Genomic DNA, 72,089 nt, shown 5'->3' with positions numbered 1-72,089 from the left:
TCCAATTCTGTAGCTACAGTTTCTGTTAAGTTTTCATTGGAAAAAGTATCACCTCTTATGCTAGTGTTCTTCAAAAATGCAATTTCTATCATCATAAGCGCCTTTAAGGATCCAGCACAGTGGCCTTTCTTGAACAATGCTTTAGCTGTTCTTAATCATTCATCTCGCTTGGCCCATATCAATGTTCATTCTCTTCATTACTCGCTATCACAATTCCATGATTCTATCAATAATTTGGAGACAGTCCGAAATGTAGTTGTTGCTCCGAAAATTTTAGATCGCTAGAAAGAACTAATGCTACCTAAAGAAAAGATTTCTCGAACAGATGACCTTCTCTCCAACTATGGTGCTGCAGATCAGTCTCTTCATGAAAGGTTGCAGGCTTCCGAGAAAAACAAAATGATCATCAACAATCAAATTGCCCTTCTTCATAAAGAAATTACACTGCTCGAGATTCGAAGAGAGGAAGAGGAGTCAAACATTCGCCAAGTTAGAGAAGAGATCGAAGCGAATGCTCGAATAGTTGATATCGAGAAGGCTGAATAGGCAAAGAACAAGGAAGTTGCTGCTTCTCTGGAACTAGAATTGGCTAATGTTCCTGATCAGGCAAGGGTTATTCTTGGGGCTAAATAGAGCACTACTGCAGCACAAATTCAATTGAAGGGAAATTTACAGCATTATGTAACAGTATTAGGCATATCTGAAGATTTATAGAAATTGCCTTTTTCATGTAAATTTCCTCTGTTTCTTTTTGTCTCATAGTTTTCAAATGAATTCCAATGCGTTGTTCAAAACAAACATATTTTTCGCAATGCAATCATTGATTTAGCACAGTTACTGATGCAATATTCATATGATCATCATGCTTTACTATATCTTACATTCTATGATGACTACAAGTCACAAAGCATCCCTAGGTGGTGTTTATTTTAATGGGCGAATCTATTTCTGTTTTAGAGTCAATAGAGTTAGTTTTGCATACAGTTTAAGCTCTTGAGTAGTGGAGCAAACACAGTTTTTTAGACACATGAGTAGTTGGAGTTGGGTCTTATGTGAATGGCCTCTGTAACTCTCTAGAGTTCACAGGACTTATCACTGCCGGGGAGTTCACAAACTGGGATCCATCACAGGGGCCCAGTGAAGCTACCGGGGTCATGAACTAAGTGGGATTTACGCATAGGGTTGGCCACAGTAACTCTCTGAAGTTCGTGGGGCGTGCAAGGCTACCTTTGGTACCAAATTCAAGGCCGTCAGTTCATCAATGAGGGGGTATTTTAAGACCCTGTCCTCATGAGTTACTACTGAAATCAAGCCAGGGATCTGGGCGGTCTTATTCTTCTCCCCATTTTTCTTTGTCTGTAAGGTCGGACCCATTCACGGGAGGGTATTTTCATCCTCATCCGTGGCACTATCGAAGAGCTGTACAGATGGCATTGGTCTTATGCATGATTGGTCGTTGAGGACTTTTTAGCCTTTTAAGGCTTTTAGTCACTGGCTTCGTCCGCTACCTACATGGGCATGCATGTAATGTGGTGGCCTATACAGACTTTTTAGGGCCGCTAGCTCTGCACTGCTGCTCGAATAATAATAAGTCTTAAGCATAATTGGCCGATAGGGCTTGGCTAGGCTACCCTAAATGATGAGCTATCATTACTGTCATAAAAGTCTCACTGCCATAAATGGTGAATCAATAATTGATACATCATCATCGCTTGTTATTGCTGATAATATTCTGATGATATTTGTCTTTATATCAAATTAGCTTTTGCAATAGTAACAATTTCGATAGGCGGTCAGTGACGATAGCGATGGCTGCGATTTCAGTAATAGTCGTTGATACTTAATCTTGATATACTCGAGAATTCAACCTTTATTCATATATGAAAGAATACAAGGCTTCGCATTTTAAGGTTGTTTCGTCATTTCACTTATTATAATTGCCCCCTTTTGATGTAGAAGCATTATTCTGATAATCTTCTGGATCAAAACTTCTTCCACTATCAGGGATGATATTTCTTAATGAAGTGGGCATTGACCGATATATTGATGCCTCATCCATCCTGATCAGTTACCCTGTATGCCCCATTAAAATATACTTCAGTTATGATGTACGACCCATCTCATTTAGGGTCAAACTTGCCCCCTATTCTGCGGGTGACTAGTATCGATCTCTTCAACATCAAAACCATGTCACCTTTCTTAAAAGATCGATGCTTAACTTTCTTGTCAAAGGTAGAAGAAATCCTGGCTTGATATAATTGCAATCGTTGCTGAGCCGTTGTAGTTTTTCATCAAGCAAGTCCAATTCTGTCAGCCTTATTCTTGCATTCTTATCATCTGTAATCAACTGATGCACTGCTACTTTGAGTGAGGCGACTTGTGTTTTAATTGGTATGACAACTTCTACACCATAAACTAGAGAGTACGGAGTAGCTTGCGTTATTGTCTGATGAGTGGTCCTATAGGCCCATAGAGCTTCGTGAAATTTTTCATCCCAATCCCGCTTATTTCTGGTCACTGTCTTCTTTAGTATTTTTACAATTGTCTTGTTGAATGCCTCTGCTAATCCATTAGCTGGTGGATAGTAAGGTGTCGAGAATGAATGGTGAATGCTAAATTTGAGACATAGCTTTTCCATGCTCCTTTTCTTGAAAGGAGTACCATTGTCAGTAATGATTTTCTTCGAGATGGCGTGACGATAAATTATCACGTGTCAGATGAAATTAACGACGTCTTTCTCTTTAATACTTCGCAATGCAATTGCCTCTATCCATTTAGAGAAATAGTCTGTTGCTGCCAATATATACTATTTTCCTTTGGATGAGGGTGGATTTATCGGCCCAATAACATCGAGTCCCCATGCAGCAAAAGGCCAGGAAGTAGTTGTCCGATGAAGATCTTTAGGGGGTATATGTATAATATCCCCATGAATCTAGCATTCATGGCATCGCTTCGTATAATCTATAGCATCTTTAAACATTGTAGGCCAATAATATCTCATCCGATGCACTCGATGGAATAAATTTCATCTAGCCTGATGTGCTCCGCACTCCTCGGAATGAGCCTCTTGCAGTACTCGCCTTGCTTCTTGCTCATCCAAACATTGCAGCAAAATCTCATTGTAAGATCTCCTGTATAATGTCTCATTACACATAATGAATCTTTTCGACCTCTGTTTAATTTGCAATTTCAACATTTGGTCTTCCGGCAGGATATCATACTTAAGATAATCAACAAGAGATTAACGCCAATCATCTATTGTCACCTCAAGACATGATATGGGGAGCGCTTCGATGATTTCATTGATGATTTTCTGCCAGGGTAAAAATCTCCTTTCTTCTATTGTTACTTGCAGGGGGCTTCGATCTGGGCAAGATAGCACCGCTACTAAGCTAGCCAAAGCGTCTGCCTTTGCATTCTCGCACCGTGGCACATGCTTGATTTCGACATGAAGGAATTGTTCTAACAATTGTTGCACTCTTCGACAGTATGGCAAAAGCTCTTGTTTTCTTGTTTCAAACTCGGTTGTTAATTGATTTATAACCAATTTAGAATCCCCATATATCTGCAGTGTCTTTATCTTCATTTCGCTGGCTATCTCCATCCCAACGATGAGAGCATTATACTCAGCTTCATTATTCATATATGCGATACCTAATGTGAAAGAATAACGTAATAAATCGCCTCGGGGGTGATAAATATCACTCCGGTACCTGCTCCTGTCGCTCGAGACGCACTAACAAAAAACATTTGCCACGAATTTGGCAGTTCAATCATCATGACTTGTTCATCGAGAAATTCATCAAGAACGATTTCATTAACTGTTACTGGGTGAGCTGCCAAAAAGTCTGCTACTGCCTGCCCCTTCACTACCTTCACTGGCTCATACATAATCGTATATTCCGATAGCAACAACATCCACTTTGCCAATCTTCCTGATAACATCGGCCTTTTCATTAAGAACTTGATGGGGTCTACTTGAGATATCAAAATTATGTCATGGGACAAACAATAATGTCTTAGCTTCTGGACCAAGAATATTAGTACCAAACATACTTTTTCGATTGGTGAATAATTGCGTTCCGCACCTATTAAAGTCTGACTTAGATAATAAAGCGCCGCTTCTTTCCCATTTTCATTCACTTGTGCTAACAAGGCTCCCAATAAATTTTCAGCTACTGATCTGTATAGAATAAGAGGTTTATCTTTCACTGGAGCCGTTAGAACTGGAGGTTGTTTTAATAATTCTTTTATCGCATCAAAGGCATTCTGGAAAGACTTGTCCCATATAAATTCCATTCCTTTCTACATTAAATAAGAGAATGGCTGACACCTTCCTGCCAGATTTGAGATAAAGCGGCAAATGTACGTTAATTTCCCTTGCAAACTTTTCAGTTCTTTCAACATTTTTGAGGGCGGCATATCTCGAATAGCCTTAATTTTTGCTGGATAGATCTCGATTCCCCTATGCCTTACAATGAAACCGAGGAATTTCCCTGACGATACTCTGAATGCACATTTGGCTGGATTCATTTTTTGCTGCTTCTTTCTGAATCGGTGGAAGACTGAAGCTAGATGCCCACGGTGTTACTCGTGGTGGTTTGATCTAACTACCAGATCATTTACATAACATTCAACATATTTATGCATCATGTCTTAGAATATGTTCTGCATTGCCCTTTGATAAGTTGCGCCCACATTATTGAGACCGAATGGCATAACTTTATAGCAATAAATTCTCAAGGAAGTTCTAAATGTTGTTGCTTCTTCGTCTTCGGGAGCCATTCTTATCTGATTATAACCGGCATAGCCATCCATAAAGGACATCACAGCATATTGTGTCGTACTTTCAAGCAACAACTCTGTGATGGGCAACGAAAAATCATCTTTCGGGCAGGCCTTGTTTAGGTCTCTGAAGTCGACACAAACCCTGATCCGTCCATTTTTCTTTTTCACTGGGACAACGTTTGATATCCACTTAGGATATTTGACCTCTCTGATGAACCCAACTTTTATTAGTTTGTTTATTTCTTCTTCTATCAGAGGAACCAGGTCTGGATGGAATCGCCTTTGTACTTGCTTGATGGGTCTTTTATCTTTGGAAATGTTCAATCGGTGCATTGCCACTGATGGTTCTAGACCAGCCATTTCTCCATGTGTCCAGGCGAAAACGTCTTTGTTTTCTTTCAAAAGCTTGATATATTGGTCAACTTCTTCTTCAGGCAGATTACACTTATGAACGTATTTTGTGGTTCTTCTTTTGTTTCCAAATTTATTTCTCGCAAACTATCAATTGTCTGTTGTCCCCCTTCTTCCATCTGCTTTAGAGCTATCTCAGGATTTGACCATCTCAGAATCTGTTTCCTTTACCTGGTCAATTATAACCATGTTTACTGAAGCTTCTGCCCCCAGTCCTCAAAATGTCTCTCGCCTTTTCTGACTGACTCTGATCGGGATCTGAATTCCCTTCCCGTAGTTTAAGCCAACTGGTTCTTCATAATCAAAATCCATATTTTTCATGATTTTTCTACTAGCTAAGCTATACTTTTTAAGATCTTCGGATGTCAATTTCCCATGACTCGTGTCACTGCTGACTGTTTCTTCCATTTTTACTTCTGAAGGGGCATAAAATTCAATTGGCTCTAAGTATTTTGCGTTGGACTTGATGTGGAATCTCTTCGAGATGAGTGGAAATGGTTTATTCCTTTCGGCATATGGTAGCGGTACTGTATAATTAGATTGCAGAATTTCTAACTGTTTCGATGACAATAATATTAACGGTGGCTGTCCTGGCCATCGCAGATGCTTTGGCACAAAATAAAATTTCTTTCTCGCTTTTTCTGTTTCGGACAATTCTGTCTCCTTTTCCTTCACTATTTCCATGCAAACATTTCCTGGGGCCTTATTTTCCTCGTTCCTCTTCTCTTCTTTGTTGGCGAATTCATCATAATAACTGACGTCTGCGAAGAAGGCTTCAGCTTCTGTATACGGTCTCGCATCAGCTAGCACTTTATGTTGCACCCCGTCTTTACAGTATTTGAAGCACTGGTGTAAGGTGGAAGGTATGATGCCATACTGATGCATCCACAATCTTCCCAGAAGAAGGTTATATGTCGTCATTTCATTTATAACGTGACAGACAACATTTGTAGTTAACTCTCCTATTTTCAGCATGATTGTGATCTTACCAAGCGCATGTTGTCCATCTTGATTGAAGCCCTGTATCATCATTCCACTAGGGCGCAGGTTAGAACAGCGATATCCCAATTCGTTTAGCATCGTTAGTGGTAATATGTTTACCGCAGACCTATTATCGAGCATTATTCGCTTGACCTATTTGCCGCGAACATAACCCATAATCATCAATGGCCTATTATGTTCCCCACCACAAATTAGGTCATTGTCAGAAAATGAGATAACTGGCATACAATCTTCCTGTTCCTCCCTCCTCATTTCAATCAGCAATGCCTCTCTAACATCATCGTCGGCTAAGGCTTTAATCAGGCTTTGTCGAGAGTCTTCTGACAATCTTAGAGCATCATAGACACTTAACCGAGCTGGTATGCCTTTCAGGTGACTTATGATGCCATAAGTTACCTTCCCTATTTCCTTCTCTTTTTCCTTCTTGCCATTGTTGCCGCTGGAGTGGTTCTTGATTGTTTCTGTTTTTGGTTTTTTGACTTTTGGATTCGATGGACTGACTATTTTCTTCCTCGATTGTAAGGTAGTCACTACAACTTTCCCCATTATTTTCTAATGATCTACCTTCATTCTTCCTTGAGAGTCTTCTTGCATAGTAAGCACATTTTTTGTCGCTCTTCTGTCCCTTTCTTTTTCCTTTCCCACTATTATCTCGCCCCTATTTATCATCCTCTGTATGATGCATTTCAACGTGTAGCAATTTTCTGTCGAATGTCCTATCAAACGGTGATAATGACAGAAATCTCTCTTTTGTTTTTGATGATTCTTCAGGACGCTTTGACAGAGGTAGTTCGATTATTCTTGCTTTTAGCAACTGGTTCATCATGGAGAGTATGTCTTCTTTCTCGAACGCAAAACCCTCGTGAGAATTCAACGATCGGGGTCTTTTATCATAAAACCTTCCTCTAGGACGATTCGACTCTTCCTTCTTTTGTCTTTTTGCCTCTTTTTTCTCTCGTATCCTGGCTTCTTTTCTCGTGATCGATTACGTTTGTAATCAATTTCTGAGGTCCTCTTTTAGTTATTTCGTAGTTGAATGCTGGCATTTTTTTGGTCATCAGTTCCAAGGCGTGTGCTTTTGTGGCCAAATCGCGGAAGGTTTTGATGTCAGCACTGGTGAGACCGAATGTTATACCTGTCTCCATAGAATTCAGACACATCTTCACCTGCTCTTTCTCTTCTGGCAACTGCCTACAAGAAGCCCCCAAGGTCTTCCATCTGTCTATAAATTTTTACATGGGCTCTCCTTCCCTTTGTTGTACTAAAGCTAGTTTCGTGATCTGACATCACGTTCTGACGAAAAGAAGATTGACATGAACGCGTCTTGCATTTGTTCCCACGTTTTCATCGACTCGGATGCTGAGCTAGAATACCATCTGAATGCCTTGCTTATTAGAGAAGACCCAAACAACTAAAGGCAGTATTGGGGCGCTGTGGAGAAGTTCCCCATACTGGTGATAAAGTGCATTAAATGCTCCTCCGGTGATCCGTCCCCGTTGAATTTCTGAAAATCAGGGTGCTTGAAGTTGTTCGGGAATGGAATATCTTCTACTTCTTTCTGTACGGCATCCGATATTTGAATCTTCTCGTACCCTCACGTTCCCTTTCTGACCTGACTACTTCTTCAATGACTTATTGTACTTCTTCCTAAGTCAATTCTCTCGCTGTAGGGGCAGAACCAAACAATCCTGTTCTTGGTGGTTGTGACCCTTTAGGCTGCTATTCTTGCTCATTTGCATTGTCGGTCATTGGGGGTATCGCCATTCGGGCTACATTATGTGCGAGGTTTGCCAAGGCTTCCCGGAGGTTTCTGCATTCCTCCATCAGCGTTCTCTGTGCCTGCGCCATTTCAACTATGCGATTTTCGATAGTTGGGGAAGGCCCTTGGTTTGTCCCGGCCATATGCACAATAGCCTCTCCATTCCCTGATGAAGTCGTGGTCGAAGCCAAATGAGAATACATTAACACTATGGGGGTTGCTGAAAGAGGAGACTCATCTGATCTTCTTGTATTTCCAAAGTAGCCAGTCGATTGAGGCGAGGCGAAGACTGGTGAGCTTGTCAGCGACGACTTGCCTTTCTGTTCTCTTGTCCATCGGGCATCTCTAGTAGGCAGAGTAGGAAAAGCATGTATCGCTGAGGGGACGACGGTTTTCTTAGGGTAGATTGTCAGTGGGGCGAGTTCGGGGTGTTTCTTGGCTGTATTTCATATTATCGGTCCCCTGACTCTTCTCAATGGTGAACCTGTCTTAGCAGCAGTGACATTCCATGTTCTTGTTCTCCTATGTGTGACAACGATCCAATCATTCCCTTCTTCTTGTGTTACCGGCGAGGCGGTTATGACTGCAACAGCTGTCCGTGGTTCCATGCACTTGACTGACACGGATTTTTCTTTACGACACTGAGCCCATTTATCAGCATATTTGATGACAAATCCTGTCGCAGTTAAGTAGAAGACTGTTTTCTTCTGATTGATTATCATTGGTTGATTGTAGTTTCTCTGAATCTGTATTTAGTTATAAAAGAAGGCGTGAATCAGTACTTGAATAAGATTACCTTCTACTTTGGAGATGAAAGGAAGGATGTTCCCGCTGAGAGTTGCCATTTTGGCGTCTTGACGACGCCAAATAGTGGTGACTGTCCTCAGTATAATCCTTAAGCTAGTATTAAGTGAATATAGTTTCCCAGCAGAGTCGCCATTTTGTTTCGACAAGAAACAAAGGTATTTGGTTTGGGGATTTCATTCACTCAATAGTTAGCAAAAGAAAAATAAAGAGAGTAATCACAATATTCATTCAATCTAAATTCTTTTACATCCTTTTTCTCCTTTGATTCTAAAGTAGAATGTTTACAGAATTATAATACAAGTATTGAATCATGATTTTTAGTGTGGTAATATTGATATGATGGCATGTATCTTAATTGATCTTTCGCTCCGAATTAGGGCTTTTTGGTGATCTTTGGTTGATACTCAAGGAGCCTCTAACATGAATGAAGTTATCCCACACTCAAAAGAGAAAATAATATGCCACTAGGAGAGTTGTGTGCATAACACCACTATGCCTTAGTGGTGTTGTGCGTTGGCACCCATTGTGCGCTGACGCTCGTTGCGCGCTGCCATGGTTGAGCGCCCCACAGGCCCTATTCCGCACAACGGGTGCGGACAATACCTGTGTTCTTCTGAAGCCTAGATCTCTCTCCTCTGCTTGGATCTTGCACTAATGAATGAATTATAGAGGGGTGATGGGGTATTTATAGCCTTTTGCACATGTGAATACCTCAAAACTTTTGTTTGTGGGCCCCACCCCGTTGTGCGGTCATACCTCTGTGCGCATCCTCCATTGTGCGGACCAACCTGTCGTGCGGAGCTACATTGTACGGACCTCCATTGTGCGGACCACCTTTGTGCGGACCATCATTGTGTGGCCCACCTTGTGCGGACCACTTTATGCGGACCACCATTATGCGGCCCACCTTGTGCGGGCCACCTTGTGCGGACTACCTTGTGTGGACCAGCATTGTGCAGTCCAACCAGGTCTAGCGCATAACCCTTGTTTTGCAACCTTCTTCTTATGCAGCACATAACCCTTTTTCAGAAAAGAACTCTTTTCATCTGATTTCTTTTTATGTCTCAACACGGTCGAAGAGAGCATTCAGAATGTGTCCATGACACAAGAGTTTGTCTTCAACGCGTTTATCTCGAGCTACGATCTGTTCAGCCATGTCTTTATCGGTTGCTTCAGATAGTGGCTGCAAATTTAGATATAGGATGTAAAAGATCTTCAACGCCATTAGAAGGAACTTGATCTTGTCTTGTCACCTAGTGAAGTTGGTTCCATCGAACCAATTAAGGCGAATCAAGCCATGATTCATCAGTTTGATGGATGATACGCTTTCAGCTTCCATCTCAAATTACGCTTTAAGATTGTTGAAACTAATATAGAAATAATGATTTTTCTGTAAATTATAAAAAGTTGAAAACTAATACAAATTAAATTGGTCCAACTAGCTGTGTATTAAATAGTAAAAACTTATTATTCTACCGCAAGTAATATAACACATGTGAGTATTCATAATATCAAGTTTTATGTAAGTATGATAGAAATTATATGTCAAAGATCTAGCCTATCCATCAAATAGGGCATACTAATTATATTTTATTTGCTAAAATTTAATAAACAATCATCATCACTGAAGCCACACATATAAGTTGAATATGTACAGCTAGAATGGATTTCTAATAGCCCCATTTTCTTGTAAATAAAAATCATACCATTAATCATTAAATTAAAAATAAAAATAAAAAAATCCTAAGTAACGGATCAGATTTCTTATACATTTAGTGCAACGAACAAATACATCACATGTGTGCAGCTTCCTAAGTCATCCCATTTTCTCTTCACATCCATTGCCTCATTGCCTAATTTACATATCAACTAATGTTAATAAATGCTCTCCTGCATAGAGAAGTTGTTCCACGGTACTTGGCAAAATGAGTATCGAGATTGGGTGGGCCTCACTGTGGTGTTAAAGTAAAATCCACCCCAACCATCAGGTGAGTCACCTCATGTTTGAGCCAGGGCCAAAAAATCTGCTGATCTTTGTTTCAGTTGGGCCACACGATTGGAAAATTTTTATGGGAAAATCTCACCCTCTACACTGTTCCCTAAATGTGACCTACTTGAATCCCATGTGAGCTTGATTTTTTAGCCTTTAAGGATATCTTTTGGTTTCTCATCTAATGGGTGTAATGGATTTTGCATACACATTATAGTGGGCCCTGTAAAAATCGATGGTGGACGTCTCTCTCCCAACTATTTTCCTTGGTGTCCCTCAACTGAATAATAGATCATCCTGATTTTCGTTACTAGCCTATCATGGGATTACACATATAATGGTCGGAATTGATCTCACATATACATCAAGGTTTGGCCCAGTAAAATATCAATACTGGCGTGCCTCCCGCACTAGGTCCTAGAAAATAGTCTACTACCAAGAAAAGATCGATTAGTGACAAGAAAAGATTGATGTCTTTCGGACGGACTTAGATTGTGTAGCGTTACCAGCGTACCACACAGAATGGGCGTGTATAGATGGCAAAGATCCGTGGGACTCACTATGATGTATGTGTTCTATCCATGCCATCCATCCATTTTATCATATTACTTGAAGGCATGGCCCCAAAACTGAGGCTAATCCAAAGCTCAAGTGAATCTCACCAAAAGAAACAGGGGGAACAATGATGCTCAGTGTTGACATCTTCCTAGGGCCTACCATGATGTTTATTTGCCATCCAACCAGTTCACAAGGTCATACAGACCTGGATAAAGAAGGGAAAACACAAATATCAACTTGATCCAAAACTTCTGTGTATCCCAAGAAGTTTTTGAAGGTAGGCCTTCAATCCCTACTGTTTCTTGGGGTGTGGTCCACTTGAGTGTTGGATCTGCTTCATTTTTACCCTAAAATGATTTGAAAATATGTATGAACAGCGTGGATAAAACTAATAAATTATGTTGGGGCTGATTTTCAGTCCCTTGTTCTAACATTGGGTGATCCACTTGATGGTCGAAATGGATTTCTAATTAACACCATAAGCCGGGCCCATCTGAATCTCCAACCCTTTGTGACCTGAAATCACTCATCTCTCATGGTGTTCATCTCGAACCGAGTGGTGCCACCCGCAGAGACAACCATCCTCCTTTTTTTACAGGGCGCACTGTGATGCGTAAGTAAGATTCACTCCGTGATTCCATTCCGGGCCTAGAGCCAAAAAATCATACTAACCTTTGATTCAACTTAGCCACAGCAATGGAAACAGTAGGGAGAGACGTCCACCCTTGATTTTTAACAAGCTCAACATGACAAGAATATGAAATCCACTCCAACCATTAATATGACACTAAAAATCTATGGCTTATGTCCAAAAATCAGGGGCATACCTGATTCAGGTGGGCCAAACCAATGAAAATAGTTTGGAGGGTAAGTTTTCCTTGTACACTGTTTTGAATCATGTGGTCCACTTAACCATGGATGAGGCTGATTTTTTATATATGGTTCTAACATGGGGTGACTCACCTGATGGTTGGGGTGGATTTCATATTAACAGGGCCACCATAGCTGGTTACTCTTCATCTTAGAATAACTTCTCTATACTGTTACTAAATAGCATTAATTAGTCTTTGAATTAATCAACTAGTTGGAACGAAAATGCAATGTCCAATTAGTTGTGTGTGAGCATTTCTCTCTATGAGTTATATATATTAAAATTTATAAAACCTAAACTCGAACTCAACTCGTATACTCCAACTCAGCTCGAAAGATTGAGAGCTCGGCTTGAACTGGCCCGAGCCAAGCTAAGCTGTCCAGTTAGGTTCGAGGACCGAGCCGAGCTGAGTTCAAGCTAGGGTAGCCTGCTGGTCGAACCAAACCAAGCTGGGCCAAGCTCGAATCAGTTCGATTCCTGTACAACTCTAATTGTACGTACTAACATCACAGTGGGGCCCACAGAGCTGTATGGTATGCGATCATTCCCATATACACGGGATCATCCTTCCTAATGTAATGTTGATTTAATCTGGATGCTCAATTGGAGTGCACTGCAATAACACAGCTTCACGAGGAAAATCACCAGTACAATCGTTTCAAGTCCAACCCAGGTTAAAAGACTTTTTTTTTTAAATACAAACGCACACGCACCACCACACACTCACGCCATGGTGGGATTTCACCACCTATGGGTACTGAACCCTCAACCAGGTGTTGAAACTCCTGAGAGTCTACCACTGGAATAAGAGTAAGGACCCCCCAGGTTAAAAGACTCTGCAACTGGAACTGACTCATTTGGTCCCAATTCAAGTCAAGACCTGCCCAAGTCAGAGGTGACTCAGAAGATCGAAGCAGATTGGCTCTTAGTGAGTCCGAGTCAAGTGATTCGCATCAGACTCATCCAAGCCTTAAAACCATGAGTCCAACGGAATTGCTTCACTGCAATTCCATTCAATTGAGCATCCCAACCCACCCTCAGTCTTTTTGCAGTTATGATTGTTCTCAAGCTTTTAATAAACTGAGTTACCAAGTTACCCAACTCATGATGGCTCCAGTTTCAGATTGAATCCCTTCAAACCTTTACATGTTTACAGTTATTGTGTACATTCAAAAACAAAACACCACATGCAAGCAATTCTAAAAAATACACTCACGGCACGGTGGGATTTCACCACAATGGGTAACTCGAACCCATGATCTTGTGTTGAAATTCCTGAGTCTACCAGAGGAAATGAAGGAAAATTGCTAGTTCTTCCACAGATTACTCCAAAAATACATTTATTGTTTTTCTTTTTTCCCACAATCTATTCAATTAATAATTGATTTTTATTTATTTTTTTCTTCAGCAGATAGTCCTTACAATTGATCAATCCAATAAAAGAATGACTAACACTCAAAGAGAGGATAACAGCAATTTGCTTTTTCCATCAACAGAAGTAGCAATAGCCCCAGGATGAGAGAGACAGAGAAGATGACAGCAATTTGCTTGAAGATGAGAGAGAGAGAGGGAGAGAGAGAGTCACTTGAAGAGGTCACTTCCAAGAGCAACAGCATCAATCTCGTCACCAAAGCCGGCTGTCTGCTGATGACCCATTTCTCTATCATGAATCAGCTCCAGCTCTCTCACCATTTGATTCATTGTGGGCCTTCTTTTGCTGGTTTCCAAGCACCGCATTGCCAGCTCCATCATCTGTCGCAAGGCTTCCATTCCATTCTCCCCTAACGTTTTGTCCACGAAACTATCAAGATCACGGGTACTCTTGGCCTTCACAAGGGAAGATAATTGAAAGGAAAATAAATTTTGGGTAATCAATATAAACAAAAGATTTTGCTAGGGGAGGATGGATCGGATTAGACAAAAATGTATAAAAAAGAAGAAAAAGAACATGGAAGACCAAACTTCATTGCTTCTCCAAACCAATACTCAGCATTTCAGTAGGAGCTTCGCTAAGTGCGCATGCATGTGCAATAAAACTCATATAGGCATCACACATGCCAACATGGCACATTGGTGTGAGATCCAGTCCATCCATCAGAATGGTCAGACCTCTTATTTGTTTTCCCAAAAACAAATATGGTCCTCTCAGCATGTGGACCCCAATATTGGAAACAGGTGGCTGGTTATAAAACTTCTTACAAGTTTTTCCGAGCTGTACATTTGTTTGCTAACTGTGGCCCACCTGACCAGTGGATCAACCTGATTCTTTAGCTAGGGCATCAATATAATAGTGCAGTTCTGATGGGTGGATTGGATCCCGGGCCTATCATGGGCACTAAGTACATGAACTTTATTGCACACACGTTTGGGCATAGCAAAGCTCTTGTAGTAGTAAAGCAGCAAGAGAGACACAACATTAGTTGTTGAGGGCTGGGGGCATGACCATCTTACCATGGTTAGCCCACATGCATAATTACATATGATCAGCATCATCATTGCCTTGTCCAAGATATTTTGGGTTGGCTTTAAGAATCCTGCTTTGCCAATCATTTCTAAGGCCCTATACAAGTTCGGAAACCCTCATGTCCTTCTCATCATGAGGCTCCAAGTCCCTCGAGGCCTCACTCGTCCTCCTGTCAGGCCTTCAACCCCAATCAAATTATCTCCTTCTCAAGCCCATGTTTGGTTTTCATGGAACATGGCCAAACCATCTCAATTGACTCCCCATCATTCTCTCCATTGAAGCAACTCATAGGCCGCTTCAACTATCCTCATTCTGGAGTTTGTCCTTTCTAGTTTTTTCCATGCATCCATCCCAACATTCTCATGTATGTTGCCTCACAATGCCTTACTTTTCACCAGGGGTCATGTGTGATGCACATGGAGCGAGGATAGGATGAAAAGAGAAAAGGGAGAAATTCGGAGGGAAGAAAAAATGGGTGAGAGGGGCAGAGGGAAAGGTGGGGGCCCCATTGTTTCCCTTGTTGTGGCCCACTCGAGTCCCCAATCTGCCAAATTTTTGAGTTAGCATCCTAACATAAGCTGAATTTGATTGAGTTAGCAAGCTAATGTGGAGAAGATGAAAGGTATTAGGAAAGCTTTAATTGAGGATAATCTCCTTCCATGTATATTAGGAAAGATTTAGTCTCCTTCTATGTTTGTTGGAATTTGATTTTGTACTTTTTCCATATTTGGAGCCATTCCTCGAGTATTTATACACCAATATACTGAATAGAAAAATAAGCAATTCTTCCATTTCTTTTCTCCTTCTTTTTTTTTTTTTTTTTTTTTTGCATGGTATCAGAGCCCTCGATCCGGAGCTCTTGACTGTCGGACGCATTCTCCTCGTCGGATTCTGGCACTCCATATTTTTCTGGCAGTATCCTCCCATCTTAGTGAAACCAAAAACCACTGTCAAATCACTGTTATGAACCAGCAACATTGCCATCTCCATTACCTATGACCCAACTCACACTACCCAAAACCCATCTCACAGCTGCTTAATCTCCAGTGCACCACCACAGTCATCATCTGCCGGCCAAAACCCTTTCTGTCTTCGTCTTCTCCGGCCGGGACCCCCCCACCCCCCCCCCCCCCCCGAAAAAAATCCAAAACATTGTTGCCACCATTCAATGCCCATCTGTAGCACCACATCACCAGAACCCCATCTTTGTTCGCAAGCGGATGCCAACCCCATTTCCAGCACTGCATCACCAGTGCCCCATCTCTGTTCACAGGAACCTTCATCAGGTTGAGCTCGATCAAACCCATTTCCAACCCCAATCTTTGTTGCCTCCTGTTACACCCTCAGTCATCACCATCATCCTCTTCCAGCCAGCATTACACTACTTAGCCACCAAACCCACCACTTCTCACGACCATAGCAGATCCATGGTTGCAGACTCTCCTATTGCTAGCCCTCTTGCAGATGGTTGCAGCCTATTGTCTGCCTTTTCTGATGCTATCATGAAGAAACTGATTTAAAACATCTGGGCCATTGATCATTGCAGCCCACAATGCTTAGAACTCTAGATTACAGATCCCTTGATTGTTGGCTGCCTGTGCACGTTGATGAACGTTGCTGATCATTACTGGGCCATTTAACATTGGGCCATCATCTTTAGAAATGCATCTATGATTGCCTTTGAGGCGGTTGTCATTCAACCACCCACTGTCGTAGGCCAGATATCGTTTGGACCAGCCATCAGCCTAGTCGGTTGATTTATGATTTGGCCAGTCCGTTTGGTGCATTGTTGCAATGGGACCCAGTGGTTCATGCATTGGGCCTCTTGCTCATTAATCCCTAGATACCGTTGTAGGGTTGGAACTGCTTCTCCATCATTTGCTTGTTCTGGGATACTGTTTGGGCCCGATCTTTGAGATCACCGTAGGCTTGGTCTATGCCCAGATGATCCTGAACATGTGATTCTCCAATAGCATTCTCCACCTTTCTCCAGGTGTTGCTCGCAACCTCATTTTTTCAATTTCTCCAGAGAGAGAGAGAGAGAGAGAGAGAGAGAGAATACAAAATCAAATCCCAACAAATATGGAAGGAGATTAAATCTTTCCTAATATATATGGAAGGAGATTATCCTTAATTAAAGCTTTCCTAATAATGGTGACATCACACCTTGCATCCAATCTTGCTTCTCTTGCAACTAAGTCATTTCTTCTCCTCCCACTAATTGGATCGTACATAGTGGAGCTTCTACTCACATGACACGTCATCTCTCTCTTTTCACACACTCTACAACAACTACTGATGCTAAACCCGTCACACGACTAACTGGAGATGTCACTCCCATTACTCATATTGGCTCGGTTTCTTTGTCTCTAGATTTGGTTCTACATGATCTTCTTTGTGTTCCCAGTTTTCATTTTAATCTCTTATTTGTTAGTCAACTCAAAAATAAAAATAAAAATTGAGCTGTCATTTTTTTCCCACCTTCTATGTTTTTAGGATCCATATTCGAGGAAGCTGCTTGGAGTAGGTGAAGTATGAAATAGACTCTACCACTACTATCCACCCCTTGCAACCGCCCCATCAGCCATGCTTAGTAATCAATCTTCCAGCTGCAACCTTTGGTATATGCATCTTAGTCATCCATTTGCATCTCGCCTATCTTAGATATTGTCTATTTCAAGTACGATGCCCTCTTCTTTTTGTGATGTCAGTCAAATGGCTAAGCTAACTCGTCATCGCAATCCAAGCACACATCCCTTTGATTTGGTTCACCTTAACATTTAGGATGGCTATCTATAACACCATCCCACACTAGTGCACGTTATTTTCTCACCATTGCTGATGATTATTCACGTAGAACTTTGGTTTGTCTCATGCATTTTAAATCTGAAAAATATTCCCTTTTCAAAAACTTTCGTGCAATGGTTCAAACTCAATTCAAATGCCAAGCTCGCCAAATTCGCACTGATAATGGGACGAAATTCCTTTCAAAGTCCATGTAAACCTTTCTTCTTGAACATGGCATTCTTCGCACTTGCATTTAGACTCCACAACAGAATGAGATAGTTGAGCACAAACATCGGCACCTACTCAAAGTTGCCCCCCACACCTTACGCTTTCAGGCCAAATTACTACCGTCTTTTTTAGGGGAATGTATCTTGACCGCCACTTACCTCATCAATTGCATGCCCACACTCATTCTGAATAGTAAGACTCATATGAAATGTTGTTCAAGCATTCACCATCCTATGATCATCTTCACATTTGTTACTACTTGTGCTATGCTCAATACCATTCAAAGTTATCGACATAAATTTGCCCCATATGCCTCTAAATCAAGGTGTCCTGTATCGGTATCGGTTGGTGTAACGGTGCCCTGCGAAACCGATACGGATACGGGGGCGTAACGGCCTGTAACGGCGCAAAATTTTTTTTTTTGCCAAAAAATATGGATTAAATCCGGAATATTCTAAGCATTCCAAATATGCATTCATTTATAAATTGGAACATGTTTATGGTGGTGTAACGATCCACTCTTTGGTGAGAAGTTGTATCGGACTGTCTGATGAATTTATGAACCAGATAACCTGAATTTGACTACAAAATTCATATACTTAATTTTCTAAATATCTAATTTATATACTTAACAATTTGATATCATTTTTCCCAATAGTTCTTTTAAAAAATGAAATTAAATTCAGGTAGATTGCGTTGCCAATTTGGGGCTGACTTAGAGGACCAATCCATGCCCCAAATTAGCCTCAAATTCATGCAATTTATTGGCATTAATCCACTTGTGAATTGGTGGACATTTATTGGATAGTGAATCATGAAAAAAAAAAAAAAAAAAAACCAAAAGGCCCTATTTTAAAAAATAAGCGTCCACAAATTAACAATTAAAACTATTCAAACAATTTGATTTTAGCATTTTGAGTTGGCAATTACAGTCCATAATTTAATTGGTAAATTTTAAGTTAATACGTGTCTCGTGTACAATTTTTTAAGGGCCGAATTAGGTAGGACTCAGATTGTGAAGTGTAGCACACGAGTGTCAAAGTTTTTTGGACCCCACTCGTGATGAATGTGTTATATCCACACCGTCCATCCATTTTGCCAAATAATTTTAGGGCATGAGCCCAAAAATGAGGTAGATCCAAAGCTCAGGTGGACCCCACCATAAGAAACAATAATAATTAAACGACTATCATTAAAAATTTATCGGGGCTACAAAAGTTTTAGATCAAGCTGACATGTGCGTTTTCCCTTCATCCACGTTAGTGTGACCCTATTAACAGGTTAGATGGAAAATAAACATTACAGTGGACCCTAAGAAATTTTTAATGGTGAGCATTCTATAACCACTGTTTCCTATGCTGTGGTCCTCCTAAGATTTGGATCTTACTCATTTTTTGAATCATAATCTAAAATGATGTGGCAAAATGGATGGACGGCATGAATAAAATACATACAGCATGGTGGGGCCCATGTGGCACGTATACAATTTTATTAAATTGTGCAACGTGCTGCGTAACGCGTACCAGTCCATTCATTTGACGCAAGCAAGTCCTGTGGGTCTGATCATGAGGTATATGTTATATCTAAACCGTCCATTCATTTGACGAGCTCGTCTTAAGGCTTGACACGAAAAATAATACAAATCTAATTATCAAGTGGACCACACTGCAAAAAGCAGTGGGGGATTGAACGTCTACCATTGAAACCCTTTTTGGGATCACAGAACTTTTGAATCAATATGAAATTTGTTTTTCCTCTTCATTCAGGTCCTTTTGACCTTTTGAACAGATTGGATGGAAAATTAACGTTATGGTGGGCCTACGAATTTTTTAACGATGAAAATCATCATCTTGCTGCTATTTTTGGTGTGGTCCAAACGATCTTTGGATACGATTCATATTTTGGCTCATGCTCTAAAATGATATTTAAAAATAGATGAACGGTGTAGATATAATAAATACATCGCTGTGGAGCCCATGTAACTTTGATCTCCTTTGAACCGTTCGTACAACTCGGAGCTCGAGGACTGTCAGCGCTCATCTTAGCGTGACACGTACCTATTACAGCAACTAAGCTGTGTGGTACACCTGCGAAAAAAAAAAAAAGGAGAGAGGGAAACCGAAAAGAAAAAAGAGGGAAAGAAGAGAGAAGAAAAAAGAGGGAAAGAGGGAGAGAGAGAGAGAGAGAGAGAGAGAGAGAAAGAGAGAGAGAGAGAGAAGAAGAAGAAGAAGAAGAAGAAGAAGAAGAAGAAAAAGAGAAAATAAGAATTTCTATGAATTTAAAAAAGAATAAGGAACAATAAGAATAGAGTGAAAGTCATTGCCGTAAAATTCGAGACAGCCGTTACGGGTCCGTAACGGCTGTTATGGCCACGGAATTCCATAATGGCCGTTTCGACCCCGTATCAAGTAACGGTGTCAGCCGTTACCATTACGTATTGGCCGATACGGCCGTATTGTAACGGATACGGGACACCTTGCTCTAAATGCATTTTTGTTGGTTATCCCTTTGGTCAACATGGCTATTGAGTTTATGACTTAGATTGCAAATGCATCTTTACTTTCTCAAGACATTACTTTTGTTGGAACCATATTTCCCTTTCACAAAACCAATACCATACCCGATACATCATCCCGCGTTATTCCTATATGCCTATCGTTGACCGAAGTCAAGGATCACTTACATATTCCTCCTGTTGGCACTCCTGGATCTCATGATCCTCAACCTTCAACCAATCCACCACCACCTGGTACTCATCGCTCCAACCATACCAAAACCTAGCCAACCCGCCTCATCAACTGTCTTTCCCACCCTTCCAACCTCATCATCTCCTACTTCACTTGCTTCACAGCCCTCTGCATGTACTATCCCTTGTCTAATTTTCTTTCGTGCAGTCGCTTTTCTCCTAACCATCTAACTCTTCTTTTTATCATATCTTTTCATGATGAGCACATCTTTTTCGCAAGATGTAAAATTCCCTTATTGGCGTGAAGCAATGGCAGTAGAAATCCAGTCTTTAGAACAGAACAATACTTGGACCTTGCAACATTTACCACTAAGGAAGAAACATATTGCCTGCAAATGGGTGTACAAAGTCAAACATTGAGCTGACAGTACGTTGAACATTTTAAGGCGCGCTTGGTGGCAAACAGCTACAATCAAACTGAAGGTTTAGATTATCATGAGACGTTAGCACCTATTGTCGAACTGGTCATTGTTCGTTGCCTCTTGGCTGTGGCTGCCATTCGTCAGCCAAGCCTTCACCAACTTGACATCAACAACGCCTTCTTACACGAAGATTCACACAAAGAAGTTTATATGTCAATTCCTCCCAATTTTTCGAAACAAAGGGAGCAACGTGTTTATCGTCTTCACAAGTCACTCTACTACCTTAAACAAGCTTCACGGAACTAGTTTGAGAAATTTTCCTATGCGCTCAAAGAAGATGGATATTGCCAATTACTCACAAATTATTCCCTTTTCACTCGCTCAACTAGAACTAGCTTCACCACGATACTTGTTTATGTCAATGATTATTAGAGTTAACCGGCTCTTATCTCACACCACTATAATGCAAGTCTGAGCCACAACAAACCCGGATTAACCCTAGGTATTAGAAATTTGGATCTAATACCCCTGTCAATCCCATGCTTTGCATAAGCATGCTCAACGAAAATAGAACAATCAAAATAACTAGAATAAAAAAAAATAAAGCAAACAAACACAAAACACAAGATATTTTACATGGAAAAACCTTGCGAGAAAAAATCACAGCACAAAACGACAAATATCTCTACAATAACCAAAAGCCTTAGAGTTTACACCACTCACCTTCTTCGATCACAGGATCACCTGATCACCTTCTTGTGATCACTGGATCAACCCCTAGGTAGTAGAAATTCGGATATAATACCACCATGAATCATGCGCTTTGCGAAAGCATGCTTAACAAAAATAGAACAATCAAAATAACTAGAATAACCAAAACAATCAGGCAAGCAAACACAAAACACAAGATATTTTACATGGAAAAACCTATCAGGGGAATTTTACATGGAAAAACCTATCAGGGGAAAATCACAGCACAAAGCGAAAGAGATCTCCACTATAATCAAAAGCCTTAAGAGTTTACACCACTCACCTTCTTTAATTACAAGATCACCCGATCTCCCCTTGTGATGTGCACCTAGGAAAACCCTAGCCCCTTGAGAAAATCCCTTCCCAAGCCCTTAATGTATAGAGAATCCTCTCACCTCACAAAACCCTTGCCCTTAGAGAGAAAATACTCATAATCATTGTTGTCATGTGCGACCGCATATGCGCATTTCCATATGCAAATTGCATATGCGATCATGGCACATATGCGATTGCATATGTGGCATATGCAAAAATATGTGATGTATGCGATCGCATATTGACCATGGCACATTGAATTTTTATTTTTATTTTTTTGCAAAAAAAACAACATTTTGCCTATAAAAAGGCCTCCAAATCTCCTCCATTTGCAATATTCTCACTCCAAAACTCTCTTACTCTATTTTTCTCTTACATTTCTTAATTACAAGTGGTCTTGATCTCTCTCTCTCTCTCTCTCTCTCTCTCTCTCTCTCTCTCTTGTATTTCCTACTTCCAAGTGATCTTAATCTCTCTCCTACATTCCCTCTCTTGGAAGTTGGAGAGAGATTCAAGCACTTTCAAGTTTCAAGGAAGATAGATAATAAATAAATAGCTTATTGATTTTGTTGTTACTTCGTGTTAACTATACTGTTAAATATGGATGACTTGATGTTTAATTCATTGTTTAATTGAATTTATCTCTCTCAAGTGTATTTTAAATATATAAAATTAGTTATATATTAACTCAGAAAAGTTCTCTTTAGTTTCTTAATTTTTTTTTACATTTTTTTTTGAATTTTTCCCTATTATATATATATATATATATAATTTTCAATTTTTTTTTTTAATATGTGATCATATGCGCATAGGCATATGCGATCACACATGATCGCATATGCGTTTCGACAACATTGCTTATAATGCCAAGCTCTAATCACAATTGGGCTTATATATCCCGATTTGCACAAAACTGTGTAACTAAACCAGAGTCCGTTAGTCAAAACTGTCTGTCAGACCGACTTCTACTGAAAAAACATGCTCTGCTCCTGAGAAAACCTACACTCTATCGGTCAAACCGACATAGCTCTGTGGAGCAGAATACAAAGCATCCACACAACAATCTCCACCTTGACTTGTATTCTACCAAATCACCCTGACAATGTCCCATACTAGCTTCCACCTTGAGCGTAAACCGCTCTCTGCATCCTCCACATAGAACACAGCTCCATCCACACCCATGTGCAAAGGTGCCCAATCTCATCAATGGCTAGTGAGATTGATCAAGGCCAAGTTGTGCTTGAACTTGTCTGTAGTCACCAGCTTCGTCAACATATCTGCAACATTCTCATCCATATGAACCTTCTGAAAATGAATCTCTCCTGAAGCAATTAGTTCTCTTATCTTGTGGAACCTCACATCAATGTGCTTGGTTCTTGCATGATACACTTGATTCATTGCTATATGGATATCGCTCTGACTATCGCAATGCAACCGAATCGCCTCCTGCTTCTACCCGAGTTCTTATATCAAACCATTCAACCATAATGCCTCCTTTGACGCCTCTGTCGCAGCTATATATTCTGCCTCAGTCGTAGAAAACACTATCGTAGACTGTAGCATAAATCTCTAAGATATTGGTCCAACTGCTAATATGAAAACATATCCCGTAGTGGACCTCCTGTTGTCCAGATCTCCTACATAATCCGCATTAACGTAGCCTACAACTCCACCTGAAGCTCTATGTCCTCCGAACATGATCTCAGTATCGACTGTGCCCCTGAGATACTAGAGAATCTACTTAACTGCATTCAAATGCTCTTTTTCCTAGATTCGTCGTATAATTGCGTTGACCACACTAATTGCATGTGAGAAATCCAACCTCATGCAAACCATCACATACATGAGACTCCCCACTACACTCGCGTATGGCACCCGTGACATGTCTGAAATCTCATCTTCTATGCTTAGACATGACCTGGCTGACAACTTAAAGTGACTTGCTAGAGGCATGTTAATTGGCTTAACACTTTCCACATGGAACCTCTCTAACACCTTCTGCATATAACCCCTCTGAGAAAGCCACAGCTTCCCAAACCCTATCTCTGTGTATCTCCATGCCTAAGATCTTCTTCGCAGTGCCCAAATCCTTCATGTCAAACTCCTTGCTTAACAAACTTAAGCAAGAGTATCCCCTTCTTGTCCTTTGCAGCAATCAATATGCCATCAACTCTAAACACCCACTTGCACCATATAGCCCTCTAACCTTTAAGAAGTTCCACAAACTCCCATGTATGATTCCTGTGTAAAGATTTCATCTCCTCCACCATGTCTGACATTTACTTGTTGCCATCCTTTCTGAATTAAGCCTTTTGAAAGGTAGAGGGATCTTCACTCCCTGTGAACAATGTGAAAGAAACCATGTCATCAAACCCATATCGAACTGGGGCTCTAATGGTTCATCTCTCCCTCTTCCTGGCTAGGTTTTGGTATCTAGCTCTTGTTGAATTTCACCTTCAGTAACCTACTCAACTAGCTCCACCTGCACTGACAATTTCTCTACATCACCATGTGTTTTTGACTTTCCTGCAACGCCCTTATTGGTTTTCAACATCGATGCCCTATCGAAGATGACATCTCTGCTAATGACCACCTTCTATGAAACTATATCCCAAAGCTTGTAACCCTCAAATCATTTCTCATACCCGATAAAGATGCATTTCCTATATTTAGGATCCAACTTCGTACTCTGTCCACTCTACACATGGACGTATGCTAGACGCCTGAAGATCCCCATCCCTGAGTAACTGACGTCCTTGCTTGTCCAGACTTCATCTGCAACCTTGGAGTCTAACGTTGTAGATTGTGACTAATTTACAATATAGCATGCCATGTTAACCGCTTCTGCCCAGAGGCTTTTAGGCAGCCCCGCACAAAACCGCATACTTCTCACCCTCTCCATAGAGTTTTGTTCATCCTCTCTGCCACCCCATTCTGTTGTGGGATCCCTGTAGTTGAGAAGTACCTTGTGATGCCCTGCTCCTTACAGAATTCCATGAATTCACCTCCTTGTACTCTGTACCATTATCTAACCTGAGAAACTTAACATGTCTCCCGATTTGCTTCTCTACTTCTGTCTTTCATTCCTTGAACTTGTCAAACGCCTCAGACTTGTGCTTTAAAAAGTAGACCCAAACCTTCATCGAGTAATCGTCTATGAAGCTCATGAAGTATCATGCTCCTCCCTTAGACGATACCATCACTAGCCCCCAAACATCGGAATGTATGTAATCAAACACCCCACTGCTAGTATGTGTAGCATATTTGAACTTTACCCTGCACTGCTTCTCATAGATGCAATGCTCACAGAAATCCATCTTGCACACCTTAACTCTCTTCAACACTTTTCGTTTATGGCATTCCATCATACCCCTCTTTCATCTACCCTAGCCGCATATGCCACAGATTAATGTCATCTGTGCTAGATTCCGTGTGAGGTGGTAGCGGCCTCACCTATAATCGTGCTCCCAACCAACTTGTACAAATTTTCCATTTATGTCCCTTCATTAACACCATTGCACCTATAGTGACCTTGATCACGCCGCCAAATGCACTAAACGTGCACCCGTTCATGTCTAAAACCCCTAAGGATATCAATTTTCTTCAAATCCACGACATACCTATCATCACCTAGAGTCCATATGACTCCATCAAACATCATTAGATGGTCCCTATTTCGATGGCCTTGCATTTTACGTCATTCCCCATCAGAACATTCCCACCATCAGAGGACTTGTAGGAATCAAACCAAGTCCTATCCGAGCATATATGATACGAACATCCTGAATTGAGTATCCAAGTATTTGAAATATGGCTCGTACTTGACGAGACCTAGATGAGATATCCTTCTAAGCTCTCTTCCACTACGCTAACTGATTCACCCGTGTTCCTTTTACCCCTTACTTTCTAGGTCATCCTTCCTTTTCTAGCAATCTCTCTTGAAGTGCCTATTCACGCCACAATAAAAGCATCCGTCCTTAGCCTTTGATTTCAATTTAGACTTTTTCTTCATGTCAGACCAGGATTGCTCCACGGATCTCCCACATCCCTGACCCCCTTTCACAACTAACCCTTTCGCCTTAGAGTTTTCATCACTTGATTTCTTTCTCATCTCATTAAAAACGAAAGCCGCGGTGATTTCTACCAGCTTCACTATATTTTTGCCATACAGCAGAGTAGTGATGAGATGGTCGTATGATATGGAAAGTGATGCTAAAAGGAGCACCGCTTTATCTTCATCCTCAATCGTCACTCCGAGCCTTAACAATTCACTACATACCTTTGTAAACGAGTTCATATGCTCCAGGAGATTGGATCTTTCCTTCATCCGTAACCCGAAAAGTTGTTTCTTCACAAAAAACTTATTAATGAGGGACTTCATCATGTATAGATCTTCTAGTTTCTTCTACATCTCCAGGGGAGATTCCTCCTCCAGAACGTTGTACATGACTTCATCCGATAGACACAGACAAATTGCGCTCATTGCCTTCTCCCCGAATTCTTTCTAGTTATCATCCGACATCTTCTCCGGTTTAGTCTCCAACAATGCCTTGCTCAACCCTCGTGATACTAAAATATCATTAACCTTCCACTGCCACAAACTGAAATTGTTCTTCCTGTCGAATTTATGGATATCGAACTTCGACCCTGACAACTTCGTTGAATTCTCAAACATCCTTTAAACAAAACGCTCTAATACCACTTTATTGTGATTAACCGGCTCTTAACTCACACCACTAAGATGTAATTCTGAGCTACAACAAACCCGGAACAACCCTAAGTATTAGAAATTCGGATCTAATACCAACGTCAATCAAACGCTTTGCAGAAGCACGCTCGACGAAGATAAAACAATCAAAATAACTAGAATAACCAAAACAATAAAGCAAGCAAACACATAACACAAGATATTTTGCGTGGTAAACCCTTACAGGAAAAAACCATGGCACAAAACGACAGAGATCTCCATTATACTCAAAAACTTTAGAGTTTACACCACTCACCTTCTTCAATTACAGGATTACCCAATGTTCCTGTCTGATACGCACCTAGGAAACCCTAGCCCCTTAAGAAAATCCATTACCAAAGCCCTTACAAGTGTAGAGAACCCTCTCACCTCGCAAAACCTTTGCCCTTAGCGAGAACACTCGTAATGCCAAGCCTCAATTGCAATTAGGCTTAAATACCCCGTTTTGCGCAAAACTGCATCACTAAACCGGAGTCCATCGGTCAAACCGACGACGCCATGGGTGGGACCAACAGAACATGCTCTGCTCTTGAGAAAACCTGCACTCTGTCGGTCCGACCGATAGAGCTTTGTGGAGCAGAATACAACACATCCGCATAACAATGATATTATCCTGACAAAGAATGATCCCTTTACCATTTCTACTTTGAAAGTCTTTTCCCACACCAAGTTCCACATTAAAAATCTTGATCATTTAAAATACCTTCTAAGCATTGAGGCGGCCTGCTCATCTACGCGAATCTTCTTAAGTCAATGCAAGTTATGCTCTTGGCATCCCCAAAGACAGTGGTCATCTTAAAGCTCGACTGGCCTCATTTCTCATGAAACAAAATCTGTGTTTAAATGTTGAACATGGTGACCTCCTCCCGAACCCCACTACATATCAATGGCTTGTTGGACATCTCATCTACTTAGGGCCTGTTTGGGAGTGTGGATTTGAAACCCCTTGGATTTGGAACCCCCAGGATTGGAAACCCCCTGGAATTGCAATCCTCACAGTGTGTTTGGCACCCTGGAGTGTGAATCAAGTTTAATCCAAAAATACCTATGCATGGTATATTTACAGGGGTTTCAATTTAATTACTAAATCAACTTTAATATCTCTAATTAGCGAGATATATAATTTTTGACACTATGTTTGTGATAAGCCCGTTGAAATATATGCTTTGCCTCAAAATGATGAAATTCCAAGTCTCGGATGGACCGCAAGCACAAGATCATGTCTGAGTGACTAACCAACGATTTTTAATCGTTGATTAATATGGACAATGTTTGGACCGTGCTGATCATCATTAGTGGGCCATGTGCCCAATAGAATGATAATGTACAGTGACACACATGTCACACCTGCAACTATTGAAATGATTTTAGGTGTAATCCAAGCTCTCACCGTGGATTGCAAACCCCCTCAAAGAGGGGATTAGAAACCCCCTGGATTTGCAACCCCCAGTTGCTTTATGCGCCAAACAACCAAGGGGATTTGAAACCCCCTCCAATCCACGATGCCAAACGACACCTTAACCATCACCAAACCGAACATTGTTTATTCGGTCAACATCCTCAATCAATTCATGCACACGGCCACGCCAATCTCATTATGATGAAGCTATTTGAGTTACAATATATCAAGTCTTCTCCTGGCAAGGGCATTTTTCTGTCCTCTGACAACTCCCTTTAGCTCTTCGCTTGCTCGGACTCCGATTGGGCCAGTTGTGCTCAAACACGACAATCTACTACAAGATATTTCACTATGCTAGGCCAAAGTCCCCTTTCTTGGGGAAAAAAAAAAAAAAAACATACAATTGTTTCACAGTCGTTTGCTGAGGCTAACTATCGGGCCGTGGCCAATGCCACATGGGAATTCGCCTGGCTCAAAGCTCTTCTTCAAGATCTCGGGGTTAGCATTCCCAACCACATGAGCCTTTATTGTGACAATCAAGTCGTTCTTAACATTGCCAACAATCCCATTTTCCATGAATGCATAAAGTATATTGAGATTGATTGTCGCATCGTTTGGGAAAAATTATCTTCTGGCATCCTCTGCAAATGCTACGTGCCCTCTCAACATCATCTTGTGGATCTTCACTATGGCACTTGGGCGAGACCATTTCCATCTCTTAATTGGACATTGCAGATCTCCACACTCTAACTTGAGAGGGAGTATTAGGAAAGCTTTAATTAAGGATAATCTCCTTCCATGTATATTAGGAAAACTATATTCTCCTTCCATATTTGTTGGGATTTGATTTGTATTTTTTCCATATTTGGAGCCATTCCTCCTGTATTTATACATTAATATACTGAATTTAAAAAAATAAAAAATGAAAAATAAAAACAATTCTTTTGTTTCTAATTTTTTAACAAGAGATCGGTCTATGCGAGCCACACACATTAAAAGAAGCAAAAGGAAGCAGGTGAAATCTATGTTGTCCCTTCTTCTGTAAAATCTAAATTGTTCTTACCAACCAGCTACATGTTTATGATGAATTTAGCCTCTCCTAACCAATGTGGCGAAATTTATTTGCAAGGACCAATGTCCAAAGCTATTGGCGTAATATGTAGTAGAGATTAGCATACATCCAGTCTCTTTGAAGAACAACATTCCACTCCACCTAACTCCAATTCTATTGGAAACATCCTCAATCTCTCCATCTTTTTGAATTATGGAGCCCAAGTAACAAAACCAGTCTCTTTGAGGTATCTCCTAGCCACAGAATTACATAGATATACATAAGCATGCATATATGCAGATAAATACAGATGCAGATGCAGATGCATGCATGCATACACAACATAGAAACACATGCTTTTAGGGAGCATTGATCTAGACAGCAGGACAATGAAACGAATCAAGCCGCTAGAGGTAATAAGCTAGATAATCTTACAATATTGAGAATCCCAAGGATGAAATCAAATTACCCGCTCTACTAGATTTGGTTCTGAATCTGATATGTTCCTATCAAGGGCTTCACGCCCAGTTATCAGCTCCAATAAGAAGACCCCAAAAGCATAGACATCACTTCTTTCAGAAAACCCATTTGAGGCGTTTAACCTGAAACCATAAAATCTCCCTAAATAACTTCAAATTGAATTTAAGTGTCTTTGACGGAAAAGACAATAGCATAATAGATCAACCCAGTACTCAGAAACTCAAACAGATGGCTTTGCACTATTCAAGTAAATCGGGAGAATTTTATAAAACATGGGAATTACACAATTGAGTCCAAAAGATTGTCAAACTCTTTTATATTTGATCGACATGTTGCTTAAACCATAAAATCTCCCTAAATAAATCAAACTCTTTTATGTTCCAAAAGCATAAAAGAGTTTCTGAGTAATGGGCTGATCGAGATGTTTCAGAGTTTCGGAGTACTGGGTTGATCGAGATGTTGCTTAAATCAAACTCTTTTATGTTCCAAAAGCATAGACATCACTTCTTTCAGAAAACCCATTTGAGGCGTTTAACCTGAAACCATAAAATCTCCCTAAATAACTTCAAATTGAATTTAAGTGTCTTTGACGGAAAAGACAATAGCATAATAGATCAACCCAGTACTCAGAAACTCTGAAACCATAAAATCTCCCTAAATAACTTCAAATTGAATTTAAGTGTCTTTGACGGAAAAGACAATAGCATAATAGATCAACCCAGTACTCAGAAACTCAAACAGATGGCTTTGCACTATTCAAGTAAATCGGGAGAATTTTATAAAACATGGGAATTACACAATTGAGTCCAAAAGATTGTCAAACTCTTTTATATTTGATCGACATGTTGCTTAAACCATAAAATCTCCCTAAATAAATCAAACTCTTTTATGTTCCAAAAGCATAAAAGAGTTTCTGAGTAATGGGCTGATCGAGATGTTTCAGAGTTTCGGAGTACTGGGTTGATCGAGATGTTGCTTAAATCAAACTCTTTTATGTTCCAAAAGCATAGACATCACTTCTTTCAGAAAACCCATTTGAGGCGTTTAACCTGAAACCATAAAATCTCCCTAAATAACTTCAAATTGAATTTAAGTGTCTTTGACGGAAAAGACAATAGCATAATAGATCAACCCAGTACTCAGAAACTCTGAAACCATAAAATCTCCCTAAATAACTTCAAATTGAATTTAAGTGTCTTTGACGGAAAAGACAATAGCATAATAGATCAACCCAGTACTCAGAAACTCAAACAGATGGCTTTGCACTATTCAAGTAAATCGGGAGAGTTTTATAAAACATGGGAATTACACAATGGAGTCCAAAAGATTATCAAACTCTTTTATATTTGATCGACATGTTGCTTAAACCATAAAATCTCCCTAAATAAATCAAACTCTTTTATGTTCCAAAAGCATAAAAGAGTTTCTGAGTACTGGGCTGATCGAGATGTTTCCGAGTTTCTGAGTACTGGGTTGATTGAGATGTTGCTTAAATCAAACTCTTTTATGTTCCAAAAGCATAGACATCACTTCTTTCAGAAAACCCATTTGAGGCGTTTAACCTGAAACCATAAAATCTCCCTAAATAACTTCAAATTGAATTTAAGTGTCTTTGACGGAAAAGACAATAGCATAATAGATCAACCCAGTACTCAGAAACTCTGAAACCATAAAATCTCCCCAAATAACCTCAAATTGAATTTAAGTGTCTATGATGGAAAAGACAATAGCATAATAGATCAACCCAGTACTCAGAAACTCAAACAGATGGCTTTGCACTATTCAAGTAAATCGGGAGAATTTTATAAAACATGGGAATTACACAATTGAGTCCAAAAGATTGTCAAACTCTTTTATATTTGATCGAGATGTTGCTTAAACCATAAAATCTCCCTAAATAAATCAAACTCTTTTATGTTCCAAAAGCATAAAAGAGTTTCTGAGTACTGGGCTGATCGAGATGTTTCAGAGTTTCTGAGTACTGGGTTGATCGAGATGTTGCTTAAATCAAACTCTTTTATGTTCCAAAAGCATAGACATCACTTCTTTCAGAAAACCCATTTGAGGCGTTTAACCTGAAACCATAAAATCTCCCTAAATAACTTCAAATTGAATTTAAGTGTCTTTGACGGAAAAGACAATAGCATAATAGATCAACCCAGTACTCAGAAACTCTGAAACCATAAAATCTCCCTAAATAACTTCAAATTGAATTTAAGTGTCTTTGACGGAAAAGACAATAGCATAATAGATCAACCCAGTACTCAGAAACTCAAACAGATGGCTTTGCACTATTCAAGTAAATCGGGAGAGTTTTATAAAACATGGGAATTACACAATTGAGTCCAAAAGATTATCAAACTCTTTTATATTTGATCGACATGTTGCTTTTAAAAAAAAAAAAAAACTCAATCAATCCCTTGAAAGGAAACTTTGTTTGCTTTTTGCAACATGATGGAGCTTTGCAAATATAGTCAACTGAATCTCGGCACACCTCGAAAGTGGGAAGTGTGCCCTCATGGCCCAAATGAATTTTATGACTTTTAAACCTTGATACGGACAATTTACGGAATAGAAAAACATACTCTGGGTCAAGAAAGCAATCAATGCCCGATGATGGTCCAGCACGGTAGCCCCCAATCAGTAATTTGGACAGTCCAAAATCAGCTACCTTTGCAGTGTAGTTTTCTTCTAGAAGAACATTGCTCGTCTTGAAGTGCATGTGTAGGACAGGGGGCGTCAACCCATGCAGATAATCCAGTCCTGATTGCATTTAAGATTAAAATGTTATCATCTATCACATTCACAGGAGTGCTTCATTTTCTTTTCATTGTTTTCACGAATCACGTTGCTAACAGTTATAGCAAAAACAAAGGCCATCAGGTAGAAGGGAAGAGGTGAATATTGGCAGCCCTCATCAAATTAGGGTGCTGAATCTCATCCAGTTTACACATGGCAAACATGCATGTCAACCCAAGTCGTACCAGCAGGCCTCAGGCCTCCCAATCTGGGCGGAACATTGCCCTAAACCATAGTTTAAAAACCCAAATACTCGACTCAATATTCAGCTGGGTTAAGTCCACCCAAGGACTCAATTCGACACAACTTGATAATTAAAGTTCTGGAATATTTAGGTTAATCAACAATGTTCACAATACTGTAAGAAACAGTTGTACCTCTCACAAATGTATGGCAAGTTGGTTACATCCTACACACATTCACTGTGAGGTCTTGCATTTGAAACATGCCTCTTGCGGATACTTTTTTATTAGAAAGCCCTCAACTAAACTAGTGACTCTGATTAAGCCATGCCGAACAGCATCGAGCCAAGCAAGAAAACAAGCCAATTCAATGAGTCTTCCCGAGTCAAAACCAAGTCCTCACACATCAGAGAGTTTCTTAGTGACACTCTGCTCAAAATCTCGTCAAGTTGTGTTGACTCATCCAAGTTTTGAGTGGAGTCAGCAAGTTTCAGAACTATGCCCCAAACACACACACACACACACACACACACACACACACACACACACACACACATCCTTAGTGTGTGATCAACAAACAGATGGTTAAAAAGAATGGTCAGTGCCCAAAGCTCGGCAGGCAAAAATCAGATGGCCAAGATCTTCTGATTACTGTGATTTCCAGGCTATGCCCTACCCACACTGGTGGCAAAAAGTTGGGCAGTCCGGATTGGCATGCACGGATCAACATTTATGGTGAACCAATTGCAGCATATGCGTGGTGGCCAGCAGCAAAGAATAGCTTCCCGCCCAAAAATAGAAACCACGGATTAAGTGCTGTCATTGCTATAAACAGGAAATGGATAGGAACGTTCAGGATTTATTAAAAGAAAATACTTACCTTTGGCTGCACCCAAAGCGATGGATAACCGTTGCCGGATGTCTAGCTTTCCAATAGGTATGCCTTCAGCATCTGCAAATGATGATAACAAAGAGATGAAAATCAGCATTTATAGATAGTGCGCATGTTAGGACTGCAACTTGGATTTGGGCCCAAACCCAACTGACCATACTTGGGGGTGTCAATGGGCCAGGCTCTGGCTTGCCAAAATCAGAATTTTGAATAGACCCAGCCTGAAACAGTTCAAAATCTGGGCCGAGACCAACCCCAGGCCTGGCCCGTTGACAGCCCTAAACATACATGAGTTTGGGTCTGTCAAGGTCCTTGGGTCGTGTTCGGTTTGGAAAAATGCCTTCAGGTTGAGCAAATTCGAGTCAGGTTAGAACAGGCTGGGAATAATCACATGTATTGGGGACAGGTTGGGTCGAGTGTCGAGGAATTCAGGTTGGGTTCGGGTTGAGCAACTCAGGTTGGAATTCCTGTTGGGTCGGGTGGGTTGAGTCCTCTTGAGGTCGGGTCAGGCTAGGGTTGACCTTCCCCAGCCCATCCATGAGAGAGAGAGAGAGAGAGAGAGAGAGAGAGAGAGAGAGAACCATATAGATGATTCCCAATATTCCCTTTAGACAAGTAGTCGTAGACGAGTAACTGATTGCGACATTCTTGACAATAACCAATAAGCCTAACTATGTGCCTGTGACGGATTTGGCCTATCTTCGCTACCTGAAATTGCAGTAAACAATGAGCTGAGTGAATAATCCCAATTCTGGGACAAAGACACATCAATCAATTCAGAGTGGAACATTCACTATATAATCAAGAAATCAACATCCATATTCCCTAACTAGGTAACATGACATTGTACTTGCAGGATTTTAGCCATGTGTTAAGAACCTAAACAATACACCAAAACCCATAGGACTGATGGAACGTGTCAAGCTAGGCACCTTAAACCGTTGGGATCCTAACATTCCAACATGTTCCGCAGCCCACGTCCGCAGTGGCCCACTCCGTGGCGACACTCACTCTGGGCTCTTTTCTAGGTAGCCGTTTCCAGGGCATGGTGGTTGTGCTCTAGTTATCCGGTTAGCACTTCCCACTTGGCAGCTGCCCTCTGGTTGTCCAAGTAGCTCTTTCCACGTCATGGCGGCTTTCACTCTGGCCCAGGTTGCCCACACGACTCCAAATTGTTTCCTTTAGTGTGACCCACCTGAATCACTAATGGGCCTGATTTTTGGGCCCTAAGTTTTAGTGTGGCATCTAATGGTTAGAGTGGATTCAATATAATCATCATGGTGGGCAATGTATAAATCAAGGGCGGGTATCTCTCTCCCAATTGTTTCCCTTGTCCACCTAAATCACAAGTCAGCCTGATTTTTTTGCTCCAAGCTTAACATGGGATTGCACATCTAATGGTCGGGGTGGATCTCACATACACATCGCAGTGGGGCCCGTCAAAAATCAAGGGAGGGCGTCCGTAAGACTCTTTTTTTTTTCTAAATGAGAAGGCCTCAGGTCCAACCAGTTGGAGTATAGGTTAAGGCCCAACTAGGCCAACCTTTCATGTTTATGTGACATTCAACCCATCTAATAGGTTGAGCCCATCATAATCATCACCTTTCAAAAAACTCCATAACAACCACTCATTCAGTGGACCACACTTGTGTTTCACTATTTACCAATTTATGGACATTATTTTATATGGTTTGGCCCAATTGATGTGTAGATAGGACTGACCATTGCACTAGGCGATCCTCGTAGTGGAGCCAACCTGTTGGAAGGGTTGGATGTCACATGTGCTTAATACTTTACAAGTTATCATATAGGTGTATTATAGCATGTGGTCCAACAAGTTGGACTAAAGAACTCCTTTTTGGGAAATAAATAGCTGTTTCTTGGGAACATGTGGTAGATGGATGCCGAAAACTTGATTTTTGAAGCGGTCCATCATGACGTGCATGTGAGATCCATACTAATCATTAAACGTATAATCCCATTTTAGGCATAGATCCAAATCATGCTGCCTTGTGATTCAAGTGGGCCGCCACAACAATGGAAACAGTTGGGAGAGAGACGTCCACCCATGATTTTTACAAGGCCCACCATTATTATTATATTGAATACTCTCCAACCATTGGATGTCACACTAAAACTTCATCTTGGGGCCCAAAAATCAGGCCCATTAGTGATTCAAGTGAGCCACACCTAGGTAAAGAGTTTGGAAGGTGAACTTTTCCCTATACATTGTTTCTAATCGTGCAGTCCACCTAAATCACGATTAGACTGATTTTTGGATATTGGAACTAACATGGGGTGATGCACATGGCAGTTGGGGTAGAGTTCACATAAACGCCACAGTGTGGTCCAGCCGAGCCGAGGACCTCGTTTCCTTCTCCCTTACATTTAGTAGCATTAATTACTTAACCATACCGTTAGGATGCTTACGTGCGAGTAAAGGGGTGATTGGCTCAGGTGGGCCCCATTAATATGTGTGTGAAATCCACTCCGACTAAAAGCTGCATCAGCCCATGTCAGGCCCAAGCCCGAAAAATCATGCCGGTCCGAGATTCAAGTGGGTTGCAACCCTAGAAGAAGAGGAGAACTGGCAACGCACCAATATCTTTCATAAATCATAACCATGTGTCATGCCTTAGCTGCTTATGTAACATTATCAGCGGCAAGGGCAACAATATGAATGTGGTGACACAGGAGCTTGACTTCCATTATCGTAAATCGTTGCCGCTTTGTTACTTTTTCATTCAGTAAAATTCATAATGATTCCCATACCTACTTGTTTCTCTACAATGGTTGCAAAAGACTTTGATTCCCATTAAGCGAACTCCACAAGCAAAGCAACCAGACCAAAACAGACCCTTAGCATGCTTACTATGCATGGATTTGAAAAACTAAAGTATGGAAAAGGGAATCATCTATGCTTTATGACATGTAAAATAGAAGAACCTAAAGAGCCTACAAAAGAACAACCATCTACTCGAACAAATGAGGACACCAATGGATTTGCTAAGCATATCAATGAGTTTCATGATAAGGTTTGAAGGAAGACTGTTCTTGGTACAGAAAACTGTAAGAGGCTGACGCCCATTGTTGAGTTGCTCGGTTCAAGGAAGGTGACATGGTAATGGTTCAATTAAAGCTTGAAGCCAAGCTTTCAATTCCATGAAGACAAGTTCTTTTAAGCCGGGAGGGAGTTTATGGCAACAGGCCCAAAGACCAAGCTATGGACCACGCCCACGAGCCAGAACCAGGCCCATGCACATTACTTGCATGCAGGCCCGAGTGTCTAGGGATTATAAGATATTTTCATTGAAGAGGGTGTTAGCTGAGAAAGCTGAGAGGGTGTCTAGGAACTTATGAAGGCAGTTTTCCAAAAACAAAGCGGCATAGAAAATTAAGATAATAGCATAAGAAGATGAATTTTACATAGGAATTATAAATTAGGAGATTTCCTAGAGTGACTACTAAGTGTATGTAGCTTATTTATCAAGTTTTTTCTTCTATAAGAAGCCATGTCCTAGTTCTCTTCTGAGGATGAATAGAAATAACATTTTCTAGAACTTGTGTCCTTGGTGGTGTGACACTGTGACTCCAATCTTGAATTAGAGGTCTGAGGTGAGACTCTGAGGATCCTAGTTAGGCTGTGGAACTCAGCCAATTATCATTCTTTCTTATTCTTTTTTTTTTTTTTCCTTTTAACTTTCTAATATATTGACCACCACATAAATCTTTACTCTTGTTTGACTAGTCTTAAACCTCATCTAACCACATAATTTAAAATTTGCTACTGCCCACTTAATCTGTCCTGCATCAAGAACATGCTCTGGTTCATAAATCAAGCCAATCCACTCATTAGGGAAGCCTATACATGCACATTGTGTATAGATCATGGATAATTTTTTACAAGTTTCTTAGATGTGTTGCCCACATGATAAATGGACCAACCTGATTGTTAACTAGGGAGAGTACACATTGGGATCTACCTGATGATTGGCTAAACTATCACACAAGCGTGCCACGAATGACCTCATCAATCTCCTTGCATGAATTGCCTAAGCATTTCTTTATCAGTACACATGTATTTCTCTCTTAAGATATACTGATTCAAAACACTTAAAGTCATATCTTTGTATTCAAACTATTATCAGAAACTCATTCGTGTACCACATACAGTCATACTTGAACTTCAATGAATGCCTAAAAGAATTTCAGTCAATTAACCAATTTGTTAAGGAAGAATTCTGATGTTTTTCATTCATTTGCATAGAAAGATATATATCTTCCAATGATTTTTTTTTTTTAATGCACATGATCCATGTCTTAATGAAATTAGCTCAAACAGACAGACATTTCGATAGGACCACAATTCTCACCAGATGACAGGCATGCAAGCAAGTCTTTTATCTACATGGAGCACACAAAAATGCAAGACATAATTTAAAAGACATGAAAGAAATACCAATCAATCCCAATGCTAATTTACCTCCTGAATAAAATACTGGCTTGGGTCCTGTAGGCGTCGTTTAATAGCCACAATAGATCCATCCTGAAGTAGTCCTTTGTATACTAAACCGAACCCACCTTCACCAATAACATTACTTTGATTGAAGTTGGATGTAGCGTGCTCCAGCTCCTCAAACGTTACTTGCCTTAAGCTCTGTGCCTCATAGGGAGAGAGAGTACCAGCACGGGGGGATCCTTCCCCTCTTGCCCACTCAACTGAAAGAAGCAAAGCACAGTAAAGGTCAATAGACAAAGACTCACACACTTATTAGTTTATATCTTTCAAGTGCAGCGCATCGTATATTAGTCCATGTAAGGCTGCGTTTGGATGCAGTACAGAATTGAATTGCAATAAGTAGTTTGAAGTATGAGCAGATTACAATTTGGTTGTGATCTCAATCCCTCAATATGAGTACTAACGAAGGTAAACTGCAACATGGTCATTTCCACTATAGTAACTGTTTATTGCAATTCAATTCAATGGTACATCCAAACACAGCATTTTCATCGTTTACGCTTACCATGGTTTGACGGTTCAGAAGATCCTGTCTCAGATGCTCTCCTTGTAGATCTTTTCGCACGCATTAAGCAGATATAAACAATCACAACAACTGCTGCTACAATCACTGCAGCACAAACACCACCACCAACAATGGCAACTAATCTTGGCTTTTTTGTTTTTGGAGCATCAGCAGCCGATGAAGGTGTCAAAGTTGGAATGCCTGGATCTCCACCGACTGTGGCTGCTTCTCTTGTTTTTCTTGAGTTGAAAGAATCAAGGGCTTGTAAAGAAGTCAAATTTGGAGGCAAAAACATTGAATCACAAGCTGGCAAATTGAACATCCCGCTCAGTGAACAAAGCCCATAATTCCCATGCAACCTGCAGATGTCATGATTCAAACATCCAAATCCAAACAAAACAAATAAAGAAAAGGGAAAAAAGAAAAATATGATCGCTGAAAAGCTATGTGAGAAGGACAATACTGATTTCCATTATTGAGTCAACTGTACTAGGGATATGGCACATGCCACGCACATGGAGAGAGGGAGAGAGATTGGAGAGAAAGGGTGCTGCTAGGTGGGGGCTACATGCAGAGAGTGAGAAAGAGAGAACCGCTAGAGAGGTTTTTCAAAGGTAGGCATCCCATCTCGTTGTTTATTATACTTTGGCCCACTTTAATTTTAGATGTGCCTTGGTTTTGGCCTCTCATCCTAACATGAGCTGCTGCAACCAATAGACTAAGTGGATGTCACAAAGATATCGCAGTGGACCCCACATGGTTTTTGTTGGACGGACTCGTTAAGGGTTGCGTCTTGTGTGGGCTACATGAGAATGGGAGAGAAAACAGTATGGGCTACTATCATGAAAATGGTAATGACAGAAATACCCCCAGTGACTAAGATTGAAGTTGAATTGCGAATCATTTTTCATGGGATCCTAGTAAAAATTATATGAACCGAATCACAAACCATAGGACTTTAACAGGATCCTCCCTCTTAGAGACCATTGAAGAATCAGACTTAAGAGCTTGAGAAAGTGAAATTCGGGGATTTTTAAAGTATTAGGAATGGTCATCCTAAACAAATTTCCTTAATAACTAATTAATGACATTAATAATACTTAGCACTCGAAAAGAGCATGGACAGTCATTATATATGATCTTGACGCAATTCTCATGGGTCAAGATCTGCCTTACTTCATATACCAACTAATCATTTTGTTCACCATAAAATTAGCTCAGAAATACCTATTTTATTTTATAAACATGAAATGTACTACATTTTATTGAATGGATATTGTGCAACTACTTTCAATTCTCACAAGTCCTATGCTCTTACTTTCTAAGTATGTTGCCACTGCAACTTACTGCCACTTTCAGTGACCAAGAACACAAGTTAAGCACCACAGCTGAGTTGAAAGTGCAGCATTCTAAGAAAACAGAACAGGCCAGGTGGTTTGGTTAAGTTTGAATGGAACCCAATTCTATCAAACAAGTTGTGTACATGTGTGTGACCATACTTGTGCCTATGGTAGTGTTTTAGTTAGTTTTTAGTGCTTAAGAGCATTTATGTCCTTTGTGTTTATTAATAAAGTAATGGGTATGGCTGAGTTGAAAATGCAATGTTTTAAAAACTGGAACAGGCCAGGTGGTTTGGTTAGGTTTGAATGGAACCCAACTCTCTCTGATTTGGCCCAGTTCCCTTAGACAAGTTGTGTATGTGCATGTGTACATGTGTGTGCATGACCATGCATGTGTATATGCTGGTGTTTTAGTAGGTTTTAGTGCTCAAGGGCATTTATGTCCTTTTACTTATTGTTATTAATAAAGTCATGACTAGGTTTCTAAGACCCTAATCACCTCCTCCTCCTTCCCACATGTATTTTCCCTCTTTTCTCACCTATTCATTCTCCTTAGTTACTTTAATAAATTCAAACAGCTTCATGTTGTAAAAACTGTTCTAACCAGTTGAGACAAGAGCTTTAACTGGTTTAGACTAGTGCTTTATTTAACAAATTAAAAATTAAAAATTAAAAAAAAAAAAAAAAGAAGTTATGCTACACTATTTTTTACATGATAATTATGTATATGGTTCAAAACAATTTGAAAAATCCACTGCATTTGTTCAACCTCCAATTCAGTGCTAACCATTGTGAGCTTTTGACAATGAAAAGAAAAGGAAAACAGCTTTGAAATTGGAGTTTTTCACTTCATCTGTTAATCTTCGGTAGGTTTTTACTAATATTTTTCAAAGTATGAAACTGAGAAACGAAGGAGAATAGAGATACACTTAAAATAAATAAATATACACACACGTGCATGTAAACATGCACACATGTGTGTGTGTCAACAATCATGTTATGTTCATAGACATTGGTGATCATAAAAATAAAAATAATAAATAAATAAAAGGTCCTCCGCATAAAAGACAGATATAAGCACGTATTGGTGGAGACATACGATAACTGTGGAATCTTTGATAGAGCTCCCTCATGAGGCAATGAACCACTAAGGTGATTGTTTGCCAAAGTCCTAGCAGAGAATGACCGCATCAAATGTCAGATTACAAAACATGCAGCAAAGGAGTTTAAGTCATCCCCACAAGCATCAAAAGCTGTGTTCTATAACCCATTAAACGAAATTATTAAAAAGAAGAAGAAGAAGAAGAAGAAGAAGAAGAAGTAAATAGCTTACAGTTCTTTCAGGTTTGGAAGAACTGCAATTGCCGATGGAAGGTTATCACTCAAAGAATTACCTGCTAGCCGACTTAATTTTTGAATTCAATAAAAATCAGTACCGTCGGCATATGAAAAAGCTAAAACACCAATAACCAATGTTCAAAAACTCATAATCAACTTGGACAACCTTGGTGGCTCAGTTTCAAGTAACAAGTCCAGTCTCCACTTTTTAAAACCCATTTTCTTATAACATTGGCAATTTTTTCGTTGACCCCACCTGAGTCTAACTCAGAAACTGACCATCCCAGATCAAGTTTTTGAACATTGCAGCCCATAAAAGTACAAAACTAACACTTTGTAACAAAGAGGCACACAACAGAACATACAGAGAGGTCAACTCTTTTAGACGTCCCAGTTCCACAGGGATCGGTCCTTTCAAATGATTGTCATCCAACCATCTGCACAAAACTAGAACAATAGCACACTAAACATATGCGAGGAGTTACCACATTGCATGTTATGGCAAATTCAGAAAAGCTGGAGTCTTTAAAGAATGAAGTTCTTTGGGAGTAGAAGTATCTGAAAATTATGCTTACAGAGCCATCAAGCCAGATAAATTCTGCAAACTAGGAGGGATAAAGCCCTCTAGCTTTAAACCAGTCAGTTTCCTATACAAGGAAAAAAGAATTTGTAAAGGATTCGAAACCAGATGATAAGTAGTGAAAATTATATAAAGTGACAGATGGATATTAGCATGTTCAGTTCAACATGAGATTTTACAAAGCGATTGAGTACTAGAAAAATCATCGAGTCAACTCAATCAAGACTTGGTTTGAATCCGTTTGGTAACTCGGATTATCCAAACCAATGAAAATTGGACTGACCTCTCCAAAAACACTGTCAGATACTTGTAGAACTTCAACCCTACTGTAAACTTTTTAAGTTTGAAAACCTTGATCAATCACTCAACCAAGTTTTGAATCCACTTGCTTTTTGGCCCTCGGTGATCTCAAGCGAGTTTCAAGTTTTTGAGCCTTTAAGTGAATGTGTCACACCACAATCAAATGAGAAAATGATCAAAATACTCATGCCAAACACTTAAAAGAGTAGTGAAACATATTCGCTTATGTGGCAGTGCAAAAAAGATGCCATGTGCTGCATGCCCACAGGTTCCTTTCAAGAGAAAACAGTAAATTATTAATTGGTGTAGAAATGATACTACTGTACATGAAGAAACGCCACAGTTTCAAAGGACATATGGTATCACTCAGAGCACAAGTAAAATGCTAAAGGTCCATTGCAAAGAGATATCAGACTTTACACAAAAGGCCCATCTCAATACAGATAATACACCATTGATTTTTATTATTATTATTTGTTGTTGTTGTTCTTATTATTATTATTATTATTATTTGACTGTATGACTTGCTAAACTTGAAGAATAAAGGGAGATGTGAAGGAAGGCAGGAAAACTTACAAAGAAATGATGGTTGAATCCTTCAATTTATGAGCACAGCTAATACCTAGCCATGGTCTCAAGCATGGGTATTTCCCAACCCAACTACTTAACTGTTGGGGATTACCCATGGCACTCTTGAAAGCAAGTAATGCTTCGGCTATACAAAGAAATACAGCAAAAATTAGATCTATATTCCTGCATTTCTGTACGTGTTGGAATAATTGAAACTATTTGAACATTAACACCATATGTAAACAGCATTGCCATAAAATTGGTTTTAAAAGTTACAAACAATATAAACAACTGAAATGGCACATTACATCTGTCGTTGATCGACTTGGGACACCACCGACTAAATGATGAACTTGGTTTGGGCTCTAATTACTGATTCCTTATTCCAATCTTGTATTTTAAAAAAATAAAAAATAAAAAATGTGCGTTCTCATGGACTCAACCCATAAATGCATCGCCAATGAATCTTCTTCATTAAATATTTAAAAGAAAGGAAGAAGAACATCTTTTCCCTTCTAAAGAGTGCAAGAGTTTTCTGATAGCCTTTCAAATTCAAGAAACCAGAAATTACAGTGAAAGAAGGAACTCATACCAGTCAGGAGTCTTGACTTTAGAGACAATTTTCCATGCCTCATTGGAAGCATACGAAGAGTCGTGATGATGCATTTGATAGTCTTCTACAATTTATTTTTATTTTTATTTCCTGAAGATAATCTTTGGATTGGCTGTAACCAGTGTTTTGAAAACTCACAGACCAACTGGAACGTCTGCCAAGCCAAGTTAGTTCAGCCAACCTCTGAGTTTAGTGTATTACAAGTTGGAAGCCTTGTTCATCGACTTGCCCAAGCTCTATAAAATTAGTAAGGTTTTTATTGACTTGATCAAGCAGACCAATTTCTCAGGTGAGTCTTGAGTTTTTGAACATTGGTTGTAACCATTTCTGATGTTAAATACTTAGAACTCCTAACTGCAGATATCGACTTTGGAAGACAAACGAAAACAGCAAGAGTACAAAAGAGAAGGACAAAGAAACAACATACTATAAATTCTCTGTTTTTTGCTGAAGGACATCGCCCTTAACGCATTCGGTGCCAAAAGCAAAGTTATAATAATCAGTGGCAATCGTAGCCACCACAGCCAGCGCATTGTCGGCAAGCATTACTCTAACAATAGATAGGCAAACTGAGAAATCCCAATTTCCCTCTAATCTTCATGAAATCGAATGCATCAAAACCGCAAGTTGACAATCCTCTCAGCTCCTACATGACCCCCAAATTCATCCAAACATATTAGTTAATTAAGCAGAGTCACGAAGTGGGGTAGCAAACAAAATGAAAATATTCTGAGGTTTTGATTAACGACTGAGAAGTAGGCTTTAGATGTTCGAATGTACTGCACAAACAATTTCAAGATGACAAATAAGCAATTTCCTCAAGATTTTAGTCTCAAAATCCAAAATAATTTGTGGGTTTTCCTTAAAAATCCATACTTTTGGTGAAATTGAGGAATGGGAATGATAAAAGATTTAGTTTGTACGGTGAGAGCTGAATAAAGAATACAAATCAAAACAAGCCAATTGACTGGTTCCAAATGCAAGCTCCAAGGTAGAAGGTATTTGCATCATGGAATCTCATATCCCAAAAGGTTTCTGAGTGTTCTTAAAAATCCAAACTTACAATGAAAGAGTTAAAAAACTCTTTTAAAAAAAATCCAGCTCTTTTAAACACTGAAACTCTTTCAGGTGCTGATTCTAGACCAGTTGAATCTCAAATCTCATAAGATTTGGGCTTCCTTAAAATACCAAACATGCACAGGGAAGTAATTTAAAAATGAAAGCTATATCAACTTAACAGACGATTTCAGCAATGTGGACCAAAAAGGTAGGCCTTTTAGAAACTAAAACTCCATGAACCTACTAATTTTCAAATATCATTCGAATCCCATACCCAGTAAATCTTTCCAGTCTTCTCAATAACCCAAACTTTCAATGGAAAAAAAAAAAAGCCTGATCTGTTAGAAGCTAAAACTCCATGAACATTCAATGGGGAAAAAAATAAAATTCGAAAGATGGCTTGTACCCTTTAAGGCAACAACTCCATGAACTTTAATGGGCATAAAAGAATTTATTAAAAAAAAAAAAGAATTCAGAACTCTATCCCCACTTCAATATCAAATCCAAAATCTCTCTTAAAAATTCCATCTTGCACTAAAAAAGGCTGAAAATGGAATATTTAACAAAAGCTCAAAACAAAAGATTCTCACCAAAATAGATAGAAAATGAGAAGGATTTATAATTTTTTTTTTTTTTTTAAGGTCTGATTTTTCCAAAACCAGGGCCTTTAAAAGATGACTGACTTCAAAGAATGTCTTGAGCAGGTTAGAAAATGTTCCCACAAAATATCGTCAAGTGCTTAATAATAAAAACTGATGAATGACTAGAAAACAAGAGATGTGTCTTTCTTTCTTTTCATTTTCTTTTTTCTGCAAAGACAGGCAAAAAGCTCTCAAATGCCAGCAGTAAAGTACAAAGAGAGAGAGAGAGACCCAACACCAGCAATGAAGAAATGAAAGTCAGTAAAGAGCTGTCCTTCTCTTTCTACACCCTCACTTGCTGAAAGTCATCCAAAAACAAGCAGCTTCTGCTCATCAGAAAGAAATCCTTTTTTTTTTTTAATTTTTATTTTCTTCCCTTTCAACGGGTTTTTACCATCTGCATTCAACAAAGCCTTCGAAAAGCAGGCACAAGGCAACGCCTTTAATGGGAAGATTTTGGCAAATTTCAATGCTCGGACAAAATGCCGCTTGAGATTCTTCCATTTTTCATTCACAGTCCCTGAGAGTTTATATATATATATATATATATAATGCCCCCTGGGATTCTACGATTTTGCATCTCCAGTCCCTGTCTGTCTACTGCCCCGTTATGGACGCAGTTTGGCTAGTGATGCTGCCACTAGCCAGGTGGGTAGTGGTCGGTGCTCCGCGGGCCCCACCATGATCTATGTGTTTTATCCGCACCGTCCATTCATTTTTACACATCATTTTAATGCTTTTAATCATAAATGAGGCATATCAAAATCTCAGGTGAACCACACCATGGGAAAACAGTAGTGATTGAATGTATACCATTAAAAACATCTTAGGGCTCACTGTAACGTGTATTTGACATCCAACCTGTAGATTAGGTCATTCAGGCCTAGATGAAGGTTAAAAAACAAATATCAACTTGATCCAAAACTTTTGTAGCCCCCGGAAGTTTTTAATGGCGAAAGTTCAATCAACACTATGTGGCCCACTTGAGATTTTGATGTAACTCAGTTTCGCATTATATCATAAAATTATCTGGAAAAATGGATGGACGGCATGGATGAGACATATCATCATGTTTGGGCCCACAGAGCACCGACGACTAGCAATTTGCTAGTGGTAGGGTGAGCAGCCAATCCGTTTCCGTTATAATGGGTCACAACCATGGCCGGTATCGGAGGATACAGCTCGTCGTACCGGGCAATTATTCATTCCTCTCCAAGTCCCAGATGAATTAACTTATTACATGTTTGCCCTGCTATAAATGTTAGAATCCCAAAAAATCAGCTGATCCAAGTGTCCTGTAGGTCACTCTTCTTTGAGAGATTTTTCATGGTTGTCCATTGTTTTACAAGCCTAATAATATACCATCCAAACGGTCTATTATACAAGCCCAAGTATGATAATGGAAAGCTCGAAATATTATACGTTAATGTATAAATTTGATCAATCATGCTTCACCTCTTGTGAGCAGCTGAGTATTTGCAGTTAATAGAGAATAAGAGAATGCATTGGGGGTGCCGGTTAAGGCCGGAGACCATTCAATGCATAATTAGGCTTATTGACTCATACTAGGCATAGTAGAATTGGGATATTTATTGTACTTTATTAAATGGTGAGGGTGTATTTATAGGCTTTCAAGGTGGTCTCGTATCTGAGTTAATTTGCCAAATATGCTAGAGGTGCCGTATTGGAGTCGAACTCTAACTTCAAGAATATATCCGAGTTTACCTTGATCGGCATGGTCTTCGGTGGAGATCTGGGAAGGTAATTCTATCTTTATATATTGTAAGGATATTTCTATTCCAATGTGGTGGTCGATATCCGAGGTCAAGGTCGGTACCCGAGGCCGATGCCAGTATTCGAGGTCGAAGTCGGTACCCGAGGTCGGGTCGATTTCCGAGGCTGACCTCCAAGGTCGAGGTCATTCTTTGATACAAAGGTCGATACCCGAGGGCCAAAGCGACAACTTAAGCCAGGGTAGAAAATAGCCAACACCAAAGGTCGTGGTAATTTTTTGGCCCTTAAGTAATCTATAATCATCAAGTCTGGCTGCTCGGATCATCTGTCTCTTACATTTGTTTAACTTCATTTTACCCATAACAATAATGCCCTACCTCCGAGCTCTATACTTTATGAGCTTAAGAAGTAAATTTTGAACTAATGTATAAGAAGGTCCGCTCGTTCCATGTATGTTCCTCAATTTTGTTGCCTTATGAGTGGGTGGTCGTGTATGATGACTTAGTAAAAACGATAGTCGAGCAGGTAGTGATAGGTCATGCACTGTAGAATCAATAGATCAACCGTCAAATAGTAAACGTAGTAGTAAGCCGAGTACTAAGAATGACTTTTTTCCCTTAAATTGAGGGAAGTCTTTGTGGTCGATCGTATAGATCTGATGGTCAAGATTTAAAAGAAATTCTGTTCCCCTTACTTAGGGAAGTTCTTTCATTGTACAATTCGTAAAATAGTAGAGGAGAAACGGTAGCAGTATCACAAGTACCTTTTTCCCTTAAATTGATGGAGGTCACTCACAGTCGAACATGTAGATAAAAATAGTAGATAAAATAATAGAAATAAAGGAGAGAACCTTCTTCCCTTTAATTGAGAGAGGTTTCTCACAGTCGAACACGAGTAACTTCTACCGAGGCGATCAGTTGAGCATAATCATTTCACCCGTCGGAGTTCTTCATGGGTAGTAGATCTTTAGATGATCGGCATTTCATGGGTAAGGTAAGAGCTTATCCTCCATGTCTTTTAATCGATACATCCCTCAGTACTGAAGGTTGAGGTCGATGTTGGCCGATAAGCCTTATTATTGAGCTTGGTTGACTGGTTCAACTCGGTCATCAGGTTTCCTTGCTCAGCCCATCCTCCCTAAGTACTTGCTCTGGCTTGGTGTTCAAGGGAGTGTACTAATGGAAGAGACTTTCTAGATGTTGATTGGTATGCTAGCCTCGATTTTGGTCACCCTCCTTCTTTCTTTTGGCGTTAGCAGTAGACGGCTCCCCTTCTTCTCTCCACTTCATGTCCTTAGCCAAGTTATTTTGTAATGTCCAAGAAAAATCTGTACAAAGACCTGAGTACCACCTAAGGCAGAAATCACTAAAGACCAAATCCTTTAGAAATTAGACGAAGATTAATTAAGTGCTTAACTAAATCACCTATCGAATTAGCTTGGACAACTTTCAATATGAACTGCAAGACCCAAAATCAGTGGGATCACTGACGCTACGTTACCCTGAAACCTAGGATCAATCTCTAAACTCAATTGCTCTCGGGAGTGCATTGAAACTCCGTATCAGACCTGGACCGCACGTCAAAAATCTAATAACTACGAAACTATACCGTTATGACCACCTCACTGGACTTGGCAACCACCTCAGAAATCAAGTCCAGATAATACCCAGAAACGCACAACTTGAGCCTGGAGCAAAGTGTGTGAGAAACGCGAATACCTTTAGAAAATAAATTGGGACTTAAGTGAATTAAGTCATTTCACTTGCGCGCCAAATATAAGGATTTAGACCGTCAGATTCAGACCTAAATACACCCTCGGATCAGGAGAAATATCCCACATATGTCGGTGTACTCGTGGCCGTGATCGAGTGCCGGTGACCGTTAAACTGAAACTGGTCCGCCACGGCTGATCTGTAAATCCGATCGGAACGAAAACTCAGCCTGACCTAGATCCATGGTCAGAGAGCTTAAGTCCGACAGCACGTGGAAAATGGGCCACCAGAAGTGCTCCGTTGGACCGGAACAGTCCGTATTTGGATATAACCTAAGTATACCTTGGCCCTGAGGCCATTTCCATCAATCCTGGGCCTATATAAGGACCTTAAACCCTCTCTCTCTCTCACCCCATACGAATTTGAGAAACCATAGGCGAGAGAGGAGAGAAAAGAGAGAAAGTGAGAGTGAGAATTGGAGATTCTTCCTAGGATTCGATCCCGCTATTCCACGCACTCAACCACCATTCCTGTATCGCTATACAGGCAATTCCGATTCCGTTCTTAGGTAAGAAAACCTAACCCTAATCTGTTTTAAGGTTTCAGATAGTGTAATTTATGATATAGCTAACCTAATTCATGCTACAAGTTTTCAATATGTCGTTGACAAAGGCTAAGTGTCTAAAACGAATCCGTTACACGTTTACCGGCGTAAGGTGCGGACTATAAATGTATAGGTTATGGTTTCAAGTCTTTCAATGTAGGTCAATGATTTATTACTGACGTGAGTGCTATTTCACATGCCAAATGTGTCGTTTGTTTCACGTTTCAGATATATATGAACTATATTGACTATAGTGTATTCTAGGAATTTGTTGAAATGATTGAATGTGTGTAGAATTAGGATTTGTGTTTGCCATGATTATCTGTCATGGATAGGGGATAGTTGCATTTGTAACAACTCCTTGGTGAAAGGATCCGCCCAAATACATGTTATGACCGATGTACGTCATGTATGTTAAAGGGTGTAGTTTAAGTGTTTGTTGGAATGACTGAATGAATATAAACTCATGATTTGTGGCTACCGTGGCTATGGGATGTGTGTGCATGATGATGGTGTATGTGACAACTCCTTGTCGGAAGGATTTGTCCAAGTATATGTTAAAAAATCAACATATGTCATGTATGTCGATAGGTGTAGTATAAGTGTTTGATAAATTGTCTGTATGAGTAAGTAATTGGTGAATTGTATTGTATATAGGCGTTAAGATAAGGTTCTCAACTGCCTTAACTATGTGCATAAATCCCTCTATGTACTTTATATTATATTGTCTGATTACTTATGAAATGCATATGTGTGAATTCATGTTTATATTGTATTTCATAAAATGCTTAAATGGTTGTAGGATTTGAATTACTTACTGCTTGATTGTCTCACATGAACTCTTGTTGGTAACGAGTGTGGTTGGGACTATGAAATAGTCCAGGCAATTGGTAACAGGTTCTGATTGGGTGGCTGAGGTTGTTTTCGTCCACAGGATGTGTTCGATGAGCCCGAGCCGTACTTCGGTTGTCGACAGTGGTTAGGCCACACGGGGTGCTCGTGCACTTCATGTCGATCAATTCGATGTGCGCTCGTGCTAGTGGAGCTCGTCAAGTAACCCGATTGACCCGATGTATGTTTATTATGTATGGACGCTACTGCTTGAACCTAAGGTACCAAACTTACCAGTGGAAACTCCTTTAACCTTGGTACCTCGATCCGCTAAGACTTATGAGCTGGGCATGGTGGTATGGGACACCGTGGTCGAGTTGTCGGCCTACACTGGGGTGACGAGCCTCCCCGTAGTGACCAATGAGCAACCCAAACTCGTGAGCCGAATACGGTGTTATGAGACACTGTATTCGAGCTGTCGGCCTACCCTTGCGTAGCCTGGCTATGGTCCCCAATCGGGTTGGTGACGAGCCTTCGAAAATAGACTGCCAATTGGTAGGGTGTGGGTGGAAGTGACCTCGAGTGTACTCTGAGACTGCGTTGAGGCAACAAGTCTTTCCGTAGCAACTAGAGTACAAACTAGGCTTGTACTGATAAGGTGACGAGCCCTTTGCAGTGACCTAGAACCGCAACATCGTATGAGAATTGCTAGGACTGACGACCCTAGAATGGATCATTGTTTAGGAATTGATATAAGGGAGGTACCTTAGCTTCCCAATCTTGCTATATGAAAAGGACTAATAAGAACTTGGTAATCATATTCATGCACCACATTGCATGTGCCGTTTGGCGATGTGTAGAGAGCACAAGGAAGTGACTGACATGCGCGACCGTTAGATGAAGATCGCTGAGGGAGTACAGGCGAGGGCATGCATCATTTATTCATACCATTCCTTCATTAATCAGAGTACTTAAGGATGTTCGATTGTATTGCTTTATCATTACTGCTTGACTGAATTGATAACATGTTAACCTTTACTTTATTGTTCCACTGATTGATCACTCACTCCCACGTTACGGGACAGTGTCTTAAATACCAACCAGACCCTGTTGTAGGTTCAGATGATGGCATAGCCTGCGAGGCGGAGACGGACTTTGAGGATGATGAGGAGACATTCTCATATATGCAGTATTCAGGCGGGTTCTCGTAGACCGTTCTGAATCAACGGGGCTTCAGGGTTATTCTTGTAGTGGACTATTACATTTTTTGACATTTTGTATTTTGAAACAATACATGTAACTATTGACCTAGCAATGCATACATACTTTGGAGACCTAAAATAGTTTATCAAGTTATACATATTTGTTTTAGTCTTTCGCTTGCGTATTACAACTGTCCTTAGATTATGTTTTGCTGATTTGGCTTAATCTTATTCATGTTTTGTGCACTAATATAGACAACATTTAATCATCATTAAATATGTTGCATAAGTGATGCGTTGGAACTCGGGAGTTGGACTTTTACTCGACCCCCGCTTTAATGATGATTGGTGTTTCAGATATATATGAACTATATTGACTATAGTGTATTCTAGGAATTTGTTGAAATGATTGAATACGTGTAGAATTGGGATTCGTGTTTGCCATGATTATCTGTCATGGTTAGGGGATAGTTGCATTTGTAACAACTCCTTGGCGAAAGGATCCGCCCAAATACATGTTATGACCGATGTACGTCATGTATGTTGAAGGGTGTAGTTTAAGTGTTTGTTGGAATGATTGAATGAATATGAACTCATGATTTGTGCCTACTGTGGCTATGAGATGTGTGTGCATGATGATGGTGTATGTGACAACTCCTTGTCGGAAGGATTTGTCCAAGTATATGTTAAAAAATCAACATATGTCATGTATGTCGATAGGTGTAGTATAAGTGTTTGATAAATTGTCTGTATGAGTAAGTAATTGGTGAATTGTATTGTATATAGGCGTTAAGATAAGGTTCTCAACTGCCTTAACTATGTGCATAAATCCCTCTATGTACTTTATATTATATTGTCTGATTACTTATGAAATGCATATGTGTGAATTCATGTTTATATTGTATTTCATAAAATGCTTAAATGGTTGTAGGATTTGAATTACTTACTGCTTGATTGTCTCACATGAACTCTTGTTGGTACCGAGTGTGGTTGGGACTATGAAATAGTCCAGGCAATTGGTAACAGGTTCTGATTGGGTGGCTGAGGTTGTTTTCGTCCACAGGATGTGTTCGATGAGCCCGAGCCGTACTTCGGTTGTCGACAGTGGTTAGGCCACACGGGGTGCTCGTGCACTTCATGTCGATCAATTCGATGTGCGCTAGTGCTAGTCGAGCTCGTCAAGTAACCCGATTGACCTGATGTATTTTCACCATGTATGGACGATACTGCTTGAACCTAAGGTACCAAACGTACCAGTGGAAACGCCTTTAATCTTGGTACCTCGATCCGCTAAGACTTATGAGCCGGACATGGTGGTATGGGACACCGTGGTCGAGTTGTCGGCCTACACTGGGGTGACGAGCCTCATCGTAGTGACCAGTGACCAACCCAAACTCGTGAGCCAAATACGGTGGTATGGGATACTTTATTCGAGCTGTCGGCCTACCCTTGCGCAGCCTGGTTGTGGTCCCCAGTTGGGTTGGTGACGAGCCTTCGAAAATAGACTGTCAATTGGTAGGGTATGGGTGGTAGTGACCTCGAGTGTACTCTGAGACTACGTTGAGGCAACGAGTCTTTCCTTAGCAACCAGAGTACAAACTAGGCTTGTACTGATAAGGTGACGAGCCCTTTGCAGTGACCTAGAACCGCAACATCGTATGAGAATTGCTAGGACTGACGACCCTAGAATGGATCATTGTTTAGGAATTGATATAAGGGAGGTACCTTAGCTTCCCAATCCTGCTGTATGAAAAGGACTAATAAGAACTTGGTAATCATATTCATGCACCACATTGCATGTGCCGTTTGGCGATGTGTAGAGAGCACAAGGAAGTGACTGACATGCGCGACCGTTAGATGAAGATCGCTGAGGGTGTGCAGGCGAGGGCATGCATCATTTATTCATACCATTCCTGTATTAATTAGAGTACTTAGGGATGTTCGATTGTATTGCTTTATTATTACTGCTTGACTGAATTGATAACATGTTAACCTTTGCTTTATTGTTCTACTGAATCGATCACTCCCACGTTACGGGACGGTGTCTTAAACACCAACCAGACCCTGTTGTAGGTTCAGATGATGACGTAGGCTGCGAGGCAGAGCCGGACTTTGAGGATAATGAGAAGGCATTCTCATATATGCAGTATTCAGGTGGGTTCTCGTAGACCGTCCTGAATCAACGGGGCTTCAGGGTTATACTTGTAGTGGACTAATACATTTTTTGACATTTTATATTTTGAAACAATACATGTAATTATTGACCTGGCAATGCATACATACTTTGGGGACCTAAACTAGTTTATCAAGTTATACATATTTGTTTTAGTCTTCCGCTTGCGTATTCAACTGTCCGTGGATTATGTTTTGTTGATTTGGCTTAATCTTATTCATGTTTTGTACACTAATATAGACAACATTTAATCATCATTAAATATGTTGCATAAGTGATGCGTTGGAACTCGGGAGTTGGACTTTTACTCGACCCCCGATTTAATGATGATTGGTGTTTCAGATATATATGAACTATATTGACTATAGTGTATTCTAGGAATTTGTTGAAATGATTGAATATGTGTAGAATTGGGATTCGTGTTTGCCATGATTATCTGTCATGGATAGGGGATAGTTGCATTTGTAACAACTCCTTAGCGAAAGGATCCGCCCAAATACATGTTATGACCGATGTACGCCATGTATGTTGAAGGGTGTAGTTTAAGTGTTTGTTGGAATGATTGAATGAATATGAACTCATGATTTGTGGCTACCGTGGCTATGGGATGTGTGTGCATGATGATGGTGTATGTGACAACTCCTTGTCGGAAGGATTTGTCCAAGTATATGTTAAAAAATCAACATATGTCATGTATGTCGATAGGTGTAGTATAAGTGTTTGATAAATTGTCTGTATGAGTAAGTAATTGGTGAATTGTATTGTATATGGGCATTGAGATAAGGTTCTCAACTGCCTTAACTATGTGCATAAATCCCTCTATGTACTTTATATTATATTGTCTGATTACTTATGAAATGCATATGTGTGAATTCATATTTATATTGTATTTCATAAAATGCTTAAATGGTTGTAGGATTTGAATTACTTACTGCTTGATTGTCTCACATGAACTCTTGTTGGTACTGAGTGTGGTTGGGACTATGAAATAGTCCAGGCAATTGGTAACAGGTTTTGATTTGGTAACTGAGGTTGTTTTCGCCCACAGGACGTGTTCGATGAGCCCGAGCCGTACTTCAGTTGTCGACAGTGGTTAGGCCACACAGAATGCTCGTGCACTTCATGTCGATCAATTCGATGTGCACTCGTGCTAGTCGAGCTCGTCAAGTAACCCGATTGACCCGATGTATGTTTATTATGTATGGACGCTACTGCTTGAACCTAAGGTACCAAACTTACTAGTGGAAACTCCTTTAACCTTGGTACCTCGATCCGCTAAGACTTATGAGCTGGGCATGGTGGTATGGGACACCGTGGTCGAGCTGTCGGCCTACACTGGGGTGACGAGCCTCCCCATAGTGACCAGTGAGCAACCCAAACTCGTGAGCCGAATACGGTGGTATGAGACACTGTATTCGAGCTGTCGGCCTACCCTTACGCAGCCTGGCTGTGGTCCCCAGTCGGGTTGGTGATGAGCCTTCGAAAATAGACTGCTAATTGGTAGGGTGTGGGTGGTAGTGACCTCGAGTGTACTCTGAGATTGCGTTGAGGTGACAAGTCTTTCCGTAGCAACCAGAGTACAAACTAGGCTTGTACTGATAAGGTGACGAGCCTTTTGCAGTGACCTAGAACCACAATATCGTATGAGAATTACTAGGACTGACGACCCTAGAATGGATCATTGTTTGGGAATTGATATAAGGGAGGTACCTTAGCTTCTCAATCCTGCTGTATGAAAAGGACTAATAAGAACTTGGTAATCATATTCATGCACCACATTACATGTGTCGTTTGGCGATGTGTAGAGAGCACAAGGAAGTGACTGACATGCGCGACCGTTAGATGAAGATCGCTGAGGGAGTGCAGGCGAGTGCATGCATCATTTATTCATACCATTCCTGCATTAATCAGAGTACTTAGGGATGTTCGATTGTATTACTTTATCATTACTGCTTGACTGAATTGATAACATGTTAACCTTTGCTTTATTGTTCGACTGAGTCGATCACTCACTCCCACGTTATGGGACGGTGTCTTAAACACCAACTAGTCCCTGTTGTAGGTTTAGATGATGGCGTATCCTGCGAGGAAGAGCCGGACTTTAAGGATGATGAGGATGCATTCTCATATATGTAGTATTCAGGCGGGTTCTCGTAGACTGTTCTGAATCGACGGGGCTTCAGGGTTATACTTGTAGTGGACTATTGCATTTTTTGACATTTTGTATTTTGAAACAATACATGTAATTATTGACCTGGCAATGCATACATACTTTAGGGACCTAAACTAGTTTATCAAGTTATACAAATTTGTTTTAGTCTTCCACTTGCTTTTTACAGCTGTCCCTAGATTATGTTTTGCTGATTTAGCTTAATCTTATTCATGTTTTGTGCACTAATATAGACAACATTTAATCATCATTAAATATATTGCATAAGTAATGCGTTGGAACTCGGGAGTTGGACTTTTACTCGACCCCTAATTTTCAGGGCGTTACATATTTCTATCTCAAGTAGCTCTTTATGAAGTAAAGAACTCATCGGCATTAGAATATTTTTTGAGCTCGGTTAAGTAGGTCGGCGAGGGTGTTCGGGAGGTTCTTACCAATAGAGAAGAGAACTTTCCATGTTTAAGGCCAACTACCATAACGGTTAGATCTATCTTGTCAAAATAGTCATCCACCTGTACCACTTCCTCATTGAAGTGGATGATATTATTTTTCAACAACCCCTTCTTCCTTTGAGTGATCGTAAGGAGGTGGGTTGATGGTTTTCTCTTATCTTTCCCACTGATGAACTGAGTAATGAAAGCTTTATTGAGTTGGGCAAAAGAGTTGATAAACTTTGGCTTCAATTGTTTATACTACTTCCACGCAGCTCCTGATAGAGTAAAGGAGAATGCTCTGTACATTATGGAGTCGAATGCACAGTAAAGCTCCATCTAAGCTTTAAAAGATTCAAGGTGTTCAGTCGGGTCCCCTGAGTCAGAGTAAGGGGTGATCTGAGGCATTTAGAATTTGAACGGGAGCTGAGACTTCATAATGTTATCAATGAATGGGGGTTCGGCCTCTTCAAGCATGGCTTCCACAAAGGTCGTGTCACGCCCCAAACCTAAAAATCGAATTCAAAGGAATCCCGATCACCGAATCCGATGCCGACAGCCTCTGTAGTACCCCATTATCGGCTCCTAGCGCTTATACGCCAAATTTCTGATCCTGGGATCCTACAAGGAGGATTTTCAGCATGAATTTGTCTCATAAGAAGCATAACCACAAGTTTACCCAAATCATAAGAACAACATCATCACCACATATCTACTAATATAATCATTTGAGTACAATACTGAAAAGGAAATACATGTGTCAAGATCAAAGCTTCATAAATCAGCCACATGCTCCAAGCTCCACGCTGCTGCAACTTAACATTACTTGCACGCATCTATCATGCATAAGCTTATAGAAAGCTTAGAGGGCGGTGTAAATGTGTGAACAAGGTAAGTGCCAAGTATTCAATATAATGCCATAATCCTACAATATCTGAAATACTGGTAAGATCATGAATCATACGATATCAGAGTAAGCAGAGATACTGACAAGTCCATGAGTCAAATAATATTAGCTACGCAAATGGGGAGTCATAAAGAGCCAAATATCTTATGCCAAGGATGCAATGCAATATATAATTCCTGATAAGTTCACGAATACCAATAGCCGTATCTAGATCATATAAATGCAAAAATACGGTAACCCAAAATGTCATATGCCGCAGATGTAATGCAATATGCAGTGCGAATGGAATGACCATGCTAGAGTGTGAAGTCGGGATGATAGTACGTAGTATCGCAAGCTACGGGGTCCACCACAAGCACTTCTATCCAAACCAGTCCCATACCTAAATTTGGATAGTCAGACTCAATGTGGTAAACTCCTAATCTCAGGTTAGTCACGCGTCACAACCGAAATCCTGGCCATTACGAAGGTACACGTAACAAATAGTTGCGCACCACCAACCCGAGTGGATAGTGAATGAGTGAATGAGTATGCAACTCCTGCTCCACAAATCAGTACTGTACAACTCTGGGATCATCACCAGGGTCTAGTACACTCTACATGCGAATCGCCGCCCACTAACACGCGACCATGCAAGTGGAAGAGACCTCACTATCCGCCTGACTAGTAGTCAGCCAATATCTACCCGACACATCGACAGCGGACCCATTCACGAGCTGGTCAAACTCAGCCTAGCTATGCCCCCTACACTCGGGTGGGTAAGGCCACACCCCCTCTTAACCGACCATGACACAGTGGGAGACGCGGCCTCCTGGTATTCGGCACTCGGGCGCTCATGTATCCATTGGGTCTTAACGTTAGGGCGTCTCCTGGCCTCGGAGGTTTAGGGACTTTCACCCACAGACATCTAAAGTGCCCAGATGCTCGAACCAAATATTTCTGGTGTCCCATCTAGCCATCCACGACATGCCTGTGGAGGTTACAGCCTTGATATCGCTAGGGAGTATAGTAATCGCAACACACAATGCAAGATGCATGAGTCATACAGTCCAGTCATGCATCAATCCTGCGCATATCGTGCACTTATGTGAGACAATCTCCGCCTATCAGGGAGTCTCATAAACCATCTGTACTATGACATATGCAATGGTCAATCATATCTCATAACAAACATGCAGATGATGTGTATGGGCATGTATTATGATGCTATGCTGTTACATACTCATAATCGATATCAATAACCGTCATCGACAATCGACCTCCACAATGTGGACATTTAACCAACATTGTCTCCAAGGAATGACCCATATAGAGCCTAAGATACAATGAACCCATGACCTCATATAAGGGCCAAATATACAACACCATGGGCCTCACTCAAGAGCTTAATACACATCATAATGGGCCTTTCACATGGGCCTAACATACACCACAATGGGCTCCATCTCTTGGCCCTCAAATGCACCATAATGGGCCTTATTACATAGGCCTCACCTACATTACATAGGCCTCAAATGCATCAAGCCGATGCCGAATGCTTATCAAAATAGCCTCAAATACGAGCCGAATATACATCACAATGGGCCTCGGCAATCGACCTCAATAATCGGAATCGGTAATCGACAATCGGAATCAGGCTCGACCCCGATAATCAAAATCTGTAATTGACAATCAGAATTGGCCTCAACCCCAATAATCGAAATTGGTAATCGGCAATCAGAATCGGCCTCGACCCCAATAATCGAAATTGGTAATCGGCAATCAGAATCGCCCTCGACCCCGATTATCGAAATCGGTAATCGGTAATCAGAATCAGCACGACCCCAATAATCAAAATCGGTAATTGGCAATCAGAATCGGCCTCGACCCCGATAATCGAAATCGGTAATTGGCCTCGACCCTCAATAATCAAAATCGATAATCGACAATCGGAATCGGCCTCGACCCCAATAATCGAAATCGGTAATTGGCAATCGATGAGAATGGATCTAACAAGGCCTAAGGGAAGGTCACAATATGGACATTCAACCATTATCGCCCATCAATGTGTTCATTTAACCAACATTGCTCCCAAGGAGTGGCCTACATAAAATCATTACATACATTATGGTAAAATCATACATCGCATCAGGCCTTAAATACACAACAGGTGGGCCCTACACCTGGGCCTCAAATACATCACACGGGCCTCATCACACGGGCCTCAAATACACAACAAGTGGGCCCTGCACCTGGGTCTCAAATATATCACATGGGCCTCTCATATACATCACATTGAGCCTCGCCAAAGGTCACGAACACACACGGTGGGCCTCCTTACGTGGGCCATATATATACATCAAGTGGGCCTCGCCAAATGAGCCTGATAAACATCACAATGGGCCACTCAAATGGGCTTAATACACATAATAGGTGGGCCGCACCAATGGGCCTCAATATACAATATAATGGGCCGCAAATACATCATGATGGGCCACGACTCATGGGCCTCAATACTTCACAATTAGGCCACAACCCCTGGGCCTTAAATACACAACATGTGGGCCCTGCACATGGGCCTCAAATACATAATAGGTGGGCCCCATTACATGGGCCTCAAATATATCACATGGGCCTCGAACACGGGCCGCATAAACATCGCAATGGGCCTTACACAAGGGCCTTATATACATCAAGTGGGCCACATCACACGGGCCGCACCAATGGGCCTCGACATCTACACCATTCATCTATTTTTAGATGTCATTTAAGAGCACTATCCACAAAATTTACTCATATCGAAAGATTATCTGGACCATACCACAAATAGCAGTGGAGATAATGATTTCCACCGTTAAAATCCTACAGGACCCACCATAGCATTTAATTTTCGTCCAGTCTGTTCATAGGGTCACAAAGACCTGAACTAAGTGGAGGAATAAATTTCACATTAATCGAAACTTCCGCACTCCCAAAAGGGTTCCAACGGTAGGCGTTCAATCCTCACTTTTTTTTTTTTAATATTGGAAGTGTGGTCCACTTGATAGGTCTGCCTCATTTTTATTTATATATATTTATTATTATTATTATTATTATTATTTTATCACACATCCATTCTCTGGAAGTCCATTGGTGGACGGTCTGAATTTGACGTCCATTGATGGACGGTCCAGATACAATTCTATGTGGGACCCACAGAGCTACTGATGCTACTACAACAGCTATTTAGCTGGTGAAGCACCAACCAATCAGATGCACACAAGGTGGGTCCCACGATCTGGAGAATGGCGTGGATATACAACACATGCACCAAGTGGCCTTACGTCCCAACAATGGACGGACGGCTTGGATGAAGCCCATACGTGTGGACGACATGTATAAAACACATGTTACGGTGTGACCTCACCGTCCAGTAATATGGACGGTGGAGATAAAACACATATATCATACGTGGGACCCATTTGATGACGCCAGTACAGCAGTCATCTGCTAGTGTAAGATGGATGGATGGCATGTATGTAATATATATAACTAGTTATATCAGGTGGGTCCCACACGTGGGGCCTACCAGCCATGTATATATATTATCTATATATATATATATATATATATTATATGTAATATATTATTATTTTATTACATTATCTGCATCTCTTCTTTCTCTTTTTTTTTCTAGACGTCCAGTCTGGGACTTTCATTAGATGGACTGTAAGGATGTAAGACATCAAGGTGGACCCACCACCTACACGTGTGACACGTGCAGGGTTGGCTGGACCTAGATGGATGGTGAGATATAACACATATATCATGGTGGGCATCCACCGAGTGAGGGACATCAGCCAATCGGCGTCCATCAGACGTCCTGTATTGGACGGTGTGGAAAATCACATATCATGGTGGGCTCCACCATATGGATGGTGTGTGGATGGATGGAATGCATACATCTGGTGGGTCCACACGTGTGGCCCACCAGCTTGTATAAAGCTGATATTTGTAGTTTTCCTTCATTCAGGTTGTCCATAAGGCAGCAAGGTGCCCTAGACAGCATGAGTACAATGGATCCATCACGATGGGTCCCACCATTTGGACGGCTTGCGGTCCCACTGGACAGTGTGGATCATCCATCAAGGTGGGCCACACACTTCATCATCAACGTAAAAAAAGAAAGAAAGAGAGAGACGGAGAGAGAAAGAAGCGTGAGTAGCGGAGGGACCCCGCCACTATGGGTCTCTCTCTAATCAATGCATACATCTAAATGGGTCCCACCATATGTGGGCCCTCTAATCGTCAAAATCACACAAAAATCACCCACCTCAAGATCTCTTCTTCTTTCTTCCGCCAATGCGATCTAGAGCTCCAAGGAAACTATTCCAACGGTTTAAATGGACTTTGGTTGGTGGAGATGGGAGGTAGGAAGATGGGCCACACTAGCTCTCTCATGGGAAGCTCTCATGGACATTGGGTTGCTTGCTTGTAAAATGGAGAAAAATGAGAGAGAGAGAGAGAGAGAGAGAGAGAGAGAGAGAGAGAGAGAGAGAGAGAAAGGATGGGATGGATTGATAAGGTGTAGTTGTTGAAAGAGATGGGAAAGGGGAGGTATGGGTTAGTTTGAAAATGGTGTAAAAAGGTATGGGCAGGGAGAGAGAGAGTTGACTTGTGAGGGGTGAGGTGGCATGGAGATAGGTGGTGTACTTGACTTATGAAATGATGGATTGATGTGATGTGCCGTAGAGATTCCTTCAGTATTTACAATGCATGGCGTTTTCCTCGAACTGAGTGTAGGCCTACATCTCCTGGCCCGGGTATCGCCTTAGCACGTAATACGCGACGTCGGAACCACGGCGACGATGCGGTCCCAAAGGTACAAGTCTCGGGTTGAGCCGACTCTGAAATACGGGACACGATTCAGGATCATGCAAAAATGTCGATAATAGATCGCGGGTCACCGAAATTTGACCGGGAGGATCGCGGAAGCCTACAGAACAGTACAAGCTAGCATACGGGTCTTACAGGTTAGTCCCCAGGCTGGACATGCTTGTTGGATGTCATCGAGCTAGCCCTAGATCTCCTCGAGTTTTGCCTCCCATGGGACCTTTCTCTCTTCGATGTCTTCAGGGGCCTTCCTACGCCTCCTCTTTTCTAAGGTGTGGCGTAGGTTGGAGTATACCAACACGGACATTCCTGCTATATGCGAGGAGGCCTAACCGTACTACCTTGGTCACTGTTTTACATATGATTCATGAGGTGCCCGAAGAGGTTGAGATAATTCTGTTGCCGCACTTGCTTCCGCTTCATGGTCGGGAAGCGGCTGTTAACTCTCCAATATTTGCATTATACGGTATATGTTGCTAGCTAGGGCCTCGACCTGGTTTTCCAAGGAGATGAGTAGACCAGCTCTATTACGAGGCCTAGTCGAGGCCACTGCTAGAACATGGTTGATATGATGTTCCAAAGGCGGTTCCTGGAGATTTTCATGTCGTTCCTCTGGTGCGGGGGTTAGTGCAGTAATGACACCAAGGCCCTCTTCCTCCCTTTAGCCATTGCAAGGTAGATGAAGAAATAATAAATAATGGCTTCACTGTCGTTCCCATAGACGGCGTCAAACTGTTGATGTAAAAATCAAGTCGATCTTGCTTCACCTCCTGCGAGTCGCTGAGTACCTGCAATTAATAGAGAACGAGAGAATGCACTGGGGGCACCAATTAAGGTTAGGAACCCTCCGATGCCTAAGTTAGGCTTATTGACTCACAATTGGTGTAGTAAAATTGGAATATCCATTGTAGCTTGTTACATGGAGGGGGGTGTATTTATAGGCTTTATAGGCGATCTCGTATCTGAGTTGATTTACTGGATATGCTGGAGGTGTCGTGTTGGAGTCGGACTCTAACTTTAAGAATATATCTGACTCTACCCTGATCGGTGTGATCTTCAGCGGAGATCTCAAACGGTAATATTATCTTTATATATTATAAAGATATTTCTATCTCGATGTGGTGGTCGATATCCGAGGTCGAGGTTGGTACCCAAGGTTGAGGTCGATATCCGAGGTCGAGGTCGGCACCCGAGGTCGGGTCGGTATCCGAGGTTGGGTCGGTATCTAAGGCTGACCTCCGAGGTCGAGGTCTATGGTTGAAGCCGACCTTCGAGGTCGAGGTCATCCCTTGATACTGAGGTCGGTACCCGAGGGTCAAAGTGACAACTGAGGCCGAGGTAGAAAGTAGCCAACACCAAATGTCTAGGTGAATTTTCGACCCTTAAACAATCCATAGTCATCGAGTCTGACTGCTCGGCTCATCTGTCACATACATTTGTTTAGCTTCATTTTACCCATAACATTATATAAGCCCATGTAAGATAATGGAAAGCTCAAAATAAGGCAAATATTAAGTGAGCCACATTATAAAAACATCCTCCAATAAGGTTCTTGAATTGGATGGTTATCCATTGTCTCTTGCTTGATTGGATGCCCTAAAAATCAAGTGAAGATTAGGTGGCCCATACCATAGAAATAATGGATAACCATAAGAAAAAAAAAACCCAAATTCATGTGGTGGCTTAGGTGATAGTCTTTTACACATGACTTTTCTAACTGACCATATAAGAACTTGTAGAGGAACAAGCTTCTTCTTTTCAATATAGAAAATGATCCAATACTTTAGAGCCATGTTTCGTTGTAATTATATTGCTACCCATTGCCTAATTTCCTAAAACCAACATACAATCCCCAAGTTACCGGTAGTCAATCTGAACCACATGAAAAAGAATTCACGATGATTATATGATCCAATCCATTCTTAAGTTACCCTTATTTTTCATAGCCATCTATTTTCAAACAATAGATGAGATGGTTAGGCTAGTCTTGTTGTTGAAGTGAATGTTAGGAACATAAGGGCTAGTTTGGGTATCTGGTTTAGGGGGTTTTATGGTGGATTGTATTATCTAATCCATGATTTAACGGAAGAGGGTGTGTTTAGATGTAAGTATACTTACATATGATTTGTGAGCATGCGGCACATGGGATGAAGTCGGTGGGATTGTGATATCCCACTGAGATACGCCGTCTATTCTACTTCAATCCTCGAGCCCAACCCCTTCTATTCCCAATACCGTCGTCCGAACTGTGATATGGGATTTCATCTTTTCTTCTCAACACTCCCGTACGGACTAGAGATGGGCATTGCATTCTCACATTCAATCGACTCCTATGGCAGGATGTGGGATGGAACTAGCGGGAAATCTGACGTTATTTATTCCCCAGAACTCGAATTGTTGTGGTAGAGGGAGGAGGAATTGATCTCTGTAAACAAGCACCCACTGTGGATGGTAGGTTTTGGGTGTCGGCTCCTCACGTCTTTCTTGCTTTAGTTCTTCTCATCATATGCTCCTCTTCGGAGTATTCGTAAATTCTTGTGGGTTCTTTTACATATTACAAACCTTAAAGCCGCATTAAAGGGTTGGATTGGAAGAGGTATCCTGGTGGAACTTTCGATCTTCATCCCGGATTCAAAGGTATGGATTGCTGCATGCGCTCTGATCACCATGTATTTTCCTGCACATTCCCTAACATGATCTCATCTAACATTTTGCACGGTACATAAATAAAGGACCATGTGGGTTTTGGTTTTTTCTTGTGGGGGCACCGGGTAATTAGGAGTTTGCACCTTGCTTGAGTTAGATAATCTGTTATTTGATATTGACAGATTGGGATTCAAATAACAAATGTGAAGAAAGATCTCTTTTTTTTAAGGTTTATTCGATATTAATGCATTTCAAAATTGGATGGCTGATGTGGCAAGAAATGGTAGTGGATTGTAGTTTGGTTGTGTTTTTTATGGTTCTTTTGTTTTGTTTTGTCTTTTTTTTTTTTCGTTCATGGTTTCTAGCAGATGGAAATGCGAAATTAGCTTTCTTTGAAGGGTTTTTTCTCATCTTGTTGGGTAGGCTGAAATTATACTCTCAGGTTTGAAGGCGTGGTTTATTTGTATTTTGTTTTTGTTTTTATTTTCTTTTTTAATTTGGGGTTTGTTTGATGTAGTTGTAACGTGGAAAATCTAATCATGCCAGTTTGGTTCCTTCTGCTTTTTGTTCTTGTTATGTTTTATTTGCTTTTCCACCTTTTTATTGTTATCGATTTGGGGTTCTTTTCCACCTTTGAAATTCCTTTTTCAGTAGTTTGCTTTAAACATTATTATATTGAAATGGTTTCTTTTACTATATATATATATATATATATATATATTATTTGATGGTTTACTTTTAATTGCTAAATTTGTGGTTTTGATCTTTTTGGATTTAAGAGATTTATATCAAAATGGTGTGGGTAAGAGATTTAGATTGATTTTTTTTTTCTTTTTCATTCATGGTTTGCAGTAGATTGAAATGCTTATTATCATGCATTTGGAGGATTTTCTCTCATCTTCTTGGGTAGGCTGAATTGATATACTTAGGTGTAAAGGCGTGGTTTAGTTGCATTTTTTTTCTTTTCGTTTTCATTTTTCATCTGGGGTTTGTTTGATGTTGTTGTAACGTGGAGAATGTAGTAATGTCAGTTTGGTTGCTTCTGCTTTTTGTGGTTGTTCTATTTTGTTTGCTTTTCCACTCTTTTAATGTTATTGATTTGGGGTTCTTTTGGATGGTTGCTACTTGGATAATCTGGGTTCTTTTGGAATCTTTTTGCATCTACTATGGATTCCTTTCATGTTCCTTTTTTCAGAGGTTTGCTTTAAACATTGTTAAATTGAAATTGTTTCTTGTACTATATTTTTTTAAAATATTATTTGATGTTTTACTTTGTGTTTTACTTTTAATTGCTAAATATGTGGTTTTGATCTTTATGGATTTAAGAGATTTATATCGGAATTTTTGGGTTGGCAAAATTTCTTTTTCATCAGTATCTGTTTTAATAATACCATTGATAATAATTGTAGATGAAATTTGCTAAGGTTGTATTCGGTTACAACATATATCATGATCTTTCATGATTGATCAGTCTAATTGGAGCAAAATTTCATGATATCTCAAGAATTTGATGCAACCAAAATGTGTAAAAAACCTGGTAAGTAATGTTCTCGATGGATCTAATTGTGGAATTTGTCTACCTCTTTCCATTTTGCCAGAATTTGTTACTTCTGATCATCTTAGGGAAAAGGAAATCTCAAATCAACGCATTCTACAAGCACAACCCCATAGACACAAATTGCATTTATTTTGTTGTTCAAATTCTAATCTCATTTAATATGATCTACATGCTTGAATGTTGTGATTCCAAATTAAATTGTTCGATTTTTTTGGTAGTAGGGTCGATAATGGGTGCCCAGGTTGGAGGTTAAATTTATCAGGAAAAAGCTTGATTCATGAGTGACCAGTGTTGCCTGGCATTCAAATAATGTGCATATCTATCCTTTTCTTTTATACCAACTTATCTTGTATTCGTGCTTTTAGAATTTGAAGAATGTGGATAGTTGCTACTGTTGGGATTTGGGAAGTACATTAACCTTCACGTAACATATTACAATTCATTTTCATAGTGTGGAGTACCCACTCCGTAGGCAGATTGAGGGACCCTAGGTAGATATTTCATCATCATCATCATGTGCATACTTTTAGTTGACACATAAGGTTGTCAACTGGCCAAGGAAATTCAAAATTTTAGATAGGGTCAGCCCATCCGGCCCAGCCCATTAGTCCCTTTTGTGTCTTTTTTGAGTTGATATGGCATTATTATCACCTGGTAACATGATTTACACAAAACCAAACATTCCACAACCCTTACCATAATTACAATTGTCTTTGTAGATGGGTAGTTAACTATGAGGATGAATTATATGCAGATCCTACTCTTGGTATCATTGGGCGGAAAGTCTCACCCTTTAAATTTATTGCAGTCATATCAAATAGGTATGTCCTAACTCATTTTCCATTTGTGGTGTCCTTTTGAATTTTGTCTTTCATCCACCAACAACATTTTCATTGTTTGACCATGTACATCTATTATGTGGACTTGCTCATACATAGCTGGATTATAGTTCACTATTCCTTTTGAAAAAACACTTTGGATGAGCTATAACTTTGATCTAATTGTCAGGGTAAAAAATGCAAATATGGTGAGTTTGGAACACACATAGTCAGTCTGTTGGTTTTTTATTTCTTTCGTGCTGGTAGTTGAAAGGAAGATCTCATATCCATTGTGCAACTTCTACATATAAAATTTATTATGACAAAATACTTAACTTGTTTTGTGTGATTTTCCAATGCACATACTATATACGTATAACGTTTTGAGTAAACTTTATGGGGCCACCTAGAGATCTATATGTTTAACCTGAAGATTCAACTTAGGCTTTCGCAGGTGATTTTATAGTATTTTGTATTCATAAGTATATGTAAGGTTTAGGTGATGGATAGTGACAATGATGAAGAGATGGTCGAGTCCATCGTGGTTCTTGCGATGGCCGCATGCGTTGCCGCTGTTAGGTAATATTATCGGCAGTATATGTTGAGACAACTAGCGCGTCAAGGGGATGACGAACAGGCAAGATTTATCAACTCTATCGTTCGTGCAAGTGACAGAGATTGTGTTACTCAGCTGAGGATGAAACGAGGAGGTTTCTTCCAATTATGTAACATAGTGCGTGAGAGGATGTAACTATGCGTACTTGTAATGTTAGTCTTGAGGAACAACTAGTCAATTTCCTACATACAATTGGACATAACGAGCGTAATCGTGTGATAGGATACAAGTTTACACGTTCAGGTGAAACTGTAAGCCGTCACTTTCACTGTCACGCCCCAAACTCGAAAATTGGGCTAACAAAATTCCTTATCGCCGAATCCGGTCCCGACAGCCTCCGTAGTACCCCATTCTCGGCTCCCAGTACCCATATGCCAGATTCTGATCTTGGGATCTTAGAAGGAGGATTTTTTAACGTACATTTAACATGTAATAAGTATAACCACAAGTTTACCCAATTCACAAAGGCATCATCATCATCACATATCCATTAATGTAAGCAATTGAATACAATGCTGAAAGGAAAATATATATATCGGAAATCAAGCTCTAGAAGACCGCTGCGCGCTCCAAGCTTAACACTACTGTGGCCTAGCGCCACCTGCACGTATCTTTCGTGCATAAGCTTATAGAAAGCTTAGAGGGTGGTGTAAGTGTGTACGATGCACGTACCAAGCATGTAGATATCAGAGTAAGCGGAAATACTGGCAAGTTCATAAATACCATCAGCTTTATCCAGGCTATATGATGTAAAAATATAATAAGCCAATATCATATACCAAGGAAGCAATGTAGATCAGTTATGCAATGTAGAGACATAGTAAACCAAATATCATATACTAAGGATACAATGCAATATGCAAATCCTGACGAGTCCACGAATACCGTCAACCTCATCTAGGCCATATAAATGCAGAAACATAGCAACCCAAAATGTCATATGCAATATGCGGTATGAATGAAATGATCAACCTGGAGTGTGAAGTCGGGATGATAGTACATAGTATCACTAGCAATGAGGTCCATCACAAAAGACTTCTATCCAAACTAGTCTCATACTTAGATTTGGATAGTCAGACTCAATGTGGTAAACTCCTTATTCAGGTTGGTCACGCGCCCCAATCGAAATCCTGGCCATTGCGAAGATACACATAACAATTACTTACGCACCACCAGCCCAAGTGGATAGTGAATGAATGAATGAATGAATGAGTATATAACTCCTACTCAATAAGTCCACATATCAGTACCGTACATCTTTGGGATCATCACCGGGGTCTATTACACTCTACGCCAGCTTGCCGCCCCTATCCGAGCGCATAACTGGATAAGTGGAAGAGACCTCACTATCTGCCTTCTAATATCAGGCCCGACTCGTCGATAGCAGACTCATTTCTCAAGCTGGTCAAACTCAACCTAGATAATGCCCCCTCACTCAGGCGGGTTAGGTCACATCCCCTCTCAATCGACCACAACACAGTGGGAGATGCGGTCTACTAGTATATGGCCCTCATGCGCTCTTATATATCCACTCGGTTTAGACATTGGGGCATCTCCTAGCCACGGAAGTTTAAGAATTTTCACCCAAGGACATTTATGGCGCCCGTATGCTAGAACCAAATATTTTCGGTGTCCCATCTGACCATCCACGATATACTTGTGGAGGTCACGACCCTGATGTCTGTAGGGCGTACGGTGGTTATATCACAAAATGCGAGATGCATGGGTCATACCATCCAATCATGCAGCAATCCTGCACATACCGTGTGCTCATGTGGGCAACTCCTCCTATCAAGGAGTCTCATAATAATTCGCCCTATGGCATATGCAAACATGAAGATGATGCGTATGGGCATGTATCATGATGCCATGCTGTCACATACTCATAGTCAGTATTGATAACCGGCACTGATAGTCAGCATCAAAAATCAACACCAATAATCGGCCTCGATAATCGGCCTAATAAAGGTCCTAAGGGAAGGTCACAATGTGGACATTTAACCATCATTGCCCATCAATGTGGACATTTAACCAACATTGCTCCCAAGGAGTGGCCCACGTAGAGCCTAATATATAATGGGCCCATGGCCTCACACAAGGGCCTAATATACATCATCATGGGCCTCACTCAAGGGCCTAATACACATCACGATGGGCCTCATTCATGGGAAACATATGCATCACATTGGGCCTCATCAAATGGGCCGTAAATACATCATATTGGGCCTTGCCAAATAGGTCACAAATACATCACCTAGGCCTCATCAAATGGGCCTCCTATACATCAAGTGGGCTGCATCACATGGGCCTCGTATACATCAAGTGGGCCGCATTAACGGGCCGCACCAATGGGCCTTATAAACATTAAGTGGGCCGTACAAATGGGCCTCATAAACGTTAAGTGGGTTGCATCAACGGGCCGTATAATGGGCCTCATATACGTCAAGTGGGCTGCATCAATGAGCCGTACTAATGGGCCTTATATACATCAAGATGGGCCGCATTGCATGGGCCTCATATATATCAAGTGGGCCGTATCACATAAGATGGACGACAGTATAGATAAAACACATACATTAATGCGGGCCCCATGTGGTGGATATAGTACGCGTATAGGGTGGGCGGTGTAGATAAAACACTCACATTATGGTGGGGCCATGTGCTGCCAGCATTACGTGAGGTGGATCCCCACCATCTAAAAACCTCTGGACGGTGAAGATAAAACATATACATTAAAGATGGGTCCCACCGTCCAGATCGCTGGACGGTGTGGATGGAATCCATATGTCAGGTGGGTCCCACAAATATACTGTGTGGATAAGACCCATACATCACTGATGGATCCACGTCAGCACTGGATGACGTGGATCAAAATACATCACAGCGGTCCCACGTCCAAATGCTGGACTGGACGGACGCCGTAGATATAGAATATATACATCCAAGGTGGGCCCCACCCCACACGTGCAACACGTGTAGGTGGGTCCCATGCCCTAGGCAAAACGGATGGCGTAGATAAAACACTCTCATCACGGTCGATCCCATGTGTTATGCGCGGACGACGAGGATAAAACATGCATCATGAGGGGTCCACAGCCGCTGGACGGTGTGGATATAAACCACATAAATCAAGTCAGGCCCCACAGAATTTGGTGACATCACTACATCAACTATTTAGCTGGTGGGGCAAATACAGATGGACGGTTTGGATTTATCATATGCTCGAGATCGGACCCAAGAGCTGCTGAGTAAATACAACAGCTATGGGCTGATATGCTGGCCCACACTGTTCAACAGATGAATAGTTTAGATATAAAACATGCCTCATGATTAGGGCCCACATGACACCGTCCAGATGGACGGTGCAGATACAGCATATACACATCAAGGTAGGGCTCCACCCACACGTGTGGGGTAGGCCACATCCTGGATGGACGACTTAATAATAATAATAATAAATATATATAATGGTGGGGTCCCACATATGTGGCCCACCAGGGATTTGGATCTGCCTCACGTCCAGATGGACGGTGAGGAGAATACAATATCAAGGTGGGTTCCACACACGTGACCCACCAGAGATTTGAATCTGCTTCATTTTAGTCTCAAGCCTTAGGACGAGCTCACCAAATGAATGGACGGTTTGGATGTAACACATACATCATGATCGGCCCACACAACAGGTGGACGGCGGAGATGAAACAAACATATCATGATGGGGTCCTTAGAACTTGCCGACGTCAATCACTCCAGCTGCTTGCTGGTGTGAGGTACACCAGCCAATCTGCTTCATATCAGGTGGGTCCCACGTAGGGCCCACCACATATAATATAATATAATATAATTTATTATTATTATTATTTATTATTATTTTTTGAAATGGGGCATCGTCTAAGTGGTATTCCCATCGTCCCAATAGTGGACAATGTGGATCATCACATGCATACGGTGGGCCACACCATCAGATGGACGGAGTAGATATAACACATATATTGGTGGGGCCCACTTCATCATAAAGGAGAGAGAAAGAGAGAGAGGGGGAGAGAAACATGAAGGGGAGGGACCCCGCTACTATTGGGCCCTCCCTTATACAATGCATACATCAAGTAGGTCCCACAACAAGTGGACCCTCAAATATACAAAATCAACAATTTAATATGCTATGAACACCCACCATTAGATCTTGGACTCCTCTTTCCACCAATGCATTTTAGAGCTCCAAGGGATGAATTTCAATGGTTGAGATGATCTTTGGAGAGTGAGATTAGGTGGTAGGAAGGTAGGCCACACCTAGCTCTTTCTCATGAAGAGCTTGGACGTTCTCTCTCATGGTGGGGTTGCTTGGGAATGAAGAGAGAGATGAGAAAGAGGTGATGTAAGGGATGAGTGATGGATGGAGAGAGAGAGAGAGACAGAGAGAGAGAGAGAGAGAGAGAGAGTTGACTTTAGGGTACTTGTGTAAGAGAGACGTAAGGGTAGGGTATGGTTTACTTGTACTTGACTTGAGGTGTGATGTGTACTTGATTGATGGGATTGATTTGAAAGGTTCTCTTAGGTTTTGTAAATGCGTGGTATTTTTCTCGAAATGAACGCGGGCCCACATCTCCTGGCTTGGGTATTGTATCAGCGTGCAAGACGGGGCGTCGGAACTATGGTGACGTCGCAGTCGTAAAGATACAAGTCTCGGGTTGAGCCGACTCTGGAATACGGGATACGACTCAGGGTTGCGTGTAAATGTCGGTTATAGCTCGTGGGTTGCCGGATTCGACCGGGAGGACTACAGAAGCCTATAAAATGGTACGGTCTAGGATACGGGCCTTACATTCACTGTGTTCTAGACGCAATAGTGTCTTTATACCCTGAAGTTGTTAAGTATGCTGGCACTGACACCCCTGTCGAGATTCAATCAAATCCTTACTGGGCCACTTACTTCCAGGTACCATTTTTGACGGAGGGCTCTTTCTTTATTATTTTAAAATAAGT

At 40.7% G+C, this 72,089-nt stretch overlaps 1 protein-coding gene across 13 annotated transcripts; it reads right to left on the bottom strand.

Moving 5' to 3' along the window:
• Nucleotides 1–13,480: 13,480 nt before the first annotated feature.
• Nucleotides 13,481–45,274, bottom strand: LOC131245967 (leucine-rich repeat receptor protein kinase HPCA1-like). Of its 13 annotated transcripts, none has more exons than XM_058245788.1 (14): nt 45,085–45,269; nt 43,581–43,799; nt 42,547–42,685; nt 41,666–41,737; nt 41,456–41,527; nt 41,086–41,157; nt 40,852–40,923; nt 38,413–38,771; nt 37,872–38,107; nt 33,970–34,096; nt 33,377–33,448; nt 32,101–32,278; nt 29,505–29,637; nt 13,481–14,013 (listed from the first exon to the last, which is right to left on the bottom strand). In XM_058245788.1, exons 2-14 carry the CDS (start codon nt 43,684–43,686, stop codon nt 13,768–13,770), a joined length of 1,884 nt encoding a protein of 627 aa, XP_058101771.1. In that variant the 5' UTR covers nt 43,687–43,799; nt 45,085–45,269; the 3' UTR covers nt 13,481–13,767. The 13 variants fall into 13 exon arrangements, with proteins under 13 accessions (XP_058101771.1, XP_058101772.1, XP_058101773.1 ...); XM_058245789.1 differs by having other exon boundaries at nt 45,090–45,269; XM_058245790.1 differs by having other exon boundaries at nt 43,581–43,796; nt 45,090–45,269.
• Nucleotides 45,275–72,089: the final 26,815 nt, after the last annotated feature.

The sequence above is a fragment of the Magnolia sinica genome, chromosome 5 (assembly GCF_029962835.1).
Source record: "Magnolia sinica isolate HGM2019 chromosome 5, MsV1, whole genome shotgun sequence".
In the NCBI taxonomy this organism is placed as follows: domain Eukaryota; kingdom Viridiplantae; phylum Streptophyta; class Magnoliopsida; order Magnoliales; family Magnoliaceae; genus Magnolia; species Magnolia sinica.
The sequence above is the reverse complement of the archived record's forward strand: the minus strand, read 5'-3'. Positions and strand labels throughout refer to the sequence as shown.

Excerpts from the sequence above, each read along its gene's own strand:
- LOC131245967 (XM_058245788.1), bottom strand. The coding sequence starts at position 43,686 with ATGCGCTGGCTGTGGTGGCTACGATTGCCACTGATTATTATAACTTTG. Across the intron at positions 41,158-41,455 it reads CTAAAAGAGTTGACCTCTCT|TCGGCTAGCAGGTAATTCTT; the intron begins GTATGTTCTGTT and ends TCAAAAATTAAG. Across the intron at positions 34,097-37,871 it reads GCCAGTATTTTATTCAGGAG|GTAGCGAAGATAGGCCAAAT; the intron begins GTAAATTAGCAT and ends CTGCAATTTCAG.